Below are 72,089 nucleotides of genomic sequence, written 5' to 3'. Positions count from 1 at the left end.
TTCCTCCTTCTCCTCCTTCAAATTTTTATACCACCTCAAAAGTGCTTTTTGGTGTTGAAGTGCATAATGATCAAGAGTTATTTTACGAAACTGTAAGCTTTAACTCAATAATAATGTAACTTGTAAGCAAATTGTTCGAGGCCGTTGCCATATTTATGTATTTTATGCATGCAGCTGTCTTCGAAGAAATTTTTCATTAGGTATTTGCCTCGGCTTTCCAAGCTTTCATCTTGAATTTTTCTTTCCAATGAATTGGGAACTGCTTGTAGGGCAGCAACTTTTTTTTTGAAGTACTGACGACTCACTCGTAATCTTAAATCGGTTTTCTGGCGTCAATTAGCTGTTTTTTAATTTCTGTTCTCCGCTTGTCTCCTGCAACAATTTTTCAACTGAAGTTTTACTTCGAAATATGAGGTGTCGTTCCTAAGACGAGTTCTATTTGCATAGCAGTTTATAAGGAATTTTGTATACCTCCCTGGGTAGGTATGTATCTCACTTGTTTTATCCTTGAACTACAAGAAGCTTTCATTTCTGCAAATCCAGAACTGGCATTCATGTTTCTTGATATTGTTCCCATTTTCCTTCCATTTTCCTTTAAAACTCCAGTATTGATAACAGGTTTGGCACAGTATTGGCTATAATTACAACATTATTGAAGCAATTAGAATCTCGTTTTAATGTTCATCTCGAAACCAGGAAGAATGTTTATACAAAAAAGCATGATATAATAAGAAAAAGAAAATCTACTATAAATTTCAAGTTCACCACAAAACTAGAAGTAGTCAGAAATTACTTGCAAAATTCCAAACAAAGTGATAATCAGACAATAAAGCGAGTTAAATAAGTGGTAAACTACCTATCTTACCTAACTCGGGATGGCATCTTTTTTCAAATTTACGGTAAAAGTCGATTACCGATTACTCTCATTATACTGACGTCTGGAGTGTAAATTACAAGAGAAGTGTAAATTGTTTTCAAGACCCAGTGCAACTCTCCACTGCTGTCGTCTGGTTTTATTTCTGGGAAATCTAAAATTGAAATCAATTATTTGATTGTATAAACTCAACATTTCAATCCCATCATTAGATGGGATTCAAACAAAATTCGACCCTGGCGTCCCCTAACTCCCTCCCTTGATTTCATAAAGTCGTGAACTCAAACAAGAATAAAATATCAAAAACTTACCAGAATAAATAAATCGCATTCCTCTTTCGTGTATAAATTGCACTTCTATTTCAAACACACGCTTTTACGGCACATCGCTGCTTATTTTCCAAAATATTACGACGTGAATGATTGAAATAATATTTTGACAATTACAAGTACACACGCCGTCTTAGAAATTTCAGAAGCGATCTGGAGGGGAATACAAGCGAAAATTCATTTCATTGGTGGTTGCATGCACTGGGAATAATTTGAAAAATGAACAGTCTGGAAAATAGCTTATGATCCATCTATTTAATCTATGGATATGAGTAACTCCTGAGGGCTGAGGGAATTGACAACTACGGCCAGATTGGATTTACAGCTCACAAGTGAGTACTACTTGCTTTCATAAAGGTATGTGAGGTCGACGAAGAAATGTAATATGCACCTCGACAAAAAACTATCAATTGTCTCACCTTTATTCTAGCCTCGGCTATCAATTTGCACCTTCGACTGTAATAGACAGTTTTTCGTCCGTGGTACATAATCTCATTGTGATGTGATTAATCTTCTCCGAACACAAAATTTTACCCAAATATTCCAGTTTCGTCATAAGGGCCGTCACAAGTGACATAAAAATAACAGAAATTCGAAGTACACAATTTTTAAAAGTAAGTTCAACGCAAACTTATGAATGTTTGATCATTTTGGAAAATAAAACTATTCTTCATATTTTCTCGTATAATTTCTCGATTAATTTGATATTCAAAGATATAAAATGGTTTCGCTGAACGCTAGTGTGTTTAAAAGAACCACAGAATTCAATAACACATAAAATATGGGTCCTGTCATCTAATAGCTGGTTATTCTGGAGGGAATTTTGATATCATTATAGTGTGTTGACAAGTCTTTGATAAAGTACATCATGTTACACTTTTGCGTGTGCTCTCGGCTTATACCTGAGTCGTAGACATCAGTTTCTCATTATCAAGGATGCCCACTCTTCTGTTTACATGGTTGACTCGGAAGTATCCCAAGGTTTCCACTTGGGACCACTACTCTTCACTTTGTACATCAATGACGTCTATAGATGTTTCCTCTACAGACACTTTGAACTTTATGCCGATGGTATAAAGATGTATTTCGCCTTGGAGAACTTGGATAATGCCAGAAGATTTCAGGATGACATCAATAGATTTTGTGAGTTCTGCTATCTGCACTATTTGTCTTTGAATATCTTTAAGTGCAAACTTATCACATTTACAAAGATATCGAATAATATCTGTAATATACTCAATATAGAATAATTCGATTAACTAGATCTTTATTTAATCGCTCGACAATTACAACTGATGAGATTTGCACATGTTACCCCCTTTTAGACTGTTTAACGGTAGTGGGGCAATCATAGTGCGCACATCTAAGAATCATTACACATAATTCAATACATTACATTTTTCCACCCCTTAATTCAAATTAATACAATAATTGAATATCCATATTATTATTGTTATTTTACCATCATCATCAACTAAATACTAGGTTAACTACAAATAATATGAGATCAACAGAAATTAAGAAGCTTGATAGCGTTCAGGTGGCTTAGCCACACGCTTGGGTCTAGTTGGTACAATTTCATTAGTAACAGTTGTATTATCATTGTTTGGAGTCACTGTTTCAGCAACTGTACTCTTATTCGGATAACTTATATCTGGTAGAGATTTTTTTAATTGATTTGCATGTCTTTTCCAATTTTTTTCTAACTCCGGGATATACACAAGAAAAGTTACTCTACCAATTTTCTTCTGAATGATGCCTTTAATCCAGGTTGGCTTATTTTGATCGCGATAATCTTTTACTAAAACAGTATCACCAACTAAGAATTGGACATGGTTATTGCCTTTGAAATATTTCTTTTGTCTATCTTGAGCTTCCAAAACTCTATTTCGCAATACACTAGACGGTTTATACAGTATGGCATCAAACCTTGTCCTTATATTACGACCAAACATAATTTTTGCTGGAGTTTCTCCAGTCGTACAGTGCTTTGTAGTACGATAGTCCAACAAGAATCTGCAAAGAACTGTATTCGTGTCCACAGGGTGTCCTTCAACAAAAGCCTTTTTCAAAGAATTTTTGAACAACTTTACAGAATTTTCGGCAGCACCATTAGATTGTGGATGAAATGGGGGTATCGTTTTGTGTGAAATATTATTGTTGGTTAAGAACAATTCGAAGTCAGAGGACTTGAAATATGTGGCATTATCCGAAACTAAGGTTACTGGTAAACCGAATCTTGCAAAAATTTGTTTCAAAATTTTTATTGTTATTTCTGTGTTAGTAGAAGAAGTCTCAAAAACTTCGGGCCATTTCGAATGGGCGTCAAGTATAATTAAATAATATTTTCCTGCGATTGGTCCCAAATAGTCAATATGCAATCTCTCCCACACTTCCTTTGGCCAAGACCAATTGGCCAACGGAACCTTTGGGGGATTACCCGCAACTTTGGAACAACTATGACACTTTTTAACCGTATCTTCGATTTCCTTATCTAAATTCGGCCACCAGAAGTGCGATCTAGCTATATTTTTCATTTTAACAATTCCAAAATGTGTTTGATGAAGAGATTTTAAGAACACCGATCGTAGCTTGCTCGGGATAATAATTCTATGGTTCCAATAAAGAGAATTATCAACCACCGAGAACTCAAAGCGTCTAGAAAAAAACGGTTTAATATCTACATCATTGATATATCTAGGCCATCCTGTTTTCACTAACCTAATTATTTTAGCAATTAACTCATCCTGTTTCGTTTCGCGTACAATTTGATTATAGTTCATAGGTAATTCGTCACTATTTGATAAAAAATTGCAATAGTTTACCTCTTTATCCTCGATACTTAGAGTATCGTTTTCTGAATGATTCTTTAATAGCCTGGATAACGCATCTGCATTATTCTTTTTCGATTCGACATATTCTATTTCATATTGATAGTTAGATAGTATCACGGCCCAACGTCTAAGTCTGTTGGCCGAAAATTGTGGAATGGGTTTATGCTGACCAAAAATTGAGATCAATGCTTTATTGTCTGTTACTAATTTGAATTTATTTGCGTATAAATACTGATGAAATTTCAATACCGCGAATATTATCGCCAAACCTTCTTTTTCTATGTGGGAATAATTTTTTTCACTGTTGGAAAGTGTTCTAGAAGCGAAGGCAATTGGCCTATCTATCCCTGTAGGAAGAATATGGCTCAACACCGCTGCTACTCCGTATGGACTAGCATCAACTGTCAGTTTTATTTTCATAAGAGGGTCAAAATGTACTAGAACTCGAGGAGAAGCTAAGAAGGATTTAATCTGCTCGAAAGCTTTTCGACAATTGTCAGACCAATCCCATTTTTTGTCTTTTTTCAATAACTCATATAACGGATGTAATATAGTTGACAAATTTGGGATGAATCTACCATAGTAGTTCACCATTCCCAAGAACGATTTGAGTTCACTCACATTGGTTGGTGCTTCCGCATTTTTAATAGCTACTGTCTTTGATTCACTGGTATGCAAACCTTCCTTATCAATTATATAACCTAGATACTCAATACTATCCTGAAAGAATTTGCATTTAGGACGACTTACTTTCAAACCTGAATTTTTTAGAATTGTTAAAACTACTCTCAATCTTTCCAAATGTTCATTATCATCTTTTCCAGTTATCAACACATCATCCAAAAATACTACGACACCTTCTAAACCAGTGAAAAGCGATTCCATTATTTTTTGAAACTTAGCAGGTGCTGACGCAATTCCGTATGTTAATCTATTGTACCTGTATAAGCCCTTATGAGTAACAATTGTGGTGAGCTCTTTAGAACTTTCATCTAAGCCTATCTGTTGGTAAGCATCAGACAGGTCCAGTTTTGAAAATTTTACTCCACCCTGTAGACAATTGAACAGATCATCAATTCTCGGCAGAGGATGTTGGTCAACTTCAATATGCGGGTTGATAGTTACTTTGTAGTCTCCACAAAGACGCAATGATCCATTTTTCTTCAATACTGGTACGACTGGAGTTCCCCATTCGCTATAATCAACTGGATACAGAACACCTAAAGAAACAAGTCTATTGATTTCGTCTTCTATTTTGGATTTTAAAACGTAAGGTACAGGTCTAGCTCTATAAAACTTAGGGTTAACATCACTATCCTTCAGGTTAATAGTTACAACTCCTTTTGAAAACTTTCCTAACCCATCAGAAAATACCTCAAAAAATTCATTGACTATACCTTCAGCTCTATCATTCACGAAATTCACATTGTCTACAATTCCCATATTGTATGTTATTAAAAAATCTCTTCCAACTATTGGCGGACCTCCATTTTTGAAAACATAAAAATCTATGTTATTTTTGATATTTCTGAATTCTACGTTTGCACGAAAAATTCCCAACGGTTTTACTTTGGTACCATTATAGAAATGCAAACATTGGTCAGAAGACTTCAACGTATGATCATGTGCGTAAAGTTTCGAAAATACATTTTCAGACATGCAGGAAACACTAGCCCCTGAATCGATTTGGCAAACAATTTTATGAGATTCTATATTTACTTCAATAGTAAAAGGGGTGTTTTCCATTTTCTCATTTATACTATATAATTGAAGATCATCCAAGTCATTGTTCAAAAGGTTACTTTTGTTCTCAACATTATTATCACTTCGCAAATAATTATGACTATATCTATTTCTATTTTGTTTTTGGGGACAAACATTAGATAAATGACCCTGAACTTTGCAAAAATTACAAGAATATGATCTAAAATAACACTTATCTTTGCGATGTCCTTGTTTACCACAAACTGCGCAACTCTCCCTGTCCTGCACCGGATGATGGCCTTCTGCTTGATGACGTTTTCCTTCGTCACTCTTGTTATTGCGTTTGCGTATATGATGTAACGGCTCCGACTTGATTTCAAGACCTGAAATCTGGTAGCTCTGACACGCCGCCATTTTGTTTTCCGCCACATTGATCGCTTGTTCAAATGTGATCTCCTTTTTTTCTTCTAGCAATCTATCCAAAATTGCTCCCTTCTCAAACCCACAGACAAAACGATCCCTGAGGCAGATATCCAGTTCTTGTCCGAATTCACAGGAAACAGCCAAACTTCTTATTCTTGCAGCCCACTCCTTGATATTTTCATACGAATCCTTTTTCGCCGCGAAGAATTTATAGCGTTCAGCCAAGACTGACTTCTTCGGCGTGAAATGTTTGTCGAATAATTCCAGTAACGAATTGTAAGACTTATCTTCTGGAAGGTCCGGGCTACATATGTTAAATATTAGTTTATAGGCTTCCTCGTCCAACATGTTCAATAGGATCGCCCGTTGTTTATTCGTATCGGAAATTTCGTTTGCTGAGAAATAGTTATTCAATCTCGCCTTGTAGATATTCCAGTCTGTGATATTCAAGTGAAATTCTCTTAAATTCCCAACACTTGATGCATTTTTGGACGTACCTTGTCCCTCATTGGTGGAAGGCATATTCGGTTCGCTTTCCTCGTCGCCAAATTGTAATATACTCAATATAGAATAATTCGATTAACAAGATCTTTATTTAATCGCTCGACAATTACAACTGATGAGATTTGCACATGTTACCCCCTTTCAGACTGTTTAACGGTAGTGGGGCAATCATAGTGCGCACATCTAAGAATCATTACACATAATTCAATACATTACAATATCATAAGTACACCTCTATCTCTGAACGGTTTTAGAAGAAGTAAAAGTCGTTAAGGACCTAAAGGTTTTATTGGATTCAAGGATATCATTTGCACACCACATTTATTATATTGTCTCTGGAGGCTTCAGAATGATTGGCTTCATCCTGAGGATTCCTCGTGTCTTCAGGAATGAGGAAACACTAAAGGTCTTTTATTTCTTTTTGGTTCGAAGCATACTCGAATATGCAACCTCAATTTGGAACCCTTCTTCTTACAAATATATAAATCGGATAGAGAGAATTCAGAGGAAGGAACCTTCATCATAGGTTCGGAGAGGCTGGTTTAGTGTCCCTATAGTGCAAGACTGCATATGTTTGACTTCATATTTGTAGAACGACTGAGCTTCTCTCTCTCTCTCTCTCTTTGGTTTTCACGTTCTACCCTGAAATACTAGGGAGTCTGTCATCCTCAGTGTCCCTAATTACAGGCTGAAGTACACAAGGGCATCTCGTATTCCCAGAATTTCAGAGCGGTTGAATATTGCCGGACGGCTTGGCATCGATTTTATAAATTCATCATACTCCGCCATAGTGAGAAATGTCGATATTTTTGTTGACTTATATTTTTGTTCTTATTTTGTAATATATAATATATTTGTTGTATCCTGTGAATAAATAAATAAATAAATTTGACATTGTGATAAAATACGTGATTACTGAGACTTTTACGTAGAGCGGACAGCACAGCGCTGATTTACAACCCAAAAATGTTTTGACAATCGTTATAACCTCACACCTTCGTACTATACAGTGTGGAATGTGTCGAATTTCCATGGCCAACCGAGTGCTCTTGTAGAAGTGAATAGAATATACTTAATTATCAATGTAAAAAGAATAACCAATTTGTTGAAGTCGTTATGCTCTTATATAGATTCTGTTTTATTTGTATAGGGTGAGTCTTTGACTCGTACAGATATTTTAACAGTAGATTCTTGGAGTCGAAAGAAACACTTTTTTCTTTACCATTCTTTCCGAATCGTACCGGTTTGAAAGATATAGGCTGTTGAAAAAACAAACAAAAAATGTCAAATGTCTCATTTCATGAACAAAATGAAATCACTTTTAACACAAATACCATACAATGTTTTTTGTACAACTGCCCTATTTTGGTAATGAAATAGGCGAATTTGGAATGAAAAAACTTCAAAATGCATTTTAATATTCAAATAATCACAAGGTTTTTTTGAATGCCAACGTTATAGTTACTAGCAAATGCTTGTTTCCAAATAAGAAAAGACGCTGTCACTTAAATTTCGTTCTTGTCCAATTTTTGTCTTTGGTTCTTGACTGCTTAATATGTCAATAGTTTAATTATTAATAAAAGTGTCGATTTGGTTGTTTCTATGAATACTGAAGAGTCCGCAAGAAAAGCAAATTTTGATCTCCTACATAAAAAAATCTGTTCAGCAGTACGATATTGCATTTACCAATTCCCTGGCCTGGTGTAAATTGAAAAATGTAAAAAGGAACCTGTTTTTTTTTGGCATAATTAGAAGAAAAATAAAAAATATGGAGCTCGTCAACTTTGTGTAGCAAGCACCCTTGTTAAAAATGGTGTGGATGTTAGTATAGGTTTTTTCGTTTGCATAAAAAGTGTAGCACTTTTCTACACTCGATTTGATTTACACCAGTGTAGATAGTCAAAAGGAGATGTAGATAAACTACGCCTCCTCTGCACTGGTGTAAATTTAATCAGCAAACGAATACTAAAATCGAGTATGGAAAAGTGCTACACTTTTTATGCAAACGAAAGGACCTAATATATTTTAAGGCTTTTCAATGGCATATTAAAAAAGGAAATGTGAGGGATATCGTCTGAAAAAATCAAAAATTCTCCCTCATGAACAAGTTGAAAAGTGTATAAATGATGCACCAGATGAGAAATACTTGATGGTTAAGGTTGCAACTATTTTCGGATTATTTGGAGCCTGTCGACGTGAAGAATTGTGTAATTTATCAGAAGAAAATCTCGAAACAACAAATAAATCATTGTTTATACAATTTCCAAACACAAAAATGAAAGTCAGAAGTTCGTTCTGTATTATTGGAAGGATGTTGACAATTTTCGTAAGTACTTTGCACTCCGCCTTCTGTTATAAAACATCGTCGTTTTCTCCTGAAATACACTCTGAAATACATGAATAATAAATGCACTGCCAATCCAGTTGATATAAATACATTTGTGTCGATTCTGTCGATTGTGGGGTTCCTCAGGGTTCCGTGTTGGGGCCGCTCTTATTCTTGTTTATTAATGACTTGCCAATCCACTTGGTCCTATTCTTGCTAGTTCTCTTTGCGGACGACACCTCTGTTGTATTATCGACTAAAACTGCCGAGGAGCTTCGTCTCGCGTGCGAGTCCATTATAAGCCAGTTCGTTGCTTGGTGCCAGTCAAACAGAGTGATAGTAAATGTCAATAAAACAGTCTGTATTGACTTCAGTACCAGGAATAATTCTGTTGATATTTTGGAAATTCATCATTCAAACTTCTTGATCAAATCTGCTGAAACTAGTAAATTGTTGGGTAGGTACATATTTATATTGATAGGAACCTCAGCTGGTCCACGCATATTGATATGCTTTGCAAAAACTCAATAGCTCATTTTTTGCCATCAGTAGAGTGAGTGATATGCTACCACTCAGTTCATTGATTCAGGTCTATTATAGCACTGTTAATAGTTTACTTTCCTACAATATCTTACTCTGGGGTAACTGTGCTGACTTCAACAGGGCTTTCATCGCTCAGAAGCGTATCATTCGTCTAATTTTAAACTTTAGTTGTCGTACATCCTGTAGACAAATTTTATCGCTAATAATATTCTCTCTCTGCCATGTATCTACCTATTTAAAAGCCTGCTGTATGCTAAAGAAAATGAAAGGAAGTGGACAAGGTTGTCTGATAACCATGAACATGGTACAAGGAATCAGAATATTTTACTTGTACCTAAACATAGGACTCAAAAGTTTGAAAGAAGCCCAGTGTATCAAAATCTATAATAACCTTCCTAAATTTTTCAGATCTCTTAATTACCAAATGTTTAAGAATAAGGTAAAACATTATATATTGTAATGAGGCATGGAATGTTGGGGACACTGTAAGTAGTTTTTGACGGGCAATCGATTGGAATTACAAAATTATAGGGTTGCCATTTGAAAAAAGTGAGATTTCATAGTTTTATCGAGGCTCAGTTTGGGGCCCTTTTTCAGACACCCTGTATAATATTTCCTCATAAGTTATACAAGAAACAGTATCAGCGTACTTTCTTTTGTTCTACTTTCGCAAAAAGAAATTCTTATAATGAGGGATTTTGAAGATATGGACACTAATCTGTGACAACCTTTTTTTCAAAAAATTTGATAATCAGGTTATAATTCAAAAACCGCTTGAGTGGTTGCACATATCATACATCAAATCAGTGTAAAATTGAACGAAGAATTCGAATATGTAAAAATATACAGGGTGTTGCATTTGAAATAACGAAGTTACATTCGTTTCCGGTGAAACCGGAAGTAGATTCCGCTTGATAATATTTTGCAATTAAAGTTCATGTTCTCTAAAACGAAAATCCAAAATCTTGAATCTGTATTACAATTCCTTCCTCGAAAACTTCTAATGAAACACTTAAAAAAATCACCCTCTATATTGAATATTTGAACGTTTTGTAAAATAAAAGTATTCTTCATATTTAAAAAGTATCTGTGAAATTTGAAAAATTGGGTACTTTGGCTGAGTACAACTCCGTTTAAAAGATCCATCTGTAGATCGATATATCTATATAGTATGACAGGTTTAACTAGTTATTCTGAAAATAATTTTGTTTTTCCAGGCGTGGCACAGCTCATTATGAAAATTTAAAATGGCTATATCCTTTTATTAGGGCCGAATAGGAAAAATGGTATAGGAGAAATGTGTTTCTTTTGACCTCAAGAATCTGCTGTTAAAATATTTTTGCCAGCCAAAGATTCACTCTGTATAGACTAAGTACAGACTACAGAGAAAAACATTGTGCATTTCTGACACAACGAACAAAAAGTGATCAAACTTGATAAAAACTTGCTTCACGAAGAAACAGGAAACGCGTCTTGTATAGTCATTAGAAGTTTATGAAATTGGAAAAGAATATTAAGATGCTCCGAAAAATAAGGAAAGCATCAATATCCCTAACATTCAACGAGCAGTTTCTTAATTGAATAGCTTCAAGGCAGGACCATGTAAACTCTCCCCATGCTCTATTATCCCTGGCTGTATACCTAGTCACTAGTCTTATTTTCTAAACCGAAATCTATCAGATCGAGTTCATCGAAGAAATGTAAATTCTGCCAAACGAAGACCGATATCTTGAATTCCGATTTTCCGCATTAACATTCCCTCAGCGTCTGTCGGGGTGTTGGGCGTGACTTGTATTGAACTATCGCCATCTTTCATTTATACCCATCTCTATATTCAATATTCCAGTAGTTATTTTTCATCGAATTACCGCGGTCGATTTTTACCCGTAATCGAATTCGTGTTTAGCTGTTCGTTCCCCAGCCTTCGCGCAATATTCTGATCCGTGCGATCGAGGAGAATATAGAATTAATTCGCTGGCGAATTCTAGGTAATGTGTCTGCAGCAGAATCAAATTAAGAGCGAAGGGCAACATTAGGCAATAAGACCGATTCGTGTCGTTCTATTCCGGCCTTTTCTAAATTTCTCTCAGGCTCTTCTCGGTCGTGTTATCTTCCAGTAGAATGAGTGTTGATTTCTTGATGAAGGGTTTTCATTTCGGTGAAATTGGGTTTCAATTTTAACTTGTATGTACTATTAGAAAGGGTGGGTTTTTTTATGTGAATCATCTACACTCCATTCACGTTTATTTTAGCATTCGATTGGCCATGAAATAATTTTCTCAAGTTTCTGTAACTAGAACGGAGTAAGGTTGGCACTCATGAAATGTCGTTAATGACATAACGCCGTTGCCACCAGTAATATCAATTAGGCCCGTTTGCACCAATACCCCTTAAAACGAGTACTTAACTAAGTGTCGTTTAAAGTTAATGGACGCTTAATTTTATTCCCAGTTGCACGACTGTGGCTTAACAGAATCTTAAGTGAGGGGCCCTTAAGTTTTTATATCTAGTGATATTTCAGTTTTTTATTTAGGTGCAACTTCATCCTAGTCCAATAAAGCCATTTCATTGGTTGGCCGGTTGCCGATGATCGTTGTCATTTCATTGACCTAACTCAATTGTCCTGTCAGTCAGTTATATAAGTAAACTATTATATTATTATCAAAGAGTAACAACTTTTTGTTGTTGAATTAGCATTAATATTGATAATGATAAGGATTGTCAAATAAAAGGTACCTAAGTTTATATGAGTACAACACTTTCTTTGTAAGGTCTTGTGTGAATTTGTTTTACTAATGTTGAAGAGGAACGTGAAGAAAATGTCCTTATTGTCCTTGTTAGTACGAATACGGTGAATGATAGCCAAGGAAGTGGTGGTAATTTGCGAAGGGCACTCAACTTCTTAACAGAAGAAAAGAGTTTGTTGCTAACTATAGTATGATTTGTGACACCAAATTGAAAATTAAAAAAGACTGATGCCATTACAATAAAGGCAAAAGAAAAGGCTTGGTACTCAGTAATGAATTAATTCAATTTTCAAAATCCATCTAAAATGGGAAGTTCTGCAGCCAGTTCAACAAATTATTTTAGGTTAGAATCCTGCCCTTAAATACCTAAGTGGTCATTATAGGAGAGCTTAAATTTAAGGCTAGCTTTAGCTATTTAAGTGCCACTTAACAGTTGGTGCTACGTAATTTAAGTTAAGGATTCATTTTAAGGGACACTTAACTCAAAGTGCGTTTGGTGCAAACGGGTCTTATTTTTTCAATTTTCTTCTCTATAATATTTGCCCTTAACGGTCGTAATGCTTAGGCAGGCTTTCGTCTAGCATTTAGTTATAAAGGTTCAATTGCAATTCTTCCTGTGGATGTCCACCACACCAGAGATTAGTAGGTTAAAATAGGCCTCACCACCACTGTACCACTGTATGCAACCCGTGCATAATGAGCAGTCTGAAACCCTATCCCTCAACCAGCAGTCTTAGAAATTACCAAAAGTTCACAAAACAAAAACAAAACATACCTCCTTGATTTCAATCACATGAGAAATCCAAAAAGTCACGATTTCTTCTGCATGCCACTTCAAAGACGAAGTTGATGGCTATTTCCGGTATAACCGTAGTAGTTGGGGAGCCGATGATGCTATATCGGGATTTACTCGAGCATCATGGAGACCTAGTAGATTTTGAAGATTAGATGGTAGAAAGAAAAAAAGGTTCTATGATTTAAGCACTTTCAGCGGTGGGAAAAGCGTCTGCAGGGTCTCAAAGATGTAAAAAAAAGTCGTCAGGTGTACATACTCGAGCGTGTTAGATTAAGATACTGTATGTGCTCTACGTGTCTCTGATAATGAATTCATGCTTATCTAACAGTTTGCGCGGTGGAACTGGCCGGACGGAAGAGTTGAAAATGGTAAAAAAAAAATTTGTTCCAGCGTGTCAGATTTTTGGAGGATATGTTAATTGGACCCAAAGGAAGCTACTTTTCAAGGGACTGACAATTTGGACGTGACGCAAGGTCACAGCGGTCCTTTGAAAATGTAAAAAAAAATCGTTACTTGTACATACTCGAGCGTGTCAGATTTTCATACAGATGCTTAATCTGGGTGTTGTAGACGTGTTGACCTATTAATCTGGCACTAATCAGGGGGGGTTTTCTTAATCTGACACATTGAAGATGATAAAAATTCCTTTTTTTTTCGAATTTTTCCCTCCCTATACCTCTAATCGTTTTTGTATTCATTATGAATGTTGTAGATAATAAAATTCTACACAACTTCTGCCTGAAGCAATTTTACATACTCCTAACCGTTCTCGAGTTAAAGGGCGATGAGGGCGAGAAGCTTAGCCACACATGCGAAAGGGCAAGGTCAATGTAGAATCCCAGTCTAATCTGCAATTGTCAAAGTGAAAAGGTATTTCTATGATGACAATTTCGAAATTAGTCACGAAAATTTTAGTGTTGTCTGAACCTTAGAATGTATTATTTTCCAACGAGTGAATTTTCGCTTCAGCATGTATCGCTAAACACCTCGCATTAATCGCCATATATCTCAAAAACGTTTGAACGTAAAAAAAACTGCTTGGAACAAAATTTGTAGAATATGTTATGCTCTACAACTTTTATAATGAATGCGAAAAAGATTTGAAGCCCGGGGAAGGAGATAATTAAAAAAAGCTGATTTTTGTCACCTTTATGGCCAATTTTTATTGTTCCGGCTTGCTAAAACTGTCAGATTATATTTTTTCCGTTATTCTTGAATCATTAGCCTCAAAATAAGAGAAAACGCCACCGCGCTCGAGAATGTACACGTGACGTTTTTTTTTTTTGCAACTTTGGCGCCGTCCCATATACATCCCATATATAATATATACTTTTCAACATGTAATTAACCACATATATCTTAATCTGACACGCTGGAGTATGTACAATGATCGTTTTTTGTTTACTATTCTGATAGGCTCTCCTAGACAATTCCCCCTATATACAGGTCTAATTTTTGGTAGAGGTACTCTACAGGGTCCAAGGTATGTCCCCTTATATTAATCTGACACGCTCGAGTAAATCCCAAATTTTCCTCTTCAGCTCCCCAACTATAGGTGACAAAAAAGAAAGTACTTATTTCAGATTTTCTGAACATCCCTAGAACACACTGTATCTTCCATCTTCATACAATATACAATTTGCTTCATTAGATACATATCCACTGGGAATTTGTAGTTTCGTTTTCTTTTATGGATCCAAATCCATGACGCTATCAGCTGTTGTTTGCCCATGAACATAACTGTTATTCTGAAATTCAACAATAGATACTTGTTTCCTTTATTGCATTCATCTTTTTACCGTCCTCCTCATTATCTCTTTATGCTGCAGCTTCTCGCCTTCAATCTCAACGTTACAGTGCGATCTCCCATATAATTGTGGGATATCGTTTCCTTTATACGGTATTTTCAACAAACGTGTCAGATCATCTACATTTTCGATTGTCACCAGAATAATCACCGGGACATTTTCATAATGGAATCCTCTTTTAGGACACTAAGAAAGCTTTGTTTGGTATACGAATGCGACAGATAACTGCCTACATTATACGGACTTTTCACTGCAATGGAAATGTATAACAACCCAAGGAAAAACTTGTCGATTTCTATCTCATATTTCACTATCGAAAGGAATAGGAGTGGTTCAAATGCCATTCGATACTATTCATCAAAGATTATAGAGTAGAAAGTAAGATGTTTTTAGACATCTTAGTAGAAATATAGGAAACGCCCTCATATCTCTAGTACTAAAAACCGACTACGTTTTTAGTAACAGTTTTCTGTTTTTTAATTGAGTGGCGCGAAATTTGAATTCTATTCCTTGTATTAAATTTCGATATCGACTTTGTTTTGATCAGAAAACAAACATCCTGAGCGACAAATCACAAGTATGGTTTTGTTTTGTGATCAGGATGATAGTTTTCATCTAAAAATTGTTTGGAATCAATTGATATCAATGGAAAACGCTGTTGGATGTGCTATATTGTTTTTTGCAATTTATAAAAAATTTACAAAAATTGAAATTATGGACAATAAATGAAGCTTCGACTAGGACACTAAAGTATATTGTGATCTTGGTTACTTGCATATGTAGGAATTATTTATAGAATTTTCAGAACCACATATAAAAAAAACTTACAAGACCTGTATGTCAGGATAATTTCTTGGTGCTTTTTTCATGATTTCCTTATGATATGGCCTCTTTATGACAAAATATACAAATCGATTAATGAACGAACAAAACACTCACAGCAGGTTTCATAAAACTCTGACTTTTCAAACAATAATTTGACAGTCACTCTGTTCCCACATGGAAATCAATAAAACCTCTGCATTTCTGAATATATTGAAAGAGTAGCAATTGACAATCATTGAATGGACCTATAAAGATCATAATTTCCCCTTAACAGGCCCTTCCTGCAAGGGATGCTTCCTACATACAACAATTTACTTGGATGAACAGTTCTCAATTGACCTGCAGTAAAATGTTTATTGCACATAGTCATTGTCTTCAAGCCCTGAGAATTTTATCCACTTCGGAGCACTGGAAATTAGAATCAATGAATGACCGATTCACATGTTACGACTTTTAATACTTACGCTTCCATTTTTCTTAGTTGGGTAAAGAACTTAATCACGGAAAATCCATTTTATTATTTGATCCACAGTTCTTCACCATTCAATAGTTTATTTTCGAACAATATTTTGGTGTTTTCATCAAGAAATAAGCCAAAAAAATTCAATAATCAGCAACTAGAACGAGCTAGATAAACAAAAAGCGGTACGAGAATCAAAACATTCAAAACCTCTGAACTTCCGAAATCTTACAAAATTTCATGTTTCTGCAAATGGCACTCACATTAATATTTTAACCAGTCCTTCCCGGGTTTCATATGGCTTGATCGGAGAATCAACGCTTGATTGACGAATAGACGTCAATTTGTCATGATCATTCAGAATATCATTCTCGCATCAAATTATGATGTTGATACGTCTATTCAATTATTTTCAATTGCTACTTCTTAATATATTCAATAATGAAAAGGTTTCAGTGATTTCTTTTCCAAGAATTCGAGTGACTGTCAAATCGTCTATCGGACAATCAAAGTTTTATGAAACTCGCTGCTAGAGTCTTAAAAATACGCTTGACACACAGATGGCGACCAAAACGCTTTAGTCTCTTCGTTTCCCATCTTTCTACTCTATAATCTCTGCTATTCATCTTACATCTAATATAAATTCGAACATCCGGGTTTCACAAAGGTTGATCGAGGAATAAACGCTTGATTAACGGATAAACGTCAATTTGACTTTAATCGATAATTCATTTATGATCATTCAGAATATCATTCTTGCATCAAATTATAATCCACATACAACATGATTCTCTATTGCCAATTCTTCAATATATTCAGAAATGAAAAGGTTTCAGTGATTTTCGTCCAAGTTTTGTGAAACCCGCTGTTAAAGGTATTACAACTTAAACAACTCTAATAAATTTGTAACGGCTTTTTCTCAGTGTACTCGAGCGCCAGCTATTCTTTAAGGGAAAATAGCAAACCTACCCTGGTAGCTACTAGCCGATGACAAGGTTCCTCGGTGTCTGGGGTGTTAGCGACAACCAGTGAAAGTCAAAATCAACGTACACAAATTATATTTGTCGACTCGTACAAGGAAACACAAATGGCACTATTATAAAATTCGTACAGTGAGAAACTCGAGATCAGTGAATTTACAGGGCAAAACGGACGGAATGAAAAAGGATCCGATCTCAAACGTGATACGGGATTTACGGACGTGTTCGCCAGCCAGAACCTAAGACGCACACTTAACGGACAGGTATCGGATTCCCGACAGCTCACCCCTAGGTGCATTCTTCACCCCCTGAGTATCCACGCCAGCGGGGTTCTTCGATAACACCAGTGGTGAGCGTCGGACAAACGAGGGAGGAAATAGGGTTAGCCACTCCAAAGTGCTTTCCGCACCCCCTGAGTATGCACGCCAGCGTGGTGCTTCAGCAGTAGGAGTGGAACTTAAACCGTTGAGTAAGGGATGAAGGGAGGCTGAAGTTCCAATGATATAAAAAAAGGACGGAGTGTCGTCTTACCTATGGTTTCGGTTTGGCACTTGCACACGGAAATTTCAAATCACCAAATACCGTGAAGAGAAAAAATAAATAAATTATACTTTGAATCGTTACAAAGAAGAAGAAAAGCAACTCTAAAGAACTCTACCGAAAAGTTTTTACTGAAGACGTCTTAATTTCGACTTATCTATCTGTGCTAGAGAACAAAAAACACGGTTATCTTCCAATTCAGGATGTTTTATACGGTACGACATCGTTTTTCAGAACTGAAAACCGAATAAAAACGGTGCGGAATGTTTACAATTCCGAACGATGCCGGAATCCTGTATTGGAAACTGAAAATATTTCTCTCCAAAATAAATTCAAAAATAAAATTACTAAAATAAAACTAAAAGGAATATTCTAAAATGAGGGGGTAGGTTTGAAAACTACCCTCTCATTTCAAAAACAGAATTTATTTTTTGAATAACGAAATGAAATATTGGATATGGCTATACAGGGTGTGGTGTAATGAATGAATAATATGATACCTGCGGGTAGGGGACGTTAGATCGGTTCAGAGAAACATGTTTTATGTCCAGTATAAGTTCCTTTGTTTTAGAGAATTTCGACATCATCGAAAATTAATATTATAGTTATTTAATCAACTAGGTTATAAATGAAAGCGATTAATGATTGAGATATTTAATCGGTCAATTAATAAACGAGTTGATTACAAGATATTTCCGTCGACCACATTTTGCATTGAATGTGAATTCTTGATTGCAAAAATTTTTTATCGATACCTATAAACCATTCACTTTTATTTTAGCACTCGGTTGGCCATGGAAATTTGACACATTTCACTCTGTATAGTACGAAAATGTAGGGTTATGAAGCTTGTCAAAACATTTTTGGGTTTTAAATCAACGCTTTGTTGCCCGTTCTACAAGAGATCAGTATAATATCATAATATGCACTAGCTTGAGGAAAGTTAATGTTCGCTCTCTTCTTTGGCTAAAGTTTGAATACGTTACATCAATTGAAGATTTCAAAAATATTAACCCGAAGATGAAATGCATATGATGCAGTGGTTGGGAATGGGTATCTCTCGAAGGAATTAACAGATAATTACAAGAATGCTAAATTCTTCAACAAAAATCATTTTGCATCAAAGGAAGTAGAAGGAATTAGAGGAAGTTTCAAGTCAAGATGAACTTCACCTTTGAACAAAAATTTCTCATGAATAAACAATTAACAGGACAACTGGCGCATATTCGTGGCTGTTGATCTTAATACATTGATATAAAAATAATAATTAGGTATTTATTGGCACTTTTAGATATTTACAATGTATAGAAAAATAGAAAAATCAATTTTCGGGAACTTATTCTACGATGACATTAATCGAAAATCCTATAGTAAACTTTTCGCATTAATTCACTCAAACATAAAATTCTCAAATGCCACCACTTTTTTGGGTCTCGCAATAGAAAGAAATTCTTTGTCATCCTCTTCATCCACAATCTTTCTGATTGTGGAAATATTCAGCTGAAATATAAATTGTTTAGATTCAGTATAAATTCTCTCACATTGAATATGTTCGCTACCGTCTGACGTATTGTGGATTTTAAAATATCAGGGTATAACTATTTGAATGAACGGACCTGAATTCTAAATAGCACTTCCTGAAACCCTGTTTCTTTTTTCAATCACTTTCGGCATTTTCGTAATAAAAATTGATATTAGTTGTGGCAACGGCGTTATGACATAACGACATTTCATGAGTGCCAACCTAACTCCGTTCTAGTCACAAAAATTTTAGAAGATTATTTCATGGCCAACCGACTGCTAAAATGAATGAATGAATGGATTATAGTCAAATTTGACACCTTATGAATTTTCTATGTTCATATCGGAATGTTGATATTTATGCGGCCGATCGAACAATTCGAGAAGTCCATAGAGGGCATATTCAAGTTGTGACATTTTAGGTAAATCACATTAATATCGTTCCCTATAATATGTGAGAGAATGTGTGGAGCTGCTGGAAGCTGGAGTTAGAATAATGGTCTGATTGCAGTAGTCTCCAATCACAAATTGTAAATTATTTCGTAATTTTTTAATGAAAAACGGCTCAACCAATTTTAATTTTATCTACATCGATGAATAGGTAATGTAATGAAATTACCTATCATTTGATGTATCACAATCCTTATATTTCCCTTTAAAAAGGAAGGGGGATGCTGGGCGTAGGGGGTGAGAAATATCAAATTCAAAAAAGCATACAATAAATTGCCTTTGAAATAAAAAATCGACGGGTGCCAAGATTTTTCTTAATAATTCTTCGTAAAAAAATTATTGACGAGTTACGTTACTTTTTGGCACGCTGTATATTGTGAATTCAATGGCCCTATCACAGCTTCATTTCTCTGAATTGATCTATTTGATCAAGTGTGGAAATTCAGTCTGTATTTACCCTCTGAAAATGAACTAATCTCGGAAATCTCGTTTGTTAATTTTTGTAGAGGACATTTGATTCCGTATGTTGCGTTGATTGGAATATGAATGACATACAAACCATAAACCAAACAATCCTGGGATCCCAAATTGATACTGCATGCATGTTCATAAAATGTAACCAGAGAGGAGTGATGAAAATGTCAATTATTTCACATCTGCTAATGACAGGATTTTTCGAGCTTCAAAGGGTTTAACGTAGATAAATATCACCAGCTCTCACACGTGTATATTTTCACATTTTTTGGAAAAGTTTTTTCGAATAATGGAAATTATTTCTATGGAAATTAAAATGGAGTTCAATAATATACCACCTGAAATAGTTTTTATATGCGATAAGAAACGTATTGTTCGATTTTTGTAACGAAATGAACGTTTTTAAGAAATAGCACTTATTATGATTGAAAGAGTTGTTTCCGTAGTTGTGTCACTTCTTCTGATTCGATTTATTCATATGAAAATACTAGCTGACCCGGCAAACGTTGTTTTGCCATATAAATAATTTCCATGTTGTATCATAAAAAAATAGAAATTAAAAATTTTGTCTAAAAAATAAAAATAAAATTTAGGGGTGGACTACCCCTAACATTTAGGGGGATGAAAAATAGATGTTGGCCGATTCTCATAGATAGCTGACCCGGCAAACGTTGTTTTGCCATATAAATAATTTCCTAATGATTAAATTACTAAAATGGCTATTAAAAAATAAGGGTTGATCGTAGAAGGGTGAAAATTGAGGATTGTATGTATTTTTGTATGTTGTATCATAAAAAAATAGAAATTAAAAATTTTGTCTAAAAAATACAAAAAAATTTAGGGGTGGACTACCCCTAACATTTAGGGGGATAAAAAATAGATGTTGGCCGATTCTCATAGATAGCTGACCCGGCAAACGTTGTTTTGCCATATAAATAATTTCCTAATAATTAAATTACTAAAATGGCTATTAAAAAATAAGGGTTGATCGTAGAAGGGTGAAAATTGAGGATTTTATGTATTATTGTATGTTGTATCATAAAAAAATAGAAATTGAAAATTTTGTCCAAAAAATACAAAAAAAAAATTTAGGGGTGGACTACCCCTAACATTTAGGGGGATGAAAAATAGATTTTGGCCGATTCTCATAGATACCGGATAAGCACAAAAAATTTCATCAAAATCGGTCAAGCCGTTTCGGAGGAGTATGGTAACCAAAACTATGACACGAGAATTTTATATATTAGATAAGCTACTAAACAATAAAAACAAAAGTATCACAATTCAAAGTTTCCATCAATAATCAAACCAAACGAAATGAAAAATTTGTTCTTTTAACAATTGAACAACTTCTTCAAACTCCATAAGCAGAAAAATATATCATAATTATACAATTAAAACACTTATAATGCAATGATTAATATTTATCTTAATTATTTGTATAGGGTGGGTAAAATTCGTTGTCTACTGAGAGGATCTCGAGCTCTATAGCTGCTTGAAGAAAACGGATGACACATTTTTTCCTGGATGATCCAAATCAAAAAAAAGAATAGACATATCATTTTTAGATTTATAGTTATGAGTTAAAATTGTGACCATTTTTAAAAGGTAATGCTAAATTACTGGCTTGTTGCAGCTCGTACTAGAAAATAATTGTTATATTCTACATGAACTTTTTCATGAGTAATTGGATTATGATTATATTGAACTTTTCGATCCAGCCATTTTTAAGCTGACAGGAGTTCCTGATTTTTCAGATGTGAACTCAAGTTGAAAGATCCAAAGATCATTTATCTTACTGAAAATTTTCAGCTGATTTGAAAAATGTGATATGTAAATAATCCATGATAGAAAAATAAGCACTTTTTCCTGCTTTCCGTTCAACTATACAATAATTTATAGGTTTCGTTTCCGAAACGAGACTTGATTTTCATTGACGAGACAAGGCGAGACTTTTCTCAGTCTCGTCGAGAGTCTCTCAGTGATCTCTCAAAGAAAGCTTCGGAATAATTTCTTCGTATTCATATTTTCCTATGTTTCCCAACAAGATTTCAAAAGCACGAAGCTATTTTCATCGAAAATTTTAATCCAATCCTAGAAATTCTTCATTCTACTGCAATAAACATACCAAGACGCACTCGTTAAAAACAGGATTTGTTTATGTACAATACGTGGGCCAACTTGTGGGCCTAAATAAATTGGTGGAATAAGATTATTCCCCACTTTTTAACGATTCACTATCAACAGTTATTCTCCTTATTTTTTAGGAGACATTGTTAGTTAGCATACTGAAGTTCCGTGATAACCTTTGTACGGGTTTTTGCTCTGAGGCGCTTTAGGTTAAACGCAGGCCTCCATCAAATCTGAATCTCAATCCAACACCTCTTACAGACATACTCATGTCAGCAATTATCGAGACAGCTTATTATATTGAACAGTAATGGCGCTAACACGCAGCCTTATTTTATTCCAGAGTTGGTTAAGAAATGCTCGGTTGTAGAGCCATTATGCTGTATTCTAGCGGTGTTGTTGGTATGAAGGCTTTTACACACTGCTAAGAATTTTTCGGGTACTCCAAGGCGTCCCATGATTTTCCATAGCGCTCTCCAATTCACCGAGTCGAAGGCCTTACTTAAATCGATGTAGGCTGTATAGATCCTTGATTGTTGTTCACGGGCCTTCTCTTGCAGCTGTCGCAGTGTAAAAATTAGGTCTACCTACCGTACCTCGATTTAGTCGAAAGCCGCACTGGGATTCAGGCAATAGCTTCTCCAAGAGTGGAAACAGACGATTAGCCTTACTCTTCGAGAGAATTATACCGGCCACACTAAACAACGACATGCCCCTGTAATTGTTGCAATTTGACGTATCGTCTTTGTTCTTATAGAGGTTGATAACTAAAGCGTCTCTGAAGTCTTGTGGCAACTCACCTTGTTTATAGATCTTGCGGAATAGTGTTAGGAGATTATTGACCATGTCTTCATTCAAGGCTTTGAATATCTCCGCTGGAAAGCCGTCTAGACCAGGTGACTTATCATTTTTCATATTTTTAATCGCACGATGTCATCGGACTATACGCGGGGAGCCGATCTAAAATGGATGAATCCGAGTCGTTATTTTGACGGGCGAGTAATGCTCCTTCCATCTTTCGAGAATTTTTCTATCATTAGTTAGAATAGCTCCATGAGCATCTCTTATAGGAAAGTTAGCTTTTCTGCTTGGACCGTAAACAGTATTAATAGCTTCGGCAAAACGCCTGTGGTCATGGTTATCGGCGTAAGCTTGTATTTCCCTAGCTTTTTCTTTCCACCAACTATCCTTGATTTTTCTTATTTCCTGACGGACCTCGCGTTTTATGTTTATAAGACTTTTTTGGGTTGCAACATCATCATACTTGTTAATTGCTGTTTTTATCGCTTTGTGTTTCGCCCCCAAAAGGGGTGCGATATGAGTTTCGCTGTAGGCGAACCAGTCTGGGGATTTTCGGGAGCGTTCTGTGCCCAGTATTTCTTTCGCTGTATTTGTAAGAGATGACTTGAAGCGAAGCCAATGACTCTCAATGTCGTCATTTTAATCCGGTGGTGTTAGGTTATCTTTGACGGCAGCTGTGAATCTTCCTTGTGTAGAAGGGTTTTGTAGTTCGGAGATTTGAAGGCGCTCTCTTACGGCCGTTTTCAATAAACCTATCTATCCATCGTTTCACTTACTGATGATTGGTAACCATTGGTAACCATTCTAAAATATATCTACAGATAGATCATAGAAACGAAATCACATGCATTTGAGGACCCTGGTATCAAAGTCGGCAATCTCCACTTTTTGTCGAAATTGAGTTAAATACATAATATTTCTCAATTTTTCGCGCTACATCTGAACATATGGTTCGCGTGTGTCAAGAAAGGCTATATCCCATTAAAAAACCACTTTGAAACTTCGTCTGAGATAGAACCTGGCAATCTCCAAGACCCGCTTAGAATCAAAGCCGGCAATGTCCGTTCTGGCCAATCAGCTCATGTGTGTCGTGACGTTCGTAATTTATCTGAATTTCGAGCGTCAATTCCGTTCGTTTTTGCAAACCTTCAAAAGTGTACTTAGAAAAGGAAAAACCCTTCACATGATTGAACCAGTCATCATGAAAAGTGGTCTGAAACAAGTCAATATATTGAAACTTAAAGATGTTGACAAACTTCTTGCAACACACTTTGGGGCTACCTGGAGATCAATTGACGAACTAGATTTTTATGCAAACATCTTTTCTAATGGAACTCTCGCGTCAGGGCAAGCAGGCCAGAAAGAAGAAAACGCATTGCCAGACATGGAAGAATCAGCAGCAGAAGAAAAAATACCCTCTGTATATGTATAATAAATATGTTATGTTAATAAAAATATTTTTGATTACATGTTTTCTTGGAATTATTTCAATATTGTTTTTATTCTATTCGTGAATTTTTTTCAGAACACTTGATATTCAGATCCCAACTGATTTCAGTAGAAACTTTGGTATCAAATCCGGCAAAATCCAATAGTCAGTATCAAACACGGCATTCTCCATTCATTTTTTCTCATTTTTTCGAAAACGAAAAAGAAATTAGGCATAATAACTTCATTATTCAATGGAGTTTAGTATTTTATTCCGTTAGAAACTACGCACGCAGTTAAATATGAAACAATATGGACGTAGCCGTTTTTTGCGCTTTACTCAAATAGGAACACGGTGGAGATTGCCGCCTTTGATATTATGGTCCTCATTTTCTATCTTCAGTAACTAAAACAATGGATAGATAGGATTATTGAAAACGGCCGTAAAATAACTTTGGCTTGCGTTGGTATTTTGGGAGCATTGAGATCTTCATTCTCGAGATTACCAGCCTATGATCAGTCCAGCACTCCAGATCTGCTCTGAATTCAGTGACCAACCTCTTTCAGATCTTTCCTTCTCACGATTACATAGTCGAGCGTATGCCAATGCCCTGAGCGCGGTAGCTCCAGGTTCTCCTTGAATTAGGTCTCGTAATAAAATAGGTGTTCGTTATACACAGATTGTGTTCTGCACGAAGAGCCAGCAGATAATTCGTTCCCATTTTGTGATTTTACTTAATGTAGCAACGAGGGTTTCGTAGAAAATGTCCTTTAAGTTGTCAGAGGAGTTCAAAGTGGGTGCGTATACTGTAATGATATTCACAAACGTGTTATTTGCTGCAGGAAAGCGTAGGGCCATTGAACGTTCTGAGATGCCAACTGGATTTTCGGTTATTTTGGCGGCCAGGTCGTTTCTAATGGCAAAGCCTACGCCATGTTGTCTGATTTCGCCTTCAGGCAAGCCCTTCCAGAAAAAAGTATACGCTTGTTTTACCAACCTACCTTCGTCCGAAAAGCGTGTCTCGCTTAAGGCAACTATTGCAATGGATGTTCGTTGCAGTTCCTTATCGATAAGGGCAGTACGCCTCTCTGGTCGGTCGGCCTTGGGGTTGTCTAGCAAGGTTCTGACGTTCCATGCTGCAAAAGCTATGTGCTTTTCATTGGTGGTTGTACTATGATTCAATCGCTCAGGCATTCTCCCCCGGAGATCCGAATGGGAGGATATTTTACCTCCGCATACAACTTTTGTCCTGTTCCACTGACCCATCTTTTTGCAGGAGCTGCGTTAGAAGGTGTTTCAAAGCTGCACTGGCAACGCTGTCAGTGCAACTCTGGTTGCGGTTTCGACTACATTATCTTGTGGCACAGTTATCCTGAGACGACAAGGTCTAAGACGTAACTTAAGCAACGCAGAGAGCCATTTCCTGCTCAAGCCAATGTTTAGGCTGGGTAATTGTGGGAAGAGTTATACCGCTCATGTTCGGTCGCCAGAGCCTCGTTTTTAAGAACAGGGTGCAGCGCGAGTAGGTGAGGTTGGCATTTGAAAGGAGAGGCTATAAAACGCATCCTTCCCCTTTACACCCCTGTCGCCTGTAGGCGATAGCATTTCAGGCGTAAATCTTCGCAAATATGATCAATAAAAATCCTAACGGATAGTCAAGCTGCCATTAAATCCCTCGCACCAGACAAATGCAACTCGGCACAGGTATTCGAATGCAGGTCTAAACTCTCCAAATTGGGAAGTTTAAACAGACTGCAACTGATTTGGGTACCTGGACACTCTGGATTCAGGGGCAACGAAGTATCGTATCGGATGCTCTAGCCAGAGAAGGTGCAATATCAGTGCTTATTGACCCGGAATCAAGTACAGGAATTTCCAATTCCTTAATCGCCGGGGAACGGAACAACAGCTGGATAAGGCAAAAGGTCCTGGAGTTCTGACGCAACCGTCCTGAACTGCATCAAGAATATCAGTCTCTATATGTCCCTTAATTTTTCGCCTCGAGTTTTGAATCATCCTGTATAAAGATAAACTGAGTCTGTTCAAAATCGAAGGTGTTATGATTTTGTAATTGAAGAGTAGTGGACTGTATGACAAGATTATTGATTTGGAGATGTAATAAAAACATTCATTGTATATCGTTCACAATTATAAAATGAATATGACACCTGCATGAAGCTAATACAGTAAAAGCAAATTAATATTAACAACATCTATAGACTCAGAGAGACATTATTCAACTAAAAAACAAGTTGTGGTCCAGAGCAGTTCAAATGAGAAATCACTTGGTGTCAGACTTAGACGTTGAGGAGTTCAATAAATTCAATATTAACACAACGATTACAAAGTGATAGAGCAATCAATTGAAAATTGATTGCGAGAGCCTCTTTATTCTATCAGAAAACGTGAAGGTTAGAATACTGAATTTTAAGGAGAAGACGAGAGAGTACAGTGAAATAGGCCAAAGGTGAAACTGCAATGTCTAAGTCATCAACGAGAAATCGATACATTAAATATGAGTTGATCAATAAGTATAATGTAAATATGAGCAGAACAAGAGTCGCACAAGTTAAATGAGAAGCACAAAATTAATGAATTTGAGAAGCACTAGAATATTAAAAATAATATGAAGAGGACAATAAATTCTAATTAAATGAGAATCTCAATAATAATTAATTAAATGAAAAAAACAATCATAATTAATTTGAGAAGAACATAGTATAATTCATATACAATGAGTTGGTCTTGAAGAGTGCAAAAATGTATCATTGAATTCAACATTTACAGAGACTTGGAAATGAAATATCGGGAAATTGGACTATTTTGTAACTTTTATTTCTCAACTATGCCGACGTTTCGAGGAAGTTAACCTCTTTTTCAAGGCTAAAAAATTTCTTATACAATAATTAATGGGAGAGTATAAACAATATTATCAGCACCTACCTAGTTAATTCCTTAAAAGTTGAAGTCATATAAATTATTCAAAAGTAGAGCTAAGGAAGCATTAATCGTGCGATACATTTGGAGTGGAACTAGTGAATGGCGCGAGACACGAGGTCGTGAGGTTAGAATCCTTGAACTCCCTCCTCTATGATCACAGAATGTAGACTAGAATAGTATGTTGTCATCTAGATTATATCTAAGTTGACAGTACAAAATTATCATCAACAGATTTGGACAACACAAAGACATCTACAACAATTGGCTGTATAAAATACTTAGGCCCTGTACATCTTCTCTATGGTTTACCGTTTTGTTCTTTTTTATAAAAATCATTTCACTTATGTTTCTTGCATATCTATTTTCTTCATAATCTAAGATCTTTACATTATCAAAATTAAATTTATGACCTGTCACATGTGTATGATTGGCTAAAGCTGTTTTTATGTCATGGGTTAGATTATTGGTATCATTTTTGTGTTGTCTTATTCTATCTTTAAGGTATTGTTTTGTTTGTCCAATGTATGATTTATCACAGTTGAAGCAGGGGATCTGGTAGACTAGATTGGACTTGAGTAGTTTTGGTGTTTTGTCTTTTAAATTGGTGTAAAATTTTCTACCTTTATCAGTATTATAATAAGCACAACAACAATTAAATTCTCTGAAGATTTTATTAATGTTTTGAGACAAACCAGGGATAAATGGAAATTTATATCGTCTTATATTGTTGTCAACCATACCATTGTTGACAACTATGTTCTCTGACTCACTGACACCTCTACATATTCGTTTTACAAAGTATTTAGGATAGTTATTCTTTAATAGTATTTTTTGAACTTTATCAATATTTTTACTATGAAATTTGCTATTACTCAGTTTTGTAGCTCTGAAAATTAAATTCTTAACTACATTAAATTTCTGCTGTAAACTATGGTTACTGAAAAAGTTTATACATCTACCAGGATTGTAGGGTTTAATATACCAATCTGATATCAAATTGTTACCTTCGCGTATAATAATTGTGTCCAGAAATGGAAGTCTTCCATCAACTTCAGCTTCTAAAGTGAATTTTATCTTACTATGAAAGGAGTTGAAAACATCTAATGTATGTTGTACCTTATCTTTTGGTACTAATATGATTGTGTCATCCACATAAAATTTGAGTAATGGTGTTCTGAAGGTTAGTTTTGATTCAATATATCTAAAAAGTTCATGCATAACAAATTCTGCAATTGAGTTACTTGCTGGGGCCATCATGGGGTTGCCATCTAGTTGTTTATAAAACTGGCAATTGAATACAAAGTAACTACTCTCAAAATAAGTATCGAGCAACAATAAAAAAGTTTCCTTATCTAGAACAGTATAGCAACTAATTAAATTCCAATGCTTTATAACTAATTGGGTTACAAGTGATAGTGGGACGTTAGTGAACAGGGATACAACATCTAAAGAGATCAGGATGTAATCCTCCGGGACTATAATATCAGTCAGTGATTCCACCAGTGAAAAGTATACATTCTGGTCATCTAACATCTTATAGACTTCCGTGTCATATTCATCCCTACTCATTATCACAGTTATATTACCTTTATCTGATCTACTAATCACTAGTTGTTGGTTATTCTTTACAAATTCAAAAGTTTCCCTAATATATTTTTTCGAGAGAATGTCTTGTTTTTTATGTTGGTATTTTGTTAAATTGTTTTTGACTATACCTACACTTCTGGCACGGATGTTGTCCTTTTCATCACTATCCAGCTGTTGAGATTCAATACAGTATTCCAAATCTTTAATAATGTTTACCACAGGGAGTTTGTCAGGGACAAAGCTATGTTTTTCTCCCAAACTGAGAATCATCCTTACTTCATCAGGGATGTTAACATCAGTGTAGTTGGTCAGGAAATCTTCGTTCTATTGAGATGGTGTCAATAAGCTATATTTACTTTTCAGTTCTTGCAGTTTTTTCAAATTAATGTCTTTCACTTTCTTAAAATGATCACTGAACACTCGAGCTGCCATATTCATAACACTTGTCGACAGTTATGGGTCCAGGTTTTCTTGTAGTGAAACTTGAAGCCGACTGATTTGGTCTTGTAGGGCACTAATTCTCCACACACATATCTTAATTTCAATGTTCAGAATGGAAGAGCGAAAGCGGGACAGGGTTTTATGTACTAGGTTCTTGAATGGGTGATCCTCCAGTTCCAATGAATAAATTTGTCTAATATTATGTACTATATGGTTAGGGAATAGTTGGTGTCTTCTACAACTGAGTAGGAAAATTCTCCTATTCAGTTGTGCTGCCTTCTTTCTGTGTAGTCCCACGAGTTGTTTGCTGACATTGCAGATGTAGGTGCCTCCAACTCTCCTTATCGTCTCGAAAAGGCCCCCAGGTAGTAGATTTGAATTGGAATTTTCATTTCCAAATCTAAAGAAATGGACGTTAACCCACCAAATTTACAGAGACGTTCATCAAAAAAACAGAAGAAACAATTGATAAATTAAGAGAAGGACAAGAGAGTAGTGAGTTATAAATCAAATCTCTAATCGTCGATTTTTGAGATGTGCTGAAGGCTGAGAAAACTAACATGTATGTTGAGTTCGATGAATGAATATGGAAAAGAATCAATGAGTGTCCAAATTATAAGGAGTAGATCATACCAAATGAGTGTACACGAGTACTCAAGCAGACTTTCCAGGATGGAGCCTAGGTCGACAGTGTATCGAGCAATATCAATTATTTATCGTTTAACCATAGTTGAGGTGTTCACTGCAGGTTCTGAGGAAAACTACTACATTCAGCTTCCACCATGGAGAATATGTGGATTCATGCATCAGAAACTCCACAACAGTATATAATTAGTTACATGTACATAGAGGTGATCATAAGAGTTGTCTTAAAAAATGAGTAAACTGATTCTAATAGAAAGGAATATCATGAGCAGACAATAAATCAGTAATCATTATTACTGATAAGGACTTGAGAAATTTCAATCTTGGTGCTACATACCCATTATCATGTAAGAAGATCTAGAGAATTCTGAAAAATCTATATAAAATAAGAAATATAATAAAATATATACTGAGAAGGCAATTGGTCGATTTGTCGTGAGTAGACGTGTCAGTTGAGCGGTGCTAGCAAGGATTATGAATCTGTTTCAAGATTCTGAAATATCTTGCACGTGGACTCATTTCATCAGAATGAAATTATCATGAAAAATGGTGAAATTAATAATTTTGAGAAGACTGAGTGTACTTTACCTCATGAGAAGAACAATTTAGCACCAGAATTGAGCGAGAAGACTTGAAAAATTAGATTAACTAAAAGAGGTGAACTTAAACGAGGTGATACAAATCCAAAATTATAACAGCGAGAAGTGAATTATACGGTGCTAACAAGAAAATCCTTAAGAAAATCCTGAAAAACAGAATCGGGGTACCATACGTGGCTACCGGAGCTGGTCAGGAGCGTCGAATAGAGAGAGGTCGGAGGGGGACTTCGCTCAATTTTTAACAGAGTCTTTATTTAGCGGCCAGTTTCAAGGGTGGAATGAAAGGGATTATCAAAGACATATAACTTGAAGAAATACTACACTGCGCAAAAAAATTAATGCACATTATGGAAATCTCAAATTTATTCTACAACTGAAGGTTTTCGCAATGATAATTATTTTTATCAGAATTATGCATGCATATATTATCCACTTTCAACGGTTTTCTTCAATACAGATGTTTTTTCCCAGCAGGAATAAAAAAAGAAGATATTATCAGATTTTGAATGTATTGGCTCCATTCTAAAATCAGTTGTTCCCGATCAGTTCTAGTGATCAATAGTTTTTCTTTCGTTTGATTTTCTACACTCGATCGCTATGCAACGCGAAACACGCAATTTGACCCAAGAGGAATGAGCCCAAGCGGTAGTTTTGCGAGAAGAAGGGTGGACATACATAAGAATTGCAGAAAGGTTTGGAGTTTCCCATACAAGTGTATCCAGAATGTTGTAGCGATTCAGGGAGACAGGTATGAATGTCCGCAGACCAGGACAGGGTAGACCACAGGTAACAACTGCCATTCAAGAACATTACTTGAGAGTTTCTTCGTTGAGATAACGGTTTGCAACCGCTCGCCTCCTCGCCTCTTTCAAATTCAGCTTGGGCAAACTCATGAGGTGCAAATTAGCACTCGGACAATAAGAAATCGCCTCAGAGAATATGATTTAAGGCCTCGTGTCGCGGCAAGAGGCCCAGCACTTACCCCAGCTCATCGAAGGGCGCGTTTGGATTTTGCGAGAGAGCATATCCATTGGGAAGAGACCGATTGGGAAAGAGTTCTCTTCACAGATGAGTCTAGATTCTGCCTTTACCATTGTGATCGACGTTCCCTTGTATACAGACGTCCACATGAAAGATATGCTCAGTGCAATTTCCTGAATACTACTGGATTCGGGGGAGGATCGATTATGGTATGTGGTGGAATATCTTTGACTGCTCGCACAGACCTAGTGGTCATTGATAATGGAGCTATGAATGCTGATAAGTATATAAGGAACATTCTTGAAGTGCATGTAGTGCCATTTGCCCCATATATTGGTGAAAATTTCATTTTTATGGACGATAATGCCAGACCCCATCGTGCGCATCGTTCAGGAGTGCCTTGAAGAGGTTGAAGTCTCTCGAATGGAATGGCTAGCAAGAAGTCCAGATCTCAATCCGATTGAGCAGGTTTGGGACAACCTCAATAGAAGGCTGAGAAGTTCAGAAAATCATCCAGCTACTCTTAATGACTTAGGAATCCAACTCGGAGAAATCTGGGAAGGATTAGATCAGAACATTTTAAGATCACTCATTTTGAGTATGAACCGTAGTTGCCGAGCTGTAATTAACGCAAGGGGTGGAAATACCAAGTATTAAATCACTTATCAGCATTTCAGTATTTTGAAAATTATTCATTTCTCTTCTTTCACATAAGATTCGGTGAAATCCTGAATTTTTCTTCCATTTAATGTGTCTTGTTTCGTTCAAAACCTTCCCGAGAGAACATAAAAAATAAGTTATAAAGTCAATGTAGAGTTAACTTTCATTAAAATTGAGATTTTCAGAATGTGCGTTAATTTTTTTTGCGCAGTATATATCGATACATTTTCACATAATGATCTTCTATTTTTTTCCAGATAATTAATTGAAGATGTGAGCGATGCAATAATAAGATGCAGAGGTTCAGCTTCGAGGAAGTCAGGAGAATACTGGGTAACAACTTCTCCGACATATTCAACATAAGCCAGAGTGATATCATAAACATCGGACCATATCCCGACGTGGACGGTGTGGATGAAAATGAAAGACGCCGGGATCATCGGTGCGGTTCGCTGGCAGACGTGGCGTCCGATTACGCCGAGAACTACCACATCTACTGTGCGATCGGTGTGTGCGTTTTTGGCACAGTTTCGAACTCGCTGAACGTGGCCGTGTTGACGCGGAAGGAGATGGCGAGCGTTCCCATAAACAGGATTTTGACGGCTTTGGCTGTGGCAGACATGCTCTTAATGGTCGAGTATATCTCGTTCCACAGTTATTACTACCAGGATGTTTCGGGTCGTAGGGATTTTCCGTATCTTGGTGCCGTTTTTGCGCTGTTTCACATACACTTTTCGCAGGTCATGCACACGACTTCGATTTGTCTGACTTTGACGCTGGCGATATGGAGGTATTTGGCGCTCGGGTGAGTATTCTTGGATGAACACATAGTTAATATTTAGTAATAGTTTTCGAACTGATCTAACTCTTAGGTTAATTCACGGCTCCAAACAAACACAACATACAAAAACTTTTAATAATGCACCCTGTGTTTTGATCAGCGGTTTTTTTTAGCCCCCCTGAAAACACAAAAATGTATGGATTCAGCTGGTCACACGAAGGACAGGTCTTGATCTTAATATCAGTATTTTTCTGGGGAGAATGTTTCAATGAAACTCCTAAAACATAATTATAAAAGGAACGGAAAACAATAAACGAAATTTTTCATCAACAATACTTTGAGTTTATATTACGCTTTTATATGAAACTCTCACGATAGTAAGCGGACGATTTGCGCTTATTTGATTTTCCTTCTATGGTATCTGAAGTTCGTTTATTTTTCCAAAACCAAGAATTCACCCAGAATCGACTTTAAATCGCTCAAAAGAGGACGAACACCCCTTGAATACTGTTTATCTTTGATTTACTTCCGTTTTTTCCTAGCTATCGTTTTGAGTAAGGCATTCGACTCGATGAATCGGAGAGCGCTATGGAAAATCATGGGACGCCTTGGAGTGCCCGATGAATTCTTAGCAGTGTGTAAAAGCCTTCATATCAACACCGCTAGAATACAGCATAATGGCTCTACAACCGACCATTTCTTAACCAACTCTGGAATCAAACAAGGCTGCGTGTTAGCGCCTTTTCTGTTCATTATTTTCGCCATAGCTATCTCTATAATTGCTGATATGAGTATGGCTGTAAGAGAGGCTGGAATAAGATTAAGATTTGATGGAGGTCTATTTAACCTGAAGTGCCTCAGAGCAAACCCTTACAAAGTTTATCACGGAACTCCAATATTCAGACGACTGCGCACTTATGTCCAGCAGCCCAGAGGATCTACAGATAATGTTGGACACCTATAAAAATATATACGAATATTTAGGCCTTGCGACTCAATATTGACAAAACTAAAATCCTGGTAAGTCCCCCAGAAATCCTTCAAACAGATATCAGCCTGGAGAATGAATAACTTTAGAACAGGTCGAGCAGTTCAAATACTCGGAAAGCTTCATAAATACTAGGGCTAACCTGGACACGGAAATACATGACCGTATCAATTCGGCATCACGGGCATTCTGGAAGCTAAAAAACAGAGTGTTTCAAAATCACGACCTCAATCTGAGGACCAAGACAGCTGTTTACAAAGCAGTCGGCCTCCCAACCCTTCTTTAAGGAAGCGAAAGCTGGACGCCTTACAGGTTTCACAAAGTTTCAAAGTCTTGCAACGCGCGAGTTGTACAACAATTGAGACTCAAGTAACGAGGGACCGACTCAGATGGAGCGGCCACATTCTGAGGATGCAAGACACAAGACTCCCCAAAATAGCTCTGTATGGCGAGTTCACAGAGGGAGCCCGGAAACCAAGAGGACAGTTTAAGCGGTTTAAGGATATACTGCATCAATCAGTTAACGCCAATCCTAACTCGGAACAACTAGCATTAGACAGATCAAAGTGGAGGTCTTTGGTCCACAGTTATAATGGAGACTCGAGAAGAATACAGCGGCGGCCAGATCTGGTTGGTGACTATCCATGCCCGGAGTGTGGTAGGTCACTTCTCAAATATAGTTCAGCAGTGAGCTATGATACTTGTTGATACTCTCTCATCCTGGTTCCACCCTGGAAGGTCTGCTCTGGTAATCGTGTACACTCTCAATTGGTATGATGTACTCATTATACTTTGTACTCTCATTGATATATTCTCATATTCATTCATCGTGCTCGAAAAACATGTTATTTTCAAACCTTCTGCTCTTCTCGAAACCAACGATTAGTGGTTTTCCTCATTAGTGCTCTCATTTTGTAACTCTCATAATTATATTTTTTTTTTTTCTGATGGACGTTCTAATCGTTCTTGCTTGTAAGCAGTCAGTCTCTGTAAATGTTATATTCAGTGATGAATTTTTGCACTCTTCAAGACCAACGTTACTCATATTATAATATTCTTGCTCTTCTCATTCAACTTATAATATTCTCGCTTCGCTGATATTTCAATTATAATTATTGCTCGACTTATATTTAATGTATTGATCTCTCATTGATGACTAGACTAAGACAATTTAGTTTCACCTCTTGGTCTATTTCATTATTACAACTCAGCCTTCTCATTAAATTTCATTATTGTAACCTTCTATTTTTCTGATAGAATAAAGAGGCTCTCGCACTCAAATTTCATTGATTGTTCTGTCACTGTGAATGTTGTGTTAATTTTTTATTTATCGAACTTTTTCAAAGTCTAAGTCTGACCACAACTAACTTCTCATTTGAACAACTCTGGATTATCTCTGCTCTTAGTTGAATAATGTCTCTCGCAGTCTATAAATGTTGTTAATATTTGTTTTTATTACTGTATTAGCTCCATGCAGGTGACTTATTCACTTTATGATCGTGAAAGATATATAATAAATGTTTTTACAATACCATCTCCTACTCAATTATCTGGTAATACGGTCCACTACTCTTTTTTTTTGCAAAATCATAACACCCCCGATTTTGAACAATAGCATAGGTCGGCTATCACCATTTTGCTTTAATGAGACCATCAATCATATCAACGGAATTTATTGAAACTTGGGAGGTTAATCAGACATTTCAACTTAACACAAATTAAGATATCCTAAGTGCAACCTCAGAACAAGTTTGAGTAAATTTTCTAAGAAGAAAAAAGATTTACCCCATGAAAAAAGAGTGATCAATCTTAGACACAATACAGAAACTGCACCGTAACCGTATATCAAAAACTGCATTTCTCAAATGCAGTATTATCAATACAGACACTGTGCAGTTTCAAACAGCAATTTCCGTGCTGCATTCAGATGGCAATTCTACTACAGTGTCTGTACAGTTACTGTATGTTGTGTTTGTTGGGTGATGAAGAGCCAGAGCTAGAGCCCGTAGAATGCATTTTAGAACTTACCTTGATATGGTGTTATCTTCATATTTTAACCTCTAGAATCACCCCCTGCCTGGAATATATACGTGAAATCCGGACACTCTTTATAAATTATATTGATCTCACTAAAAGGGTCAAGGAAGGGTATATAAAATTTATGCAGTTTGAATGCAATTTTAATTCGCTTACTCCTGACAGTCCTTCTAACTTCAGTCTCAGTTTGAGGTAGTTCAATATGATCTCCTTAGAGAATCGGAGAATTAATGACATCCTATTAATTTTGAAACTTTCGAACCACGAACTTCGAAAGTAGTGAACTTCTACAATGGCTAGACATCAAATTTCCATCTGGAAGGCTCAGAAACTCGATTCTACTCTTACCGAAGTTTCGAAATATCGGGTCCGCCCAAAAATTCTCCATTTCGAAAATGATGGCTGAAACTGTTTTTTGCTCTTGGTCTCAAACGATTGAATTGGACTCAGTGATGAGGAATCCGTTCTCAAATTAACTTTCGATGAAAGATAGCTAGAAATTTGAAATTTGCAAGGTAGGTTAAGGTTTCGAATGCGCAAAATTCAAGAAGTTCAACTGATATTACTCGAAATAAATTCACTTTAATACCTATGTCTTTTTGATGGGAGACGGGCTTCGGAGGAACATTTGAAATAACATACCTGTTTCTCGGGTTGTTTTCGCCTAAATGTAGTACTGGACACTTTGCTGCGTTTATTGTGACCAGGATGTCACACACCTGGAAACTTTCTTGAAGGTCGCTTTGCAGTAGGTAATAATATTAATAATAACAGGCAAGAAAAATCAATCAGTGCCAGATGAAGAAAGAATCAACGGATGAGTTCACCCGAAGATTGAGAAGGATAATGAGAACTGGTCTTAACAGCAAGAATTTGATCGAAGCTATTAATACCTACGCTTGTTCAGCACTGAGCTACTTATTCGGTATCATCTCTTGGACCACCACGGATTTAGCAGCCGTATAGAGAAAAATAAGGACGATGCTGACACGATTATGACTGATCCTAATCTGACACGCTCGACTATGTACACCTGATGAATTTTTTTTACAACTTCGAGAACCTACAGACGCTTTCCCCACCGCTGGAAGTGCATACATCATAGAATATAGAATCTTCAAAATCCACTAGGTCTCCACGACGCTCGAGTTGTTACGTTTAAAATAAACCAAAGTTAAATAAATCAAACAAAGTTGATTTTTTTTTTCAAATTTGCCAGTTGTAACAAAAGTGACCAGCTAGCTCACTCAGGGTGGGTTTCCCTCTGGAGCATGAAGTAAAAAAAAAATAAATTAAAGAGTTCTAATGGGCGCCAGGTAATTTCATTATCTGGTCACATATTTCTAAAATTACCAAACTTATGGCATAAAATGAAAAAAAAATATAGATTCTATTGACTGACAATGAGAGGTGGAAAAAATAATATTTGAATTCTAATTTTGAATATATTCAAGTTAATAACTAAAACCCTAAACCTATCTAAACCTACCTATCTACTAATCTCTTATTTATTACCCTATGCCTATTATCTAACCTATATCCTATACTAACCTAATCTCAACTTATCTACCTATCTTATGTACTACCTGCTCTAAAACTACAATAGCTAATCATCAATAATTTTTTTTTTGATAATATAAAATCGATATACGAGTATACATATATAGATCCCCTGCGGGGTACTTATCCAAACAAATAATGAGGATGGTGAAATTTTCCTGGATCAGTTACTCCTCCAATAGATCATTAAACGTCCCTCCAGATAACATTATCGCATGGAACTGACGTAATGTGGTATTCCAATATTTCAAAGAGAAAATAAAAAAAATAAAAACCCTAAAAGGACATACAAAACAATCAGAATATTCTCTCTGGAGCACGGAAATTATATCTTACCCTTGGTGGTGTGTGGGGTTGATGTGTGGTAACAATAAATTCCAATAATGAAATCCTCGATTTTCGAGTTTAGCCAGAGAATGAAAACCAATAGTCTCTCTTAGCTTTCTAAATATTGTGAATTTACTTAATGAAGAGATTTATTAAATCCTCAAAAGATATCTTTATAATCACCAAAAAGATATTTCTCTCTTCCTTGTTACCAGAATAATGAATTGAAAATATGTTCCCGTAACTCCAGAAAGAACATTCGGACAAAAAATTACACAAACATATTAAAAGCGTAGTTTGTTCGAACTCGGCCGCTAGATTTAGGAAACCTAAACTACCCGAACAAAATCGTGGCATACACTACTCCGCCGAGAAAATGAAATGAGGGTAACACTCCCCACTCGCCAAAAAAAATTTTTTTTTCCAAAAAAAATTATTGGATAAAACAAGGGATAAAAGAGAAAAATCCGACTATAAATAGAGAGAATTTGTTTATTTTAATTTTTTTTTCAAGGAGTTTAAAAATTAATTTGCAAGTCCTGAGCTATTCCCTATCATTGAGGTTAGTTACCGGTTTGAGATCCTTCACGTTCCATGTACCCTGATACTTGCCATTTCCATCGCTCAACTCGTATGTCCATGGAGACACTCTTTTCTTAATTAAAAGGACCTAAATACTTAGGAGCAAATTTTGCAGTATAATACTGTAGCGCATCTGACAAAACGTAATTTTTCCGATATACATATTGTCCGACAGAATAACCAACATCGCGCCTACGCAAGTTATAATATTTGGAACTGTGTAAGTACGAACGATTCATGTACTCTCGTATGTCGCTGTACAATTTCGAAAATCCCTGAACGCGTGACGGTAGATTCGCAGGAGTTTTAATTTCCACTTCTTTATCGGAAGACGGCGAAAAGCAGTGACTCTCACCCGTAAGGTGCATTTCTGATCCGAAGTTTACGAAATATGGAGAATATTTTATTGTTTCATGAGGCGAAGAACGAATGGCACAAGCAGCCTTCTGAAGGTATTTGTCCCAAGTCCTGTGATTATCATTTACGTAACAGGAAATAACATTTTTCATTACTTTATTGACGCTCTCAGTATGATTTGCTTGTGGGTGATAGTGAGCAGTATATTTAATTTTAACTCCGTAAGAAGAAGCGAATTCAGCAAATTTCTTACTTTTAAATTGAGGACCGTTGTCTACCACTAAAGATTTTGGAACACCGAAGAGCATAAATACCTGATCTTCTATTCTTTCTATAATATTCTCCGTAGTCGTTGTCCTAAGTGGAAAGAAAAGAGGAAACTTTAAAAAATAATCACATACTACCAGTACGTATTTATAACCATGAATTGTTCTAGGTAATGGGCCGACAATATCCGCAGATACAAGTTCCCAAGGTTTATTTACATAATTTCTGGTAACCATCAAACCCGCAGGAGCTTTCTGAACAGTCTTAAATTTTTGACAAATATTACATGCTTTGATATATGCAGAAACATCTGAGCGCAATTTTGGCCAGTAGAATCTCTGCAAAATTTTTCCAACAGTTTTATTTAAACCTAAATGACCAGACCGAGTATCATCGTGGTGCAAAGATATTATTTTTCTTCGATCATGTTTCGGAACCACCAACTTCCAATACTCATTGTCATCATATGACAATTGTGGGTATTTGACGCTACAATACTTAAATAACTTATTATCAGAAATCTTCCACTTCGGATAACTATCAGGTTTGAGTTTAACACGAGTGATCATACTGGAATACCACCTATCTAACCCATGATTTTCATCAGTTTTCTCAACCCTAGCTATTGATGATGTTTGTATTAATGGGGAAAAATTTTCATTAATAGGTATATCTGAGTTATCTTTTCCGACAGATCTACTCAAAAAGTCTGGAACAACATTTTCTTTACCAGGCCTATGGACTATTTCAAAATCATACTGAGTTAGGGCAACAGACCATCTTGCCAAACGACCTCGTGGATCCTTAAGGTTGTGTAACCACAACAGACTGCTGTGATCGGTAACCACAGTAACTTTTGAACCCTCTATATAAGGTCTGAATTTTTCAAGACTAAAAAGAACTGCTAGGCATTCTAACTCTGTTGTCGTAAAAATTCTTTCATTACGCGAAAGTGACCTACTGGCATAGGCCACGACTCTATCACCGTCAGGATATTTTTGAGTTAAGACACCACCCAAACCGAACCCTGAAGCATCGCACTGAACCACGAAAGGCAGATCGAAATTCGGACAAGCTAGTATAGGGGAAGACACAAGTGCTTGCTTGATGAGCAGAGTCAACCTCGAGACGTTGAAGCAGGTAGATGTGTTGAATGATACCAGTGCGATACGTCATCTCTCGTGTTGTAAAAGAGAAAGTCGAAGTGAAAGTGTACACTAGCGATGCAGTGCGATACGTCATCTCTCGTGTTGTAAAAGAGAAAGTCGAAGTGAAAGTTGACACTAGCGAAGCTACGGAATTTTTGATTCCGTCTACGAAACTTCCGAAGTTTTTTTTGTAAGTTCTATAAGTGTATGCGTTATAGAGCGGAAATTCGTTCAAATTCAGTGTGTTCAGTGTAGAGTCCAGATCACCTCCAAGATCGCTGGTTCCACGGATATCACTGGTGAGTCGATTTATTTTTCTCATAGTATAGAAAATATATAACTTAGCCATTTTTCTTTTGTCTTGAAAAATTTTATTTCCAATTTCTTTGAGTAGCAAAGTAATTATTAATTAGATTCTAAAATGTCTGACCATTCGGACTGCGATTCCGTAATGGAAGAAGACGCGCCAGAAATCGCTAATGTCGTGTCCGAACACGATATTTTGAGAGAGGAGAACGCAAGTTTGAAAGCGAGGGTGAATGAGTTAGATAGATGCGTATCTAGCTTAGTTGCTGAGATTAAAAATCTCAGGGAGAGGCTCGAGTTGCAGGAGGGAAATAAGGAAAGTTACTCCAAAGCACTCAAGAAGAACATTATTTTGAAAAATGTCCAAGAAGTGAACTTACCGGTTCCAAAACAGAAGATGGAGGTGGTCAAAACCCCTCAAACCAAAATTTCCCCACCCGCCAAAAGAGTGAGAAAGGATAGCTCCTCGTCAAATGAAGATGCAAACAAGAAAAGAGTCTTGGAAACCCCAGACCAAGAGAAAACCACTCCAGTGGAGAGAAAAGAAAAAATCCCCCCTGTCACCCTGAGAGGTACGTCCGAATGGACTTCAATTTCGAACGCGTTAATGCGAAACGGTATTAAATACCAAAGAGCGACGACAGTAAAGGACGGTATAAGAATCGTCCCACAAAGCGCCGATGATCATAGAAGGATGACGGACTTCCTTCATAAAATAAATAGGGAGTTTTACACTCTTCAACGGGAGGAAGAAAAGAAAATATACGCGGTAGTGAGATACCTACCGCTGGATGCAGATATCCCGACGATCCTTGACGACCTCAAGGATCAAGGGATCGTCGATGCTGAGGTCATAAGGATGACCTCAAATAAAACAAAACAGCCGATGCCCTTATTGCTGGTTAAAACCCAGAATAAGGGTATCTTCGAGGTGAAAAGGCTCTACAACATGAACTGTGTTGTTGAACCTAAGAGAAGGACGATTGGGCCTGGACAATGTTACCGCTGTCAGCGATATGGACATGCCCAAAGTAATTGCACTTTTCCATGGAGGTGCGTGAAATGCTCCGGTAATCACAGCTCCAAGGAGTGTACGCTTACCAGGGAGAACGAGGAGCGAAATGCCTCTTGTGTTCTCTGTGGAGAGCAAGGACATCCAGCTAGCTACAAGGGATGTAGCGAATGGAAATTGGTCACTAAAAAGACCAAGAGATCGCCAAGATCGAACCAGACCAGCTCGAGGCCAACACAAAATACACCGAGGCCATCCCAAAACTCTTCGGAAGTGAAGAAACCCCAGGAAACTGCAACCAAAGTGGTCAAAGAGACGAAGAAACCAGAGAAAAAGACGGAAAAGGCAAAAACCGTCAAAAAAGCCGAAACCAGAAAAGGAATTTCTGGAATCACTGAGGAACTGGATAAGTTCACGAAAAACCTCCTCAGCACGATGATGCAGAATCTGGAGAAAGAGATTGAGAAGAAGATGCAGCAAATTATTAAGAATATTTAATGGCTGACACGACGATAAAGAACAATCTCATAATCGTCTCTTGGAACGTCGAAGGATTGAGAGCCCGCAGATCAGAATTCGAAGAACTGATTGAAGAGAAGAGACCGGATGTCATAGCTCTCCAAGAAACGAGACTTAACCCCAACGTTCGGATAGCATTTCCCAATTACGATATTTACAGAAATGATAGACCTAACAGCACAGGTGGCGTTGCTATACTGGCTAGAAGGAATATGGATCACCATTTCGACCAAATATTCAATGGACAAGAAGTAGAAGCAATATCGATTATTGTGAATACTAATCGAGGGCAAGTGAAGATTATTTCAACTTATAAATCACCGGATAAGGACATGCTGGAAGAGGATCTAAAAATGCTACTAGAAGGAAGACACCCGAAAATCATAATTGGTGATCTTAACTGCAAATCGCAGGAATGGAATAGTAGAGTGGAAAATACAAACGGGAGAAGACTGAAGATTTATGCTGAAAAACTTAATGCAGTTGTGATAGGACCTGATATACCGACCTACATACCAAGAGTAAATGGACTACCCGATGTACTGGACATTGTCGTAATGAAAGACATCACTGAAGAAATCAGCATTGATACAATAGAAGACGGAACTTCAGACCACAATCCCATAGAATTCATAGTGGGACATGGCCCAAGAAACGAAGAAGAGACACAAACCAAGGATCGCACAGACTGGGAGAAATATAAGAATTTACTGCAGGAGAAAATCAGGGAAATTCCCCAAATAAACACCCAGGATGAATTAGATGAAGCAGTTGAAAAATTGGAAAATCATATAAAAGAAGCCTATGAAGAAAGCACCAAGAGAATAAGGAAACCAATTCCGAAACATTCACACGGAGATACGCCAAGGGATATAAAGGAACTTATAAAAAAGAACAGAAGACTCAGGAAAATCTACAGAACAACAAAAAGAGAAGAAGACAAGAAGAAACTGAATAAGCATAGTCAAATATTGAAAAATGCTTTAACAGAACTGCGTAATAACAGATGGAACCAGAGATTAAGGGAACTGAATACAATAGATCACTCGGCTTGGAAAATGCAAAAACGCTTACGACGAGAACGGACAGTTATACCTCCACTGCATGGAGCAAACGGAATGGTATATACGAGACTTGAAAAAGCCGAAGCACTTGCCGACTCAATTGAGAGAGAAGCCAGAATAAATTACAGAAATGATGATGACAATGAAGATCTAGAAGAAGAAGTGGAGGCAAACGAAGAACTGATGATGGAACCACCGGAAACCGAAATCATTCCAAAACCGGCTTCACCAACAGAAATCAAAGAGATCATAATGAAACTGAAAAACCGGAAAGCACCGGGAGAAGATAGGATAACGAATTATATGTTGAAGAAATTGCCTAGAAAAGGAATAGCAGCCTTGAAGAATATAACAAACGGAGTGATGAGGACCGAATACTACCCAAAGAGATGGAAAACTGCAGAAATGATAGTTTTCAACAAGCCTGGAAAGGAACGGAAATTTCCTCAAAATTATAGACCAATCAGCCTACTATCAGCACTAGGAAAAGTCGTCGAGAGGGTTATCGCCAAAAGGCTGAATGAGGAAACAGAAATGTTGAAGATAATCCCACCCGAACAATTTGGATTTCGACGAGAACACTCGACTGAACTCCAATTACTACGGCTCATAGAATACGTCACCGAAGGAATGCAGACAAAACAGGCCACAGGATTAGTTCTGATGGATATCGAGAGAGCTTTTGATAGAGTATGGCACGAAGGCCTAATCTACAAGATGAAAAAAGCAGGATATTCGACCAAGCTATGCAAGATTATAAGGAACTATCTGAGGAATAGAAACTTTTATGTGAAGATAGATGGAGCAACCTCTCAAACCAGACAATTGGAAGCGGGAATGCCTCAAGGATCGGTACTTGGACCTCTGCTTTACGTAATATACGTTTATGATATCCCGAAGAATGCTAGGAATATGCTCACCTTGTACGCAGATGACACAGGAATAGCGTTCAGACATCGACGCCCAGAGATCATTCACCGGAGACTGCAGGAAGCCATAGATGAATTACTCAAATGGTGCATCAAATGGAAAATCCAAATCAATGGAAGAAAGACTCAAGCAATATTACTGCAAAAGAGAAGATTGAGGATGGAAGAAAACCTTGAAGTTGATGGACAAGAGGTTGAATGGAAAAATGAAGCAACATACCTAGGAGTGACGCTTGACAGAGGACTTACATGGAAAAACCACATCAAATGTGCTGTTGATAAAACAAAAGCCGCAATGAGTAAACTTTATCCACTCATAGGCAGAAGAAGTCATATGAATAAGAACATCAAGTTGACGATGATTAAAACTATTGCGCGACCACAACTCACATATGGATCGGCGGCATGGGGCTTCGCAGCCAAGACCCACATCAAGAGAATACAGGCCACTGAAAATAAACTCCTTAGAATGGCGATGGACGTACCCTGGTTTGTTAGGAACAAACAAATCTACAAGGACTTGGAATGGGAACCAGTTACAGAATTTATGAAGAGAAAGGCGGAAAGGATATTCGACAAAGCCAAACAACATCCAAATGAGGAACTACGAAGATTAGTTGACTACGATCCAACAGAAGAAGCTAGAAGGTCAAGAACCTACCACCGAAGACCGAGAGATCAGTTAAGGATTTAAATGTAACCAAAGAAGAGCTTAACCTATAAAAGCTATAGGCAGCAAACAACTATCAACACGACTATGATCGTGTGAGAGTCCAGAAACCATAAGAGTCAACTGGTTAATAGGCAAAATGCCCGGAACCTATGAAGAAGCAGTTAAGGGTTTTTAGTGGGTCTCGAGCTCAGAGAGTGAGAATCCCCACACTGTTCCCCCTCAGCAGAGGGTGTGTTCGTCTGTTTGCAGATTTTCCCCCTGCTACACCAAAAAAAAAAAGCTTGATGAGCCGAAATGAGTTCTCGCATTCTTCAGTCCACCTAAATGTAGAATTCTTCTTAAGAAGGTTATTAACAGGGGCAGCTATATGAGCGAAGTTTGGTATGAAACGTCTATACCAACTTACCATGCCCAATAAGCTACGGAGCTCTTTAACACAAGTAGGACGGGAAATATTCACTATAGCTGAAACCTTCTCAGGGTCAGCCCGCAAACCATTCCTGTCAACTATATAACCCAAATACTTTATTTCAGGCTTACAAAATTCGCATTTAGATCGATTTATCGACAAACCAGCCTCCACAATTTTAGAGATGAGCAATGGGGTATTTTCCTGAATTTCAAAATATATATCAACGAAATCCTCATATCTCAAATATATGGAAAAGTATTTTTTTTTCTATTTTAACAGTTGTATTTTGCCTGTTTTTAATTACGGAAGTTCACATCGCGGAGGCATTCTCCCAGAAACATTCTACGTCACTTTTACAATCCGGCATCGTTGGAACACTCATCAATGTTTCTCATCAATGTTTTCTGATCTCCATAGACTTGATAATATATTATTGAGTCTATGGTTGTTTATTGTCAGTTAATATTCGATCTTCCTTGGGCTGTTATTGTTGATGAAAGAAGGCATTGCTGATATATTTTATAGGTTCCTAAAGTCATCAATATGAAAAAGTTTACAGGTGGTAAATTTTCACTGCTTGCTTTTGAAAAATTCGACTCCATTTCGACAAGTTATAACAATCTGACAAGAACGTTTAAAACAATGTCAGAAACTGTCATCGGTTTCAGGAAGATATAATTCTGTATCTTGGAACATAAATACATAAATGCATTTATGTTCCAAGTTCTATATAATATCCTCTTGATCAGTTCCGATGTTGTCGAATTCACAAAAATTACTAGACTCTAGTAAAGGCATTCTACGTCACAAGCTCTCACAATTTTTTTTTCAAAGGCTATATTTTTTTTCCTACTGAATTTTGAGTGGAACCTTTTATGTGGTGACTAACCAATGGAAAATGGTTTCCAAAAATAATTTTTAATTCTTTTTTTGAGTTTTAGGAAAATACCCCATTTCAAAATCCTAAGATGATCTTCAAAATTTTCCGTCACTATGACAATATCATCGAGATAAGGGAAACAAAATTCCGTCAATTCACCAGTTATTATTTTATCAATAAATCTCTGCCAAGTGGCAGGACTGTTACATAGACCAAAAGGGAGACGATTGAAATGGAATAGTCCTCTATTAGGTACAGTAAAAGCTGTATATTTCTTTGAACCCGGTGCCATCGGTATATTCCAGAAAGCACTTTTTATGTCAATCGTGGAAAGGTAGTTAGCTCTCCTGAGTTTGTCGAGAATTGTAGTAATTCTTGGTAAAGGGTACGCATCCTTCACCGTTACTCTATTTAAACGCCTATAATCCACGCAAAACCTATAAGTGTTATCCGGCTTCTTCACAAGAATAATAGGAGAAGACCAAGGGCCATCAGAAGGTTCAATAATATTGTTTTTGAGCATCTGATCCAGTTCTATGTTGATCTGTTTTTGAACCGGAGGTAATACTGGGTAGTACCTTTGCTTAATAGGTGTTTCATCAGTCAGCTGAATCTTATGATGAACGAGATTCGTAAGACCGACTTCTGATCGAGGTTTGCTGAATATTTCCTCCAACATTTTGTCGAGATTAAGCTGCTCGTTTTCAGAAAGAGATGTTTGTGCCAATATATTATCGGTTGATACAACTGAAGCGAAGCTCCATTCTTTAGATCTCAAATTAGGAACGATTCCTATCTTCCTCCAAAAGTCAGCACCCAAAATTAATAAATGAGTAAGAGATGGCACCACTAGAACGTCCATTAAAACTGTTCGATCGCAAACTTGAACAGGTACCGTTAAATATCTCAAAATTTGACATTGGTTGCCATTAGCAACAGTGCAATGACTACCTGAATATGGTTTCAGAGGTAAATTAAGCCTCTTTAAGATATTCCAACCTGGACCACCCACTATAATAGAGGATGCCCCGGAATCTAACAAACCCAAAAATTTTATATCGTAAATTGATACCTGCAAATAGGGTCTTTCGTCACTCCCTGCGCTTTGAAGAATATAATCCAGTATGGGAGAGGTTCTATCCGAGTCTGGAGCCGCTAGTCGACCATCTAGTGCTCCGGTATGGCGTTTCCCTGAGATCTTGAATTGTTTTTTGAACAAGACGGACATGTGAGGACAGTGTAATTTGGTTTATTACATTGATAACACCTTTTCCTTCTTGGAGCTCTACAGACGTTCGCTTTGTGCCCGCTTTGGCCGCAATTATAACATTTAATGTTTGATTCTACAGCATCAACATTCGATCTCGACGCAGTATTTGAGAAGGAAGTAGAAGGTTCATTATATTCCGTTTCTACCGCCGCCAAATCTGGCTCCAATAAACGAGAAACCCTACGTGATGGTGGAGGCTTAAACGATTCTACAGACGCTTTACACGATTCTAACTTTCTACCATACCTAAGTAATTCCTCAATAGAATGTATATCCAATAAACCTAATTGGGTCTGATAAAAAGGAGAAATATTCTTCAACAATATCTTCAAACGTAAGTGCTCCGATACAGGTACTGTGAGACGATTGAACAAGTTAGTCATAACAGCAATATACATCCCTATAGATTCATCTGGCGATTGTGTACGATTTTTAATTTCATCGAATAATTTATCATTGTAATCAACAGGTTGAAATTCTTCGCGTAGTAATCGAACTAAAGCAGACCAATCTTTAACACGACTTCTTGAAGCACGATACCAAATTAAAGCTTTTCCTGAGAACAAATCAATGGCGGAGTTGAACAATTCTTCATACGTTGTATTTATCGCGACTCTCATATCCTCTATACGTTCGAGAAATGCGCTAAGGGAACACGAATCTTTCTCTCCGGTGAATTTCAAATTCCATTGGGAAACTGGTACCTTTTTGATTTTGACCGCATTGACGACATTAGACGAATGTGAAAAGTTATGTGGGAAAGCATCAATATCAACTTCCGAATCCGACGAAGAAATTTCTGAATTACTGCTCGAGAGAGCAGTCTGAGCCATTCCTGGACCTAGACTATGTTCTGACAGTAGAGAACGATTATATTGCCTTAATTTCTTATTAAAAGCTGTTTGTTTGGCGAGAATGTTCACTAATAACGATGACTTAGCTTTCGAATCATCATTTGTGATTGGCTTTGCGTTATTCAGTCTTTCAAGAGCGAAATTTATTTTAGTGGAAATTTTCTTCTTGACAGAATCATTGTAACCATCAAAATTCTCTAACAAAGTATCGACATCAGACAACATCAAGTCTAAAGCAGCCCTATCTGCATCGAAAGAAAAAGGATAATCAGGCCATTTGATTCTAATATCAGATTTACGTTCCATCTTGATAAGACTTCGCAAAGTTTGTCTCATTAATTTAACAGTATCGACATCTGTAACTCCTCGTATAGCAAGAAGATATTGTAGTTCAGACGATGAAAGACGATTGATCTCAAGGTTCGATGAAGCCATGATGAAATATGTTACTTATGGGTGAGAATCAAATATAAAAAAATTTAAACGAATATATAACCGCGAATAACAACAACTAGCTTGAGGACGCAGAGTTCGAACAATAACAATTTTCTAAATTTTCCTTCAAGTCGAAAGAAATATGTAATATCAACATCAACTAAGAATCGATATGGATCAAAAATAATTTGAAAATATCAGGTTTCGATTTCAATATCAGATATCAATAATTTAATCAACATCAACTAAGATACTCTAATCAATAAATCCCTACTAAGTACAAATCCAACCTCTCAATTTTATTACTATGACGTGTTTCAAAAGTTGATGTTCCAAAAAGAGGGGTGGCCCCACGTTGGGCGCCAAATTTGTTACGTTTAAAACAAACCAAAGTTAAATAAATCAAACAAAGTTGATTTTTTTTTCAAATTTGCCAGTTGTAACAAAAGTGACCAGCTAGCTCACTCAGGGTGGGTTTCCCTCTGGAGCATGAAGTAAAAAAAAAATAAATTAAAGAGTTCTAATGGGCGCCAGGTAATTTCATTATCTGGTCACATATTTCTAAAATTACCAAACTTATGGCATAAAATGAAAAAAAAAATATAGATTCTATTGACTGACAATGAGAGGTGGAAAAAATAATATTTGAATTCTAATTTTGAATATATTCAAGTTAATAACTAAAACCCTAAACCTATCTAAACCTACCTATCTACTAATCTCTTATTTATTACCCTATGCCTATTATCTAACCTATATCCTATACTAACCTAATCTTAACTTATCTACCTATCTTATGTACTACCTGCTCTAAAACTACAATAGCTAATCATCAATAATTTTTTTTTGATAATATAAAATCGATATACGAGTATACATATATAGATCCCCTGCGGGGTACTTATCCAAACAAATAATGAGGATGGTGAAATTTTCCTGGATCAGTTACTCCTCCAATAGATCATTAAACGTCCCTCCAGATAACATTATCGCATGGAACTGACGTAATGTGGTATTCCAATATTTCAAAGAGAAAATAAAAAAAATAAAAACCCTAAAAGGACATACAAAACAATCAGAATATTCTCTCTGGAGCACGGAAATTATATCTTACCCTTGGTGGTGTGTGGGGTTGATGTGTGGTAACAATAAATTCCAATAATGAAATCCTCGATTTTCGAGTTTAGCCAGAGAATGAAAACCAATAGTCTCTCTTAGCTTTCTAAATATTGTGAATTTACTTAATGAAGAGATTTATTAAATCCTCAAAAGATATCTTTATAATCACCAAAAAGATATTTCTCTCTTCCTTGTTACCAGAATAATGAATTGAAAATATGTTCCCGCAAGGTCGTAACTCCAGAAAGAACATTCGGACAAAAAATTACACAAACATATTAAAAGCGTAGTTTGTTCGAACTCGGCCGCTAGATTTAGGAAACCTAAACTACCCGAACAAAATCGTGGCATACACTACTCCGCCGAGAAAATGAAATGAGGGTAACAGAGTGAATCCCTATTTAGCATCGTCGGTTCCCCAACTATATGAAGTGAAGTAAGGAGGGTAAAGAAACCACAAAACATAGAAACACTCCATTTTAACTGAAGTTAAAATGCCCAATTGACATACGTCGACGTGTTTCTTTCCTCAACGTAAGTAACGTCCTATCTCGGCCTATATCCTTGGTGAAATTGGGCCTAAAGGAGATGCATCCAAAAAACTGTTGTCATTAATTCATCAATACTAGCGTTCTGTTTTTCTGTTTTCTATGGCACTTTTTGAAGCATCAGGAATAATTAAGAAGATACGCAATGCGTGCATGCATATGGCGAGAGAAGCTTTCGACTTCCTGTCAAACTTGTATTATCTAGTGATTACAACAAAAATTATTGTTTAATGTTTGTTCTCTGAACGAACATTCAATCAAACCCTAACTAGTGAGATAAGGAAAATACATGTTATTGCTTTCCTGTCTATTCCTGTCTATAAATATAAGATAAAAAAGTCCACGTGAATATGTTTACTCTGTCTCGGATCAAAGTGTCCTTAATAACATCGAGGAAAGTTCGCTTCATCTTAACGAATTGAATTATTGTAACTTCTGACAAAGAAGCACGAAAAGAACTTTCAGACTTGTGTAAACTTATGGCTTCTTTGATAAAAAACTCGAGGGACGGATGAAAGAGTTGATTTAGATTCTAATCAGCTTTTCGGAATGGTAGTATGAGAGAATTTATAACACATAGAATCTACTTCTTCAAGTACGATATTTCTGAAAAAAATGTCAGTTTCAGAGTAACGAAAAGCTCGTGATAATTCAATACGCTTTTTTTCGTGTCAAAAAACTGGAGGTCTTAAGTCGCATCCACACTATGCCGAACGACATCATTCGACCTGAGTCGAGCGGAAAAGTCGAAATAGTCTGGACGTGTGTCGAATCGAATCGAATCATCCAAAAGTCGAATCGAATCATGTCGCTTCCAACCCGAATCAGCGCGGTCCCGCTCAAAGAAAGTCGAATCGAATGAAGTCAAAATTCATAGTGTGGACGTGTCGGATGGGATTCAGATCAGTCGACACCTTGATGAAGACGATCTTTGAAGAATTAGTGGTCTAAATCCGAATGAATTAATAAACTACCAAGTACAACATCGCCCTGAAATAATTTTTCATAGTCAAAATCGTTCGATAACTCTCATCCGTGGATATTTGAGAGTGATCTGCAATGTCCAGAACACCTATTTGAAAAAAAAAACCTTAATTTGGAGGGTTTGCTATCACCATTGTGAGCCGTTCCTATACTCTAAGTTGAGCTCGTTGACTTCATCAAGGAGAAGATCCTCCATGTTCCTCCATGATCCCCATATTCACCATTAACTGTGGTTTTTATCCAGATAGAAACCACAGTTATGAATCCCTTTTGAATGAGTTTGAGTTCGCTTCGCTTAGAAAGGTCCGTGAAATGATTATAAAATCGTACACGATTCAGGTATAATCAATGGCTCTGCTCTCGTCACTGCAATTCAGTGTTCCTCGTTTAGCTTCTAGATCAGACACAACATTTCATATTGAGGTACCTAATTCCTAACATCACTTTTTCTGTCCGCTAACAACAATGTTATAACAATCTAAGGACGATGGCGAATTGGCTTCTTCAATTCAGATCGTAACACTTGTCGATATTCATATCGTCGGGTGGTATGCATCTGAATTTATCCTTATTATTTTATTCATTGCCTCCCCGTTTAGGCGTGATCATTCTTCATTAATCTAAGGAATGTTGACATTTTTTCTTTCATTATCTCCTTTTCAGGAAATCCTGGAACCACGCGTTGGTAATTTTTGTTTTGTTTTGTTTCTAAGACTTCCTTATTTTTTGTCTGCTTCATCATCGTCGATGTATTATTTGTAATTTTTTTGTATGATTGTATACATCTGTAATTGGGTCTCGGTCTGTTGGATGTATGTCTGTATAAATAAATAAATAAAACGAAGAAAAACTATTTCTCTCGACACTTCTTGATACTACATGGGTCTCGCCCAAAATCTACGAGGACATGGGCGTCGCTGACAACCTGCAACTGCGATTATTACTGCAATAGCTGCTGCCAAAAAAGGATAATCATTCATTTTGTTTTCCAAAATCCAACTCCTACACATTCAGTGCTCGAAAACACCTGAGTCGAACCGTTCTTCATCATTCGAGACGTCTACACTGCAAAACCAGTCTGGACGCCGTGTCGAATCGAACGTAGCGAACCGAATGTGTCGACCCGTATAGGTCGAATGATGTCGTTCGGCATAGTGTGGACGCGACTTTACGCATGGAAGAAGAGTTGTATGATGGTCTGATTAGATTTAGAATTGCGTTTTCAGGTTCCGAATATTTTGTCGAAATCAGTTAATTCAAAATGATCGACCATCCAGCTGACGAAGAATGTAAATTCATGACTGGTAGTTGGGGAGCCGACGATGCTAAATCGGGATTTACTCGAGCGTCGTGGAGACCTAATGGATTTTGAAGATTGGATGGTAGAAAGACAAAAAGTTCCATGATGTTTGCCCTTTCAGCGGTGGGGAAAGCGTCTGCAGGGTCTCAAAGATGTAAAAAAAAATCGTCAGGTGTACATACTCGAGCGTGTCAGATTGAGATACTATCTATGGTTAGACTAAGAAACCTTGATTTATTCCCGAAATTCGAATTTTATTCAATTACGGCGAAATTACTGATTTTAGAGGCATGGAATGTTGGGGACACTCTAAGTAGTTTTTGACGGGCAATCGATTGGAATTACAAAATTATAGGGTTGCCATTTGAAAAAAGTGAGATTCCATAGTTTTATTGAGGCTCAATTTGGGGGCCTTTTTCAGACACCCTGTATAATATTTCCTCATAAGCTATACAAGAAACAGTATCAGCGTACTTTCTTTTGTTCTACTTCCACAAAAAGAAATTCTTATAATGAGGGATTTTGAAGATATGGACACTAATCTGTGACAACCTTTTTTTCAAAAAATTTGATAATCAGGTTATAATTCAAAAACCGCTTGAATGGTTGCACATATCATACATCAAATCAGTGTAAAATTAAACGAAGAATTCGAATACGTAAAAATATACAGGGTGTTGCATTTGAAATAACGAAGTTACATTCGTTTCCGGTGAAACCGGAAGTAGATTCCGCTTGAAAATATTTTGCAATTAAAGTTCATGTTCTCTAAAACGAAAATCCAAAATCTTGAATCTGTATTACAATTCCTTCCTCGAAAACTTCTAATGAACCACTTAAAAAAATCACCCTGTATATGCCCAATGTGTCTCTATTAATGAATTCATGCTTATCTGACAGTTTGCGCGGTGGGACTGACCTTACGGAAGAGTTGAAAATGGTAAAAAAAAAATTCCAGCGTGTCAGATTTTTTGAGGTTATGTTAACTAGACCCAAAGGAAGCTACTTTTCAAGGGACTGACAATTTGGACGTGACGCAAGGTCACAGCGGTCCTTTGAAAATGTAAAAAAAAATCGTTACTCGAGCGTGTCAGATTTTCATACAGATGGTTAATCTCGGTGTTGTAGACGTGTTGACTCATTAATCTGACACTAATCAAGGGGGGTTTTCTTAATCTGACACTTTGGAGATGATAAAAATTCATTTTTTTCGAATATTTTCCTGCCTGTACCTCTAATCGTTTTTGTATTCATCATGAAAGTTGTAGATAATAAAATTCTACACAACTTTTGTCTAAAGCAATTTTACATACTCTTAACCGTTCTCGTGTTAGAGGGCCATAAGGGCGAGAAGCTTAGCCACACATGCGAAAGGGCAAGGTCAATGTAGAATCCCAGTCTAATCTACAATTGTCAAAATGACAATTTCGAAATTAGTCACGAAAATTTTAGTGTTGCCGGTGACTGAACCTTAGAATGTACTATTTTCCAACGAGTGAATTTTCGCTTCAGCATGTATCGCTAAACACCTTGCATTAATCATCCGTCATCCAAAACGAATGATAGTCCGGTCAAAATTTCACTTTGTTCTTCAGCCGATTGAATGGTTGGTCATCACAAATATTATACAGGGTTTATTTAGAGGTGAGTTTTTTTTAACAGAAGGTGAAACTGGTCAAAATAAAGCGTTTCACAAAACTCACTTATACAAAACTCTTAGAATGACAAAGTTGAAAAAATTATTGAAAATGATTACTGAAATAGATCCTCATACGACTGACCCTGGATCAATGGTAAAAAACTTATCTCCTGATGACTGACTCCAAGACTGACTCAATCATATGGACTCGTTTAGGATATCAGCCCATTCGATTTTTGAAAATGAAAATGGAAACTTACGATTTCCGAATTTTTCTCATTTCTAAGTAAATTAAATGATTTTATGAAATGGCTCATTTCGATACCAACTGACAGAAAAATACCCAAAACCAAGTATATCGAAATAGAGTATGAGTTTAAAATCTCACCAATAAAATTCGTCTAAATTATTCACAAATTTTTTCTCAATGGTCATCAACATCTTCTTCTTGTTCGAACCCTCCAACAATCTTTGTAAAAATCGTATGAAATAGGCTAACAATAATAGCACTTTGCCAACATAAGCATTTTCAACAAACTGTTTCAATTTTACACTGTTTTCACTCCAAATCACCTGATACAACCATTTTTCCAAGTGACCTGATGCAACTAATCACATGAGATGAAACATTCGTTGTCCAGCTATAAGTTTATGTTTCGTTTCGTTTTTCTATTTCTGAAAACATAACTTTTATTTCAGGAAACATCAAATTTAATTCAGATTAGTGATTTCAGTTTCAGAAATAGTTATTTAATCAACTAGGTTATTAATGAAAGCGATTAATGATTGAGATATTTTCGAGAACATTAATCGCTCAATTAATAAACGAGTTGGTTACAAGATTTTTCCGTCGACCACATTTTGAATTGAATGTGAATTCTTGATTGCAAAAATTTTCTATCGATACCTAGTCAAATTTGACACCTTATAAATTTTCTATGTTCATATTGGAATGTTGATATTTATGCGGGCGATCGAACAATTCGTGAAGTCCATAGAGGATATATTCGAGTTGTGACATTTTGAGTAAATCAAATTGATATCGCTGCCTATAATATCTGGTGAAGAATGTGTGGATCTGGTGGAAGCTGGAGTTGTAGTACATAGATATTGATTACTCTCTAACCATCATTTCTTCATTTTCTTCAATACAGATGTTTTTTTCCAGCAGGAATAAAAAAAGATGATATTATCAGATTTTGAATGTATTGGCTCCATTCTAAAATCAGTTGTTCTCGATCAATTCTAGTGATCAATAGTTTTTCTTTCGTTTGATTTTCTACACTCGATCGCTATGCAACGCGAAACACGCAATTTGACCCAAGGGGAATGTGCCCAAGCGGTAGTTTTGCGAGAAGAAGGGTGGACATACACAAGAATTGCAGAAAGGTTTGGAATTTCCCATACAAGTGTGTCCAGAATGTTGCAGCGATTGAGGGAGACAGGTATGAATGTCCGAAGACCAGGACAGGGTAGACCACGGGTAACAACTGCCATTCAAGAACGTTACTTGAGAGTTTCTTCGGTTTGCAACCGCTAGCCTCCTTCAAATTCAGCTTGAGCAAACTCATGAGGTGCAAATTAGCACTCAGACAATAAGAAATCGCCTCAGAGAATATGATTTAAGGCCTCGTGTCGCGGCAAGAGGCCCAGCTCTTACCCCAGCCCATCGAAGGGCGCGTTTGGATTTTGCGAGAGAGCATATCCATTGGGAAGAGGCCCATTGGGAAAGAGTTCTCTTCACAGATAAGTCTAGATTCTGCCCCTACCATTGTGATCGACGTTCCCTTGTATACAGACGTCCACATGAAAAATATGCTCAGTGCAATTTCCTTAATACTACTGTTTTCGGGGGAGGATCGATTATGGTATGGGGTGGAATATCTTTGACTGGTCGCACAGACCTAGTGGTCTGTTCATTTTTATGAACGATAATGCCAGACCCCATCGTTCAGTAGTACCTTGAAGAGGTTTCAGTCTCTCGAATGGAATGGCCAGCAAGAATTCCAGATCTCAATCCGATTGAGCAGGTTTGGGACAACCTCAATAGAAGGCTGAGAAGTTCAGAAAATCATCCAGCTACTGTTAATGACTTAGGAATCCAACTCGGAGAAATCTGGGAAGGATTAGATCAGAACATTTTAAGATCACTCATATTGAGTATGAACCGTCGTTGCCGAGCTGTAATTAACGCAAGGGGTGGAAATACCAAGTATTAAAACACTTATCAGCATTTCAGTATTTTGAAAATTGTTCATTTCTCTTCTTTCACATAAGATTCGGTGAAATCCTGAATTTTTCTTCCATTTAATTTGTCTTGTTCATAGACATATAGACATGGACTGTGCCTTCCCTTTCTATCTATGCATGAAATACGGTCAAAAAAAGTGACAGAGAGAAACGCAAGTCGGGAATGCAGTTGTCTCTTTCTAGAATATTGATTGGTCCACACTCACCTCTATGTGAACAAAAAAGAGAAGGTAAATGCCCGACCATCATTTCTCTCTTTCTATAAAAAAAGCCAATTTCATGCTGACATTGCTCAGTCCATGTCTCTATGTCTATGGTCTTGTTTCGTTCGAAACCTTCCCGATAGAACATAAAAAATAAATTATAAAGTCAATGTAGAGTTAACTTTCATTAAAATTGAGATTTTCAGAATGTGCGTTAATTTTTTTGCGCAGTGTATAATAAAAATGTTACAAATTGTAGTTTGCTTCCGATATTGACAGGGTTATTTGGATGGTGTAGGTTTGAATCACTGACGTAACCCTGCTAACCGTTGACACGTGTATCAACGCAGTCAACAAACAGAAGTCAGCCGCTTTTTATGGTTGTTCATCTTTGAACTTTTTCACCGTATACCTACTGATGAGGGCCGAAAGTCCGAATAATATTATTCTGGGGATTAACGCCCCTTAAATTTCACCAATATTGGCAAATATATCGAATATAATTACCGCTATTTGTCTTCTCATCCGATTTGATCCTCCATATTTACTAATTTAACAGGCACAAAAAGCCTTTCCATCCAATCAACAAGATATCTGAAGATACCGACAAACTCCGGCTATCTATACGATGTATGATTTCCACATCTGAAAGCAAAGCAATTCAAATAAATTTATGAATAGTGCAAATATTTATTTTATAGTATTATTCTTATTCAAACATCCGATATCGAATATGATACACTGACGGGAATTTATTTGCGGTGAGTTGGTTTACATCTCTCTATTTTCATTCGATTCGTTTGAGAGGGATTTTATGTGCCCGAAACCATCAACTGACAGCAGAAGATTGATTGTTTCATTGAAGATTTGAAGGGTCCAGATTTATCGATAAATAAATACGCAATATTGGATGAAAGCAAGCAGAGAAAAGATCGGTATACTTGAAAACATCACTCTGGCTGTAAGCATACACATTCCAGATTTGGATGGCGAAGACGATTGAGGAATTGCAGGTAGTCCAGTCAGAAGAGGGATGCAGAGTAGGTAGATACATGGAATATGCGATGATTGCGGGCCAGAAGAATAAGCATGAAATCATGAAAAAATTCGACCAAAGTATTTATTGTTGAAATGGCTTCAGATTTGTCCTACACAGAGCCATGCCGAGCACTGACAAAAAGTGCTTCCGAGTCTTGAGCACTAAGCACCAATTTTTCACAAAGGGCTCGCTATTGCTAAGCACTTTGTGGAAGTAATGACTAATGCCTGTTTGCACCAATACCCCTTAAAACGAGTACTTAACTAAGTGTCGTTTAAAGTTAATGGACGCTTAATTTTATTCCCAGTTGCACGACTGTGGCTTAACAGAATCTTAAGTAAGTTTTTATTTCTAGTGATATTTCAGTTTTTTATTTTGGTGCAACTTCATCCTAGTCCAATAATGCCATTTCATTGGTTGGCCGGTTGCCGATGATCGTTATCATTTCATTAACCTAACTTAATTGTCCTGTCAGTCAGTGTCAAGGATATTATTATAATATTATCAAAGAGTAACAACTTTTTGTTGTTGAATTAGCATTAATATTGATAATGATAATGATTGTCAAATAAAAGGTACCTGCGTTTATATAAGTACAACACTTTCTTTGTAAGATCTTGTGTGAATTTGTTTCACTACTGTTGAAGAGGAACATGAAGAAAATGTCCTTATTGCCCTTGTTAGTACGAATAGGGTGAATAATTGCCAAGCAAGTGGTGGTAATTTACGAAGGGCACTCAACTTCTTAACAGAAGAAAAAGAGTTTGTTGCTAACTATAGTATGATTTGTAACACCAAATTGAAAATTAAAAAAGAATGATGGCATTACAATAAAGGCAAAAGAAAAGGCTTGGTATTCAGTAATGAATTCAATCAATTTTCAAAATCCATCAAAAATGGGAAGTCCGAAAGCCAGTTCAACAAATTATTTTAGGTTAAAATCCCGCCCTTAAATACCTAAGTGGTCATTACAGTAGTGCTTATATTTAAGGTTAGCTTAAGCCATTTAATTGTCACTTGACAGTTGGCGCAACGTAATTTAAGTTAAGGGTTCATTTTAAGGGACACTTAACACTAAGTGCGTTTGGTGCAAACGGGTCTAAGCACTTTTCAGAAAAACTGTTGGAAATAAGATTTTTTGTTACAAAATCTATATTCGATCGAAAAAACACCATTTCTTTTTCTTCTGAATGTTGAGTTTTCCGTTCTACTCTACACCAGTTTCACGATTTCATAAGTACAGAAAAATAATTGTTCTAGGAAAGCGTAGAAGAGAGCCACTTACAATATTTCAAAATTATTTTTCGCCTAATTCCGACTTTAAAGTAGGAATTTTATTTAGTTCCGAAAATTTATTTACAGGGTGTTCTATCTATGACGGCGTGAACATTTCCTATAATATAGGTTGCTTTTTCAACGAATTTTCATATTCATATGAAACTGGGTGTTCACATATTCAGGATAAATTTTGATGATTATGTATTTTTAAAATATATGTGGCGCTTCTATGCCTTCGAAGAATTGCATAGCCAAGTTTTTGATGGGGGATGAAAGTTAACGAAAACGTTTAAAATTTTAATTTTTTTAAGCCATTAATTAGGATACCATTCGTTCTTTTGGGGTAAGTTTCATATCATTAGTAATTTTTGAGTTAATCTCGATTCCATTTATTTTATAATTTATAAATCTCGCCATCTATGAAAATCATTCCGGCATAGATTTCAAACAAGCTCCCTTGGACTTTGTCGTAAATCATATATGTCAAGGATATGGCAGTTTTTATTTTATAGAGAGAAAGCCGACATGTGTTTTTATAAGTTCGCAGTTGGTAATCTGAAGATATTCAAAGGCACTATTTTTCCTATCGATTCTCCTTGGTTGCATTCGGATACATTTGAATAAAGGAATTCGGTTTTCACAAAATGTTTCATGCTACTTCATACATACGAGAATGTATTGATATCTAGTTAACCTAGACCAGTTCCATGCATACAAAAACTATTGCGTTACCATAGCAACGAACATTAACTCATAAGAAGTGTCAGTGTGAAGTTTGAGGTCAAAAGAGTAAACCAGAGTTACGCAATAAATTAAAAGAAAGAAGATGTCCAACGAAATTATGAAAATCGAAAAATCATCAAGTACCTGTATTTAAAGGGTTAAGAGGTAAGCAGATTTACGAAGATATGCTTAATACTAGTCAATGTCAATGTAATTCGTATGCGACAGTGAAAAATTGGACTGCAAGCTTCAAAAGAGGTAAATTTTCCATTGAAGATAATGACCAATCAGGAAGGCCAGTTCTGTGTCAGTCCCCGAAAATATCGATGCAGTTCATGACATGATTTTATCAGACCGTCGAATTGAGCCAAAACGCGTCAATTTGAACATGAGAAAAATTGCTGCAAAATGGATCCCCAAAAGTTTGAATGTTGACGTTCGATCTGTGCTCGATTTGAAAACGATGTAGACTTCATAAACCGAATTGTTACTATGGATGAGACTTGGATACATTTTTACGATCCAGAAACAAAGCAACAATCGATGGAATGGCGACACTTTGGTCTCCAAGACCTAAGAAATTTCGTGTCCAAAAATTTGCTAGAAAAGTTCTTGCTTCAGTTTTTTGGGATTGCCATGGAGTAATCATGACTGTTTTTTTGGATAAGGGTAGAACAATAATCGGAGATTACTAGTCGACATTACTGACTCTACGGAAAAAAATTAAAGAGAAAAGACGCGGAAAGCTATCCAAAGGTGTTTTGTTTTTACAAGACAACGCCCTTGCGCACAAATCTTATATTGCCATGCAAAAAATTCGTGATTTAGGGTTTGAATTACTAGAACACCCCCCTTATTCACCAGATTTGGCTCCATCTGACTATCATCTCTTTTCTCAACTGAAAAAAAGTTTTAAAGTTCGTAAATTTTCTTCCAATGAGGACATAATAAAAGCAGTGGAGGTCTGGTTTGCAGAGCAAGAAGAAACATTTTTTTTTGGAAGGTCTAGAGAAGTTCTATTTTTCTGTGTTCGTCGAAAGTTGAAACCATAGATATATTGAGAAAATAGGTATTTGACCATTTTCTATTATTTATATTGATACAAACTATATGATGTTATATATTTTTGAAATCAGTGGAAATTAAGCTTTAAAAAAATTGTATAGAAATCTAGTGTTTCCATTCAAAAAAACATAACTTTGGGTCATAGCTTCGTAATTAAAAATGCTATTGAAAAGGTAAGCCCGCCACTGAATTCTACTGAAAAAGTGCCTGTATAATGTTTACATTTCAGAGCGCTATTATCAGTATTAGCGGAGATATAAATTCATTTTGAAATCGCCATTTTTCCAATTTTCGCTTATAACTCGAAAACAAAAGAAGGTGACCAAAAATGACTACTACTCTTGTTAGTTTCTCAGAAAAAGAAACCGAGAATGGGGTATCAGATTTTGTCTATCTCCACTGGTTTGAAAGTTGTAGTGCTAAAACATCGAAATTTGCCCACCCTGTACAATCAATAGATATGAATATCCTTGGTTTTCTTCTCCGTGAAGTTGTGCACCGAGGAAACACCTCCTTTCCTCGGTTTGTTGATCTTATTTCCTGTGGAACTGAAAATGTTGGAAAAATGGTGGATATTAAAGTTTTTGAGCATTAAATTTTGCGTCCAATCAGACAAGACGCATATACTTTGGTTACCCGTTTCAAATATGCAGGTCCCCCAAAGTTACCAATTTCAATTTTTCAAAATAACCTTTGAGTGATATGAAAAGATCTTCATTCATGGGCGCCCGCAGAAATTTTTCTCAGGGGGGGCAAAATATCATCTACGATTAGTTTTACTGAAAGAAAAATTTCTCTAACGGTGTCTATCAGAATCTAAGGGGGGGACCGTGGCCCCCCCTGCGGGCGCCCATGTCTTCATTTACTTGTTGAGCATTAAGTTCTGCGTCGAATGGGTTCAAAATGTTTTCATTTGTACAACCCATTTCAAAAGAATTAAATTTCGAAGTTTGGTTACGTGCGAATTAACCATAGCAATGGAAACATTTCAATCTTTCTGTTTCATCGGAATTCTTGTTCAGATATTATATACGTATGACATATTTATATGTACTTATATCGATTAAGTATAACATACCTCCCTAAACAAAATTACTAATTTACGCAAGTGACCCAGGGGTGTGTACGGGGTGTTATTGATTATCTTTTACTCAATAGCTATTGTAATTAATATTGGTCTTAAATGGGCACATATTAGGTAAGTATTTTTTATCGGAATTCAGAATTCAGTACTAGGAGATGCAAAAAAGCATCGTAAACATAAAATTTTTATGAACATTGATATTTTTTTAATGGATTATTGTATTTTATTTTGCTAATAGGTAGAATAGTTATTTTCCTATCAAGTGTGGAAAGTGATACTTGCCCGTACGAAACTGCTGTTGCCGAAAGATGTGCAGCAGAGATAATGAACTTTATGCTCTATTGTTGTGTCAGGTTATGAGAGATTTTGGAGATCACTTTTATTCCGGATATTTGAGAAGATACTCAGGAAATGAGGAAATTACGAGAATTTCCATGACTACTTCATATTTACCTATTAACCTCTACTAGTAGTGGCACAGCCTTATTTGTGAAGGTGCTTGAACTACTACTACTACTAGTATTTAGATTATCTACTAACTAGTACTTTTTCAACTGAAAAGGTTTCGGAACATATTCAGTTGAATCCAGGTTTATAAAATTTCCTGAATTTGATTCATTCCGTATTGGAAAATTTTTCATCCTTTCAAATATCCGACATTGAAGTGATCTTCAAGATCTCTCATATAAGTAAGAATAATGAGGTTCATTCTGTGAAATCTACAATTTCAATATCTGAATAATAAACCTAAGGAAAAAGGAAATACACTAGAGGCAAAGCCTATGTCATTTAGATCCAGTTTCACAATCATTGGTAACCAGTGGTGGTTTGTTAACCACTACCAGTGAGTTAATTTAAGGTTTAAAAAGCTGCTCGTTTCACCACAAAAAAATGAGTGATGGTTATTTGACTATCGGTTAAAAATTTTTTATGAGGGTTGGTAATGCTTTTCGTGAACGATAGATCTACTTTTGGGATATTTATTACTGACATTCCGTATTTCTGTGAAACAAAAACTTTAGAATATAGAAATTGTTACGAATATTACAGAAAACGAATAAAACGTATGAGTACCGTACGAATGTTTGATGTTCTGTGCCGATTTGAGTCTCATAATTGCCTAAAGGTTATTTTTCATTTGGATTTTGATTTGTGAAGCTGAAGCGTTCGTTTTTTCTTGTGCGAAATAAGGAAAAACAGTGCAACTGTGCTGGACCAATAGAAATTATTACTTTATTGAAAAATTCAAACAAAATTGACTTTTGCATTTATTACTTAAAGTTCCTTAAATAATTTATATCTATCTATGAGGTGTTTTCCTGAACAATTCTTCAAAAGCCTATTTTTATTGATCATTTGAGTTTGAATTGGAATGCTTTGATCTATTTCAAAAATTCAAATTTCATCACTCTAATTCAACATATTTGCATAATAACTATTAATAAGATTCAGTCTAGTTCTTCTAGTTCTATTATTTGACAATAATTCTTGATCCCCTATAGGGGGCGCAGCAACATTTTGATATAAATTAATTGCCTCTTCTTCTCCTCTTGAAGGAGGTTGTCCTTCATTTTCATTACAAGTTATGTTATGTAAAAAAGCTGTAGACTTAATCATTGCTTGCATCTATACTTTTAATATTCTCATTGAAGGAGCTGAGATTCTTCGCTTCCAAATGCCTTCCTTTCCACTGTATTTCTGAATCTACAGAAGAAATCCGGGTCGACATATTCCTCAAAATAATTCCTCCTAGCTCCAAATCTTCTGGGCCTCACTGTTTCCTCATCAATACTATGAGTATTCACATCATAATCGTCCACGATGTTCGTAAATAATAACTAATAACACCCAATACATGTGAAACGCTTCCTAACCAGTAATCTCGAAGAAATGCTGAATTGTCTCTGACAGAACTCAAAATATGTTATCTATGCAGAAAAGCATACGCCACGAAAATTCTATGTCCTGGTAACTCTTAGTTAACTCATGAAATTTTCGGGGTCAAGTTAACCAAAGGTTAACTTTAGGTCAAACGATGAACCACACTTTGTGAAACAGAATTTTTGATTTAACTACTGGTCACTACATAACTTTGGGTTAACCATATATTGTGAACCTGGGCCTTAATAACCTGACACAATTTAGGAGCATAAAGTTCATTATAATATTATCAATGAAATGACCTGCCAACTAGACCGATCTAGTTTTTGAGTTTTTTTATTGAAAGAACAATCAGACACTACGTATGATATATATTCTGAATCAGAAAAAAATATGGGAAAGGAATATGTAAAAATAACACTGGGCTTATATTTAAAAAAATAAAAGTTATCACTATATCACTGAAGTGGCGGACTGCAAAAAATCTTTGACTACGCCACTGCATTCTACATGAAAAAGAATATGAAAAATATAACATTTGTTATATTCACTGATACTTTACGAATTAGAGGCACCAGTACGAAGAGCCGAAAAATGAGTTTTCACTTATAACTTGAAAACAAAAGAAGATAGTGGGATGTGGTTTTGGCCAATAAGAATCTTTTGAAAATCGAGGTCGGAAACGTGCCATCCATTTTCCCTAGCTCTCACGGTTACAGAGCTCCCATTCAATCCTATCGAATTTTGCCCACCCTGAACAAGATCAAAAGCCTGTAGAAATTACTGGTCATAACAATGCCAACTCAATAAAACCCCATCTGAATATTGACAAAGAACATCATAATCAAATAATTAACAGATTTCAAATTCAATATTTCAAATTGTTCTTATTTGTTAAATGCACCTATAAATACATTATTTTGCCATGTAATTTTTTCTTTACTTAGTGAATCTTGTCTCTTTATCATTCTGATAAATGCTCGAAAACATTTTTTTTTAAACTTTCTCAAGCTTGTTGCTAATAGGCAACAGACCGGCCAAGCTTTCGAAATCTGTTATAAATTTTCTTCGTACAATTATCAATGTCCTTGGGTTATTACTCCTGCGAATCGAATATATGACGGTCGTCCAAAATCATGGACAAGTTTTCCGCCTGAAATGCGAATTCACTTCGAGTTTAGAAACTCTAATCAACTGGTAAAATTCAATTCCGCCCGCGTATTGTCGATGGAATATAAATTCATGGAATGAAACTGACATATAAGTTGCAAGAGTTTAGTATGTATCGTTATACTTTACAACGAGATCTCGATAGTCTCTGGATAAGGCAATGTCATTTTATGTTCCTTTTTCTTTCCATGTTATGTTACCTATAATAGGTACTTGTTATTTTTATGTATTGGATGATAAGGTCACTATGTTGCACGACATACTGCTTCCTGGTTATTGTTATCTGAGTCTGATATTACCCAGTAGGTATTCGATTATTGTAAGATTCATTGGGATATTTCCGTTATCTTGAACTAGTCTATATACTTTGTGTATACATCTTCAGGCCCCTAACAGGGGTGAGTACAACCCCTTGATTTTGCATAAAAATAAAGGATGTTGCGATAACTAGTATTGAAGACCTTATCGAGGACGATCTGACCCTGAAATTTGGCTCCAAATTATCCACCGATAATGAAATAACAGCGAAAATAGTGAAAGAGGCAATGTGGAATTTATCTCGAGAATATTATTCGTATCCGACACATATTTCAAAGATATTTAGAAGTTATGCTGTTAATTTTTTGTCAAAAAAAGTATTAATTTTTCAAGGTTTTTAATTTTCGAATTGACAATAGAGACCAACTGGCAATGTGAGTAGCTTCTAATTGTTATTTGTATATATGTGATAATTTCAAAGATATTTTTGATCATATTCATTACTTTGTTAGTCTGATTAATGTTCTTATTCAATAATTGTTATATGTGTCCTGTTTCGAGACTTCTATTCTCTATTCCTTTGAATTTTTACTTGTTTTTACTATAAAGTTTGTCATTTATTTTAGAGCCCTGAAGATGATTTTAAAATAAAATCGAAACGTCGGCTTTTTGTCTAATTGATTCTCTGAAATTTCGACCGAAAAGAAACCTCTAATCACTAATACACATTAATTTATTCAACGAACGACATCCTAGAAAAAATGTATCCACTGCTTACGTTGTGCAACTGTGACGCTACTTGTTCGGTCGGAAACAAAAAGAGCGTGCATGAAAAAGATGAATCGAGGGACGTGGCTGTCCTAGGCCATGTAGCAATGGATCCGAGCTTTAGTAGATACTAGGAAATTGTCCGATGTATCTGGTGAAAAAAAAAATACACTCATGCAGGAAATTGAATTGCCTTTCCAACAAGGTGCTGCTCGGCCCCTTTTCCCTATTCAAAAATGAGAGCTGTTAGGCGTTGCGACTAGAGGGGTAATGATATCAAACTCATTTGAATACCCTCATTTCTCCCCCTTCAACAAAATTTGACCTATCTGAGCGTTTTTTCGTTATTCCATCCCAAAGCTCAAAATTCGGGGTGGAAAGTTATGGATGGCCCACCCTGTATAGTGATTTCGTACTTTTCCTTCCATATGGTCTGAGTGATTTCTTCGTCACCATTTAGTAATATTGAAAACAATTTACTTACTGGTTTCAATGCAGCAGAAACTTACTCTAAGAAATAACTAATGAACTTTGATAGATATTTGAAACTTATAACGAGTTACGGAATAATTGCTCAATGACACTTTAAGCTTCAAGAAACATAAATATCCCCTCGTCATCACGTCCACTTGAGAATTAAGTGAAAACAGCCAAAACCAACATTTATAGAGTTAACCTAACCAAAACAAAACGTTTGAAAGAATTCGCTAGTGCGCCGGCAACGTAGCACAGTGTTGAAAACATAAACTGTCAGAAATCGCTCGGTTTTGTGTGATTTCCAAAATGGAATGACTAATCCGCAGTTCATCATTTTGAACTTTCCGAAAACAGACTATGTTTCGCATAGAATCACCCTATATAGCTACTACTCCTCAAACAAGGAACACATCTCCCGTCTACAGAATAGTTGTTCAAAATCGAGAGTGTTCAGATTTTGTAAAAATTAAAGTAGTGGACTGTTACCAGATATTTGAGTTGAAGATAGAATTGTGAAAACATTTATTGTATATCGTTCACAATCATAAAATGAATACGTCACCTGCATGAAGCTAATACCTATATAGACTGAGAGAACCATTATTCAACTAAAAACAGAGATAATCAAGAGTAGTTCAAATAAGAAGTCACTTGAGATCAGACTTAGACTTTGAGAAAGTTCGATAAATTCAAAATCAACACAACGTTTTCAGTAACAGAGCAATCAAGAATAATTGATTGCAAGAGCCTTTTTATTGCATCAGAGACACAGGTTAGAATAATGAATTTTACTGAGAAAGTCGAGTTAAAATAATGATGCAGACCAAGAGATAAAACTAAAATGTCTAACTTTGGTCATCAATGAGTTCAATACATAAAATGCGAATCGAGCACAAAAATTTTAATTTAAATATGAGGAGAGCAGAAAAAGTATAATTCGATGTGAGAAGAGCAATAATATTATAATTAATATAAATAACTTGGTCTTCAAGAGTGCAAAATTCATCAATGTATACAACATTTACAGAAAAATAGGAGATACGATTGATAAATTACGGGAGGTACAAAATGAGAGTAATGAAGAGGGAAACCACTAATCGTTGGTTTCGAGAAGAGCAGAAGGCTTGAGAACTAATCTATATGTCGAGCAAGATGAAGGAGTAATAGAATTCATGAAATACAAAGTATAATTAGAAGATTATACCAATCGAGAGAGTACACGATCTTCCAGGTGGAACCAGGACGAGATACTATCAACTAGTGTCATGGCTTACCACTGACCGTTAAACCATATTTGAGAATTTAAATTCGGGTTCTGAAAGAAAACTACTAATTCCAGGGTCCACCCTGGAGAACATTGAAGGATTTTATAATTTCGTACGTGGACAAAGGACCCCGCACACTTACTTAGGAAAAGCGGGTCCAGTGAATTTTCCCCATTTTTACATATTATATTTATATCAACCTTAAGAACAATATATCAGATTTTCACGAAGGTCTTACATCCGGTTTGTTCTATAGGGCGTTCCAAAATTGCAGCTACGGAAAAATGAATCTTTAAATTTTGATGATAATTCTTCTAATTTTCAGAATTTCATCATGATGCCTTGGGTTCTGAATAACAAGATATCACAGATGTCCAAACACTGCCCACCACGTTGAGTTTCGTTATACTGGCTGTTCCATGAAGCTGTATAAGTAACTGAATGTAACTTTGTTAGTGACTTTGGGACCACCCTGAGTTTTTCAAAATATGATACCATGATGTATGTCCACCTCTGTAGGAAGTTTCATTAATGTACAAAGAACAGTTGCAAAACTATTCAGGTTTGAATTCTGATTTCATACAATTTTTCTTTAAAACTTATCTGTAGTTGTCAAGGAATATAGGTTTTCATTCATTATAATTAATATGATAGGTATTGTCTGTCGAAAGGTGTTTCTATTCAGGAATGTACAGGATGGACATAATTCAGTGTCACTAATCTCCTCATTTCGCTATCTCAAAATCTGTTTATATAGAAGAACAGTATTATCATTCCAGGTTGTTGTATCTTTGAGCACTATGAAGATGCATATTTTTTTAAATATTCTACTATAAAAGTATGTGAAAAATTTCACTCGTGTATATATAATTAAAATATTGTTGCCACATCATTCAGGTTTTAGTTCATTACTTTAAATAACAATTTACCTACATAAATCATCTGACAATCCTTGTTTTATTTTGCATAGAAAAGTGAGAAGATCTTTCTTAGAAATGTGACTCGATTTAGTTTAATTTTCGGGAACTGGCAAACACTGTCTAAACAAATCAAGAAATTCGTCTTTTGTAATTGGACAAAGGGCTTCGAATTCCTCATCAGTAAAATCCTTCTCGACAAGATATCTCCATTTAAGGGCTTCTCCATGGCATTTGCGCATTTTTTTGTAAAAATGTAGAGATTTGAATTACGTTCATTCTAATGTTTTTCTTGGTGTATCGTATAAACCAACAAGGAGAGGACGAGGTATAAAAAGATCCTCATTCACGTGGTGTCTGCAAATTCTAGCATTCTCACTCATTTATATGCCATGTGCTATGAAAATTTTCAATCTGCACTTCAGTGTTAACCTGCAAAGATCACCACCGTCTTCATTGCAAATGAAGCACGCATGACTTGGAGTTCGACGCAAAGTATTTCATTTAACTGGTACTGTAGAATCATGATTTATGTCGTTGATTTCTTCAGTTATCTCTTTCAAACAATTAATGCAAATAATGCACAATCTTATTAATTGGGTTACTTCAACTACCGGTAATTCTAATACTTCACGCTTCAAAACAGCCAGATTTCTTTTATCGACATCATCTTCTCTATCTATTCGTCTGAGGTTATTTAATGGAAACTCATGATCACATAGGAAACATGCACATCTATTTCGCGCATTCGTTGCTGTCTTTTCACATCAACTTTCTATAACTTTATACCAATAATGGTCGCAACGATTAAAAAAAAACTAACTGAAAACTACTTAACAGAAGGAAAGCCAACCAACCGTTTGAGTAGCCTACAGAATTCATAAAAAATCAAATAATTGACAGTAATCTCAACTACAGAGATAAGTTTTAAAGAAGAAAAATTGTATGAAATCCGAATTTAAATCTGAATAATTTTGCAATTGTTCTTTGTACATTAATGACACTTCCTACAGAGGTGGACATACATCATGGTATCATATTTTGAAAAACTCAGGGTGGTCCCAAAGTCACTAACAAAGTTACATTAAGTTACTTATACAGCTACATGGAACAGCCTGTATAACAAAACATAACGTGGTGGGCAGTGTTTGGATATCTGTGATATCTTGTTATTCAGAACCCAAGGCATCATGATGAAATTCTGAAAATTAGAAGAATTATCATCAAAATTTAAAGATTCATTTTTCCGTAGCTGCAATTTTGGAACGCCCTATAGAACAAACCGGATGTAAGACCTTCGTGAAAATCTGATATATTGTTCTTAAGATTGATATAAATATAATATGTAAAAATGGGGAAAATTCACTGGACCCGCTTTTCCTAAGTAAGTGTGCGGGGTCCTTTCATACATAATGAAGTCATGAAAACGACATGGAAATGGATTTATTGATAATTTTGGGAAGACTGAGAGTACATTACCTTTTGCGTTGAACAAGTCAACACCGGGAAAGAACGGGAAGACTTTAAAGAGAATGACTTAAATGTTAGAGAAGTTTTCACAAGAATCGACGTAAATGAGCAGTGACTTAAACACAATGAACAAAGAGAATGATGATGGCTTCAGCGGAAACGGGAACATCTGACATCTTGTTGACATGGGGGCTGCGTCGATCAACTGCCAAGTAACGTTACCTGAGACACCATAGAGTTGAACTTCAGTGACGTAGACAAGAGCAAGGTCGCAGGGGGCTCAATTTTCAACAATATTCAAAATATAAATCATTCAAATATTTGTCCGATATCTGCTCTCGCTGATACCTGTATGTGCTTTAAAAGAGATTAGTCCCTGAGAACGCTTGAATATGAAAAATATCGTGTAACACTCACTGAAAATAATTTGAAGCAAAATCCAGTAAACATTTCGTTCTTTTTGTTCCAGGTACCCCGAGAAGACACACGTTTTGGGATCGGACAAACGATGCTCCCTCGCCATCGTCTTGAGCTTCGTGATTCCCATCATCCTGTGCTCCCCAACATTTTTATCGTTCCATATCAAATCGAACGTGATAAAGGAGGACAAGAATTACACGCTGTACACAGCGGCGATCGTTGACGAACTGAGAGAGAACGAATTCTTGCTCAAAGCCAACTTCTGGATGTACGGAGTGTTCATTAAATTATTGCCTTGTTGCATACTATCTGTGATCAGTTGCTGGCTGGTGAAGACGCTCATGAAAGCCAAGAAGCGAAAGCAGATACTGAGGAGCTACGAAACACACCCTTTACGAGTCGAAGGCAAGACATGTGATGCTAAACCAACGAAAGCTGAGAGGAGAGCTGACAGAACTACGAAGATGCTCATAGCTGTCCTCTTACTCTTCCTGGTTACGGAGTTTCCTCAGGGAATCTTCGCGCTCTACATTGCTCTCAAAGGGGAATATTTCTTCCTCGTCTGTTATCAGAAGTACGGTGCTGTTATGGACATTTTAGCGTTAAACAACGGATCTGTTAATTTTATTTTATACTGCTACATGAACCGTATGTTCAGATCTACCTTCGGTCAGCTTTTCAAGCAGAGACTTCTTTCCAAGCTTAAAGTTGATAATCCAAACTCAGAAGTTCAATCTACACTGGTGTGATTTTTCAGGAATTTCCAAAAGAATTCTGTGATTTGAAAATAATCTGATATGACTGTGTTTTTCACATTGCTGTACGTGCAAGAATCGATCTGTTAAATACAGGGTGATTCACGAAAACCGTTCGTTAGAATATTTCAAAGAAAGACGAGACACTTGAAAGTTTATAGTTGATCTTTGTTAAGAGAGATGATGAATTCTTGGAAAAAATTTTAGATTCGTTCGACTTCCGGTTTGACCGGAAATGATACTTACACTGCGCATAAAATTTAACGCACATTATGGAAATCTCAAGTTTATTCTACAACTGAAGGTGTTCTCAATGATAATTATTTTTATCAGAATTATGCATGCATATGTTATCCACTTTCAACGGTTTTCTTCAATACAGATGTTTTTTCCCAGCAGGAATAAAAAAAGATGATATTATCAGATTTTGAATGTATTGGCTCCATTCTAAAATCAGTTGTTCTCGATCAATTCTAGTGATCAATAGATTTTCTTTCGTTTGATTTTCTACACTCGATCGCTATGCAACGCGAAACACGCAATTTGACCCAAGAGGAATGTGTCCAAGCGGTAGTTTTGCGAGAAGAACGGTGGACATACCAAGAATTGCAGAAAGGTTTGGAGTTTCCCATACAAGTGTGTCCAGAATGTTGCAGCGATTCAGGGAGACAGGTATGAATGTCCGAAGACCAGGACAGGGTAGACCACGGGTAACAACTGCCAT

At 36.3% G+C, this 72,089-nt stretch overlaps 2 protein-coding genes across 2 annotated transcripts; one reads left to right on the top strand and one right to left on the bottom strand.

Moving 5' to 3' along the window:
• Nucleotides 1-2,720: 2,720 nt before the first annotated feature.
• Nucleotides 2,721-6,686, bottom strand: LOC123308722 (uncharacterized protein K02A2.6-like). The gene has a single exon (XM_044891512.1). The coding sequence runs from the start codon at nt 6,684-6,686 to the stop codon at nt 2,721-2,723; it is 3,966 nt and encodes a 1,321-aa protein (XP_044747447.1).
• A 25,934-nt stretch (nt 6,687-32,620) lies between these two features.
• On the top strand, nt 32,621-71,403 carry LOC123308211 (G-protein coupled receptor dmsr-1). Its single transcript, XM_044890787.1, has 2 exons — nt 32,621-33,156; nt 70,660-71,403. The coding sequence occupies exons 1-2, from the start codon at nt 32,645-32,647 to the stop codon at nt 71,357-71,359; spliced, it is 1,212 nt and encodes a 403-aa protein (XP_044746722.1). The 5' UTR covers nt 32,621-32,644; the 3' UTR covers nt 71,360-71,403.
• Nucleotides 71,404-72,089: the final 686 nt, after the last annotated feature.

The sequence above is a fragment of the Coccinella septempunctata genome, chromosome 2 (genome assembly GCF_907165205.1).
Source record: "Coccinella septempunctata chromosome 2, icCocSept1.1, whole genome shotgun sequence".
NCBI lineage: Eukaryota > Metazoa > Arthropoda > Insecta > Coleoptera > Coccinellidae > Coccinella > Coccinella septempunctata.
The sequence above is the reverse complement of the archived record's forward strand: the minus strand, read 5'-3'. Positions and strand labels throughout refer to the sequence as shown.

Coding starts and splice junctions, on each gene's coding strand:
- LOC123308722 (XM_044891512.1), bottom strand. CDS start 6,686: ATGCCTTCCACCAATGAGGGACAAGGTACGTCCAAAAATGCATCAAGT.
- LOC123308211 (XM_044890787.1), top strand. CDS start 32,645: ATGCAGAGGTTCAGCTTCGAGGAAGTCAGGAGAATACTGGGTAACAAC. Junction 33,157..70,659: donor TGGAGGTATTTGGCGCTCGG/GTGAGTATTCTT, acceptor TTTTTGTTCCAG/GTACCCCGAGAAGACACACG.